This window comes from Manis javanica, chromosome 4 (assembly GCF_040802235.1).
Source record: "Manis javanica isolate MJ-LG chromosome 4, MJ_LKY, whole genome shotgun sequence".
Lineage (NCBI taxonomy): Eukaryota > Metazoa > Chordata > Mammalia > Pholidota > Manidae > Manis > Manis javanica.
The window spans coordinates 94168762-94240850 of NC_133159.1; the positions used below are offsets into that span (position 1 = coordinate 94168762).

The 72089-nt window shown below is 45.6% G+C and overlaps 1 protein-coding gene across 4 annotated transcripts; it reads left to right on the forward strand.

Annotated features, from left to right (window-relative positions):
• The first annotated feature begins 3237 nt into the window (after positions 1-3237).
• NGF (nerve growth factor) lies at positions 3238-52478 on the forward strand. 4 transcript variants are annotated; one of them, XM_017643771.3, is made up of 3 exons: positions 3238-3341; positions 45148-45271; positions 51591-52478. In XM_017643771.3, exon 3 carries the CDS (start codon positions 51603-51605, stop codon positions 52326-52328), a length of 726 nt encoding a protein of 241 aa, XP_017499260.2. In that variant the 5' UTR covers positions 3238-3341; positions 45148-45271; positions 51591-51602; the 3' UTR covers positions 52329-52478. The 4 variants fall into 4 exon arrangements, with proteins under 4 accessions (XP_017499260.2, XP_017499258.2, XP_017499261.2 ...); XM_017643772.3 differs by lacking the exon at positions 3238-3341 and adding an exon at positions 3703-3816; XM_073234389.1 differs by lacking the exon at positions 3238-3341 and adding an exon at positions 33600-33624.
• Positions 52479-72089: the final 19611 nt, after the last annotated feature.

The window sequence follows — 72089 nt, forward strand, 5'->3', positions numbered from 1 at the left end:
CAGGGGCAAGCCCCAGGGGGAGCAGCGATGGCCCCCAGGCGAGAAGAGTGAGCCCCTAGCCTGCCTGTGCTCCTTCACCAGATTCCCCACTTAGGCTAAGGCTGGGAGAGCTTCCCTCTGCCTCCCCTGGAGAGTGCAGTAGAAAGCAGACTTGCTGAGCACAGGCCAAAGTCTGGCTCTGACCCATTTGTACAGGGCTGAGCCCTTGTCTCCTCTTGTGTAAATGAGGAGGCTAGACTGATCATCTCTGTGATTCAGTAACCATGTCATCTCACTAAGCATTATAAAACACTTGTTCTAAAGTTTTTCTCCACTCTGATTAGAAGGAAGGCACACACACACACAAAACTCTTTGAGCTGAAGCTATCACTTCCTCCAGCAACTGGGACAATATTTCGGTTTGACATGTATTGCAAGCAGATCCGGTGATTCGATCGGTGCTGGCAGATTGCTGATGAGCCTCTTGGGATTTTAAATAGCGTGAGCATTTTGCCCTGGCCTTTGGAATGAAGTGAGGGAGAGCAGGAGCTTTGTGTTAGGCTAAGTGCTGCTGTTGAGTAGCCACTCAATGGCTGCAGACTTCTGAATCCTCAGAAATAACAACAATTACTGTACACACCACAATCTGTCCTCCAAGGGAGCAAATGCATCAGCTGCTAGTTATTTTGATACCCTGGATAAAAGCTCTTTTGAGAAAATCTAGTACAGAAAACATTCTTATCCTTTGCTTGTCTGCACCATTCCTTCTGCCTGCTGCCCTCTCAGCTGTTTCCCATTCCTATAAATGTAGCTGGCCCAGGCCTTAAGGTCCTTATTTCAGTGACCCAGGGAAAGGACATTTCTTCTTGGGCCCTTCATGAAACTGGAAGTGACAAGAGGAGAGCCACCTGGCTATGGTCTCTGTGCCAAGGCTAGCCTGATCTAGAACCTGCTGGGAACAAATCCAGTGTGGGTGGGGCACCTAGACCACAAATGGCTCTGACCATAGATGGCTTCAACAAGCATTTCCTGAGTACCTACTGTGCACCTGGCCTACGCAAAGCCCTGGGGAGACGGATAAACATGGCCAGGGTCTAATAATTCAGCCTCCCCAAGCACATGAGCTCTCTAATCAGGTACCATGGTCATCTCACATGCCTGGCACATAGTTGGCTGTCAATAATTAATCCTTGGAGTGTTCATTTGTTACTTACGTATTCTCATTTACTCAAAATCCCTGAAGTTCAGCAACAGAAACAGAGCTAGCCAGGGATGGAAACCAATATGTGCCAGCAGAATATAATCAACAATTTGGTGGGTGGGGCACCTAGGCTTATATTCTGCCTACACCACTGTTAAATTTCCTTCAACACACCACATGAAAAAGAACAAGTGCTCCAAAGCCTTTTGTCCTTTAGGGTCACACCACAAGGACACATGCAAAAGGTCTACATTCAACAACCAAATTCTGCATTATTCTAAAATTTTCGTCGTCATCCCTAAATTCTCCGGTAGCTATTACGTAAGGCTTAGAGCTGGTGCTTTCAAACCAGTTTACGCACGACATGATTGATGAATGAATTTGTCCTATCATCTAGAAATTCCTTTGTTTAATTGACGGTGACAAATTTCCCAATGGATCGCCCTGACTCTGATGCCACTTCTGCCCAAAGGGCCATTTATGGTGCCCCCAGTCACTTGCACTCACCTCCCAAGTATGTCCATCCACCAGTCTGCATCTGGAGAACTCAGAAGTGGACGAGCCTTTGCTGGCAACAACGAGGTCATACCAAAGCTAAAGCTGACTCCCAATTCTGGGGCTTTTGCCCTCGCTCATCCTTTTGGCAGCAGGCCTAAGGGGGGTAAACTTAGGTATGGGGACAAAGGTGAAGAGAGAAGTGGAGACCTCAGATCAGTCTGTGTCAAGGGAGTCAAGTCCCTAAGCAGCACCTCACCTGGCTCAAGGGCCCTCTACTCTGGGAACAGACTTGGACTTATAACAGAAACCCCTTGTGCCTCACTAAATCCCAGCACCTGAGGGTCACCACCTCAATTGTGCTGGCATGGCCTCACCAAAGGAGGGAGACTCTGCCTTTCCCTCTCTCCTCCCCACATCTGTTTGTCCCTTGTGGCATCAGGCACAGGGTAAGGATTCAGCATGCAATTTATTCAAGGAAGAAGTGGAGACATCTGAGGAACTCAACACCAGAGGGAGTGGGGGTGTGAATTTCCAAAAGCCTATGAGTCCCCCAGAACCTTACAATTAATGATGCACATTTAGTGAAAAGTCTGACTTTAGAGGTATGTGTGCCTTGCTAATTTGGAGCTGGGATGGGTAAGGGCGTGTCTTGGGTCAGACAAGCTCCGCTGTCGGGCTCTGAATCCACTAACCCAAGAAATTGTTGGAAGGCCAGCTAGGAGATCCCACCTCACCTGAAAGTCCACACGGTGGGGATGAAAGGAAATTTGGATAGGGTCTGGGGTAGGGCGGAAGGCACTCTGGCTATGCCAGTTTAGTCATAGAACTCTTGCAAAACTGATAAAACCTGAACTTTCTGTCTCAGAAAAATGGATGAATCTCACAGGAACGTACAAATTTGCTTACAATTTCAGGGGAGTCAGGGACCCCTTCCAGAGCCTTAAGTTAATGCCCCGAATCCAGGTCCTGGCCCAAGCCCTTCATCCCTTTTCCCCACGCAGGACTCGCCCCCGCCTGGGGGCTTTCTGGCTGCTCCTGGTTCCCAGAGCCTCCGCCTTCCCTCGTGTCGGGGGGGTGGGGGGGCCCGGCACCTGCATCTCCCGGTGTCTTCGTCTGAGGAGACAGAAGACGTCCCAGGCGAAAAGCCCGCTCAGCTGCCGGAGCTGGAGCAGCGAGGCCTCGGGCACGGAGGAAAACGGCAGGCGGACCCCCGAGGCGCCGGCTGCAGGCCAAGCTGGAGCGGAGGGCGGGGAGGAGCGGGGAGCTCCGGGCAACTCCGCCCGCCAACAGCTCGCCGGCTCAGTGGCGGCCGGGGCCAGCACCCCGCCTGGTGCCCCCAGAAAACCCCTGTTCAGGCTTTGCCTCGCGGCCCCGCCGACCCCCGCGCGTTCCCTTTGACCTCTGAAGGTTTGAACCCTGTCTGGGTCGAGCCAGGCCTCGGGAAAGCGCTAGATCTCTGGCACCCAGCACCCGGCAGAGCTAGGCGCCTCAGCCCCCCAGAGCAGGTGCGGGGCTGGGGCTGGAGAGGGCTGGAGTGGGGGGAAGGATTTGGAGTGAGTGACTCAGGACGGGAGGAGGGGCTAAGAATTCAAGAAGCCTGTGTTAGAGCAGCTCGGCGCTCCCGCACAGCAGAGAGCGCCGGGAGCCGGAGGGGAGCGCAGCGGTGAGTCAGGCTGCCCCAAGCCGAGCCCCGAGAGGGGCGCAGCGCGGGCAGGGGAGCGGGCCGCGTGGCTGGGCTTCCCGGGAGAGAGTGCATGCTTCCCGGTCTGGCGAGATGTCCGTCCCCACCTCCTCCGGAGGCCCGGGGCTGTAGTGCAGCGGTGAGAAGTGTCCCGAGTGGGTGCGGGAACTGCAGCGCTCTCTGTGGTGGTGGAGTCCCGGTCGCGCGACGGCCCGAAGTCTGGGGGGCAGCCCTGGCGCCTGTACTAGCCGCACGGCGGTGCCAGTGACGGCTAGCTCGAGGGCTAGAAGGGGACAGCGCGCAAGTGAAGTAGCGCGAAGGAGCGTGGAGAGAGGGATGCGCGGGCTGCCAGCGCGCCGGACCGGAGGAGAGGTGGTCTGCACCGCGGAGGGCGAGTGCCCAGCGCGCGCGGGCTTCGGGTGTGCGCTGAGTCCGAAAAGTGCTATGCTGCCCCGAGGTAAGGGGATGAGCGGGGCAGGCGCTCTAGACCTAGTGCAGAGAAAATGGAGCAGGGGTCTTCGGGCTCCTCTGCGCTTCGCTGGAGGGCAGGGAGTCCCGAGCGAGGGCCTGGGGCTTGATAGAGAAGCCTGCGCACCCGTGGACCTCCAGAGGACCTCCAGGACCCAGGTCGCCAAGGCTCAGCCCTGCTACTTGGGTCACACATCTCACCTCCAGCTGTCTGTTGCCAGGTGTGGAAGAGGCTCGCCTGGAGGGGAGGGGTGGGCAGCGCCTTGGGTCCAGGCACAAAGACCCGGGAGGGGGTGGGGAAGAGCCTCAGGGGTCAGCAAGCAGTGTCTTTGAGCCAACATAAACAAGCAGCTTAGCTCTGTTTGTTTACAACTCTTATTTCAAAAAAAACAAAAACAAACTGAGATTCTCATGGAAGGTGTTTTCTGCTTGAACTTTCTCTTCTCTTGTGACTTGAGAGATTAAAAATGATCCTGCTTGCTAGGCTGGTTTTTCCAAGTTGTTCCAGGTTGGAAGTTGTAACAGTTTGAAGGATAATTTATGGGTGTTTCATGCATTAAACGGTATTACAGCAAAGCCTTTGGGTGCTGTGGGTATTAAGGAAAACTTAGTGCACGTTCCCAGCTGGAAACCAAAATAGTGCTCTCCTGGGTGTCCCTGCCCCATCTGTCATCTGAGGCCAACTGAAATCCTGGAGAAAAGGCACTTGATTAATTGTCCTGGCTCCATCCCGTGGGCACACCCACTGCCAGTGCCAGACCCCTGCTCCCTACACATGCATGGCCAGCTGCATTCTGCAATGCAGAAATGGTAGTGGAGGGCCCACCAGTAATTTCTCTCTAGGGTCTTCGAACTCTAGAAGCTCTCAGTTGAGTCTGCTGGAGGGGAGTATTTCTCCCTCTCAGAGCAGTGCAGAAAGGGCAGCAGCAGTTGAGCCCTGCCAGCCCTTCTTGAACTCCTTGCACGGTGTTTACAATTTCCTGCTGAATATCTGAAACTTTCTCCCTCTGCAAAGCCACAGAAGAAAGGCTACATCACATCTGGCCTGATGTAGATAACTTCTGTGGCATAAGTAATATGTCAGCCTGGGCAACCCAAATGTCAGTCCACGATGGGCAGTGTTCCCAGAGGTTCACAGGGCACTGGGAACTGTGGTTAGCCCGGAGTGTGGAGTTGATGAGAGTGGTCTGGGGGTTGACTGGCCTTGCTGGCATTGACTCACAGAAGAAATGGATGTTCCCCATATTTGGGTCCTTGGAGGGGGATAGGGTTAACATAACCTGCTGCCAAACCCCTCCTCCATGTTTTTCCCAACATTTTTATGCAGGTGAAAAAAAGGGCAGCCTTGATGGGAAGAATGTTTAGTGGCACCACAAATGGGAAACGTAAGTCTCTGGGGCATGGGGACACATGTTTTGATAGAACAGGAGTACCTCAGAGGATTTTAGAACCAGTGGCTTGTGCCATGCCTTCTCTGGGCAGCCATCTTACCCCTGAAGCAGCCCAGGCCCACTAGAGAATTGGAAAATTGGATCCACTCAGGGCAGTCTACCTCGTATTCGTGACTGTTTCTATACCGTTAGCCTTTCCCAAGGAGTGAGGTTCTCACCTTCTATTGCCCACCCCACATCTCCCCAACCCAGAGGGTCAGAGGGAGCAGGGGATGAGACTTTACAGCCCCTTTCTCTTCCACGGAGAAATCTGTGCCTTGGCCAGGAAGGGGCCCCTGCTGCCGACATCAGCAGGGAGGGTAGGGCATGGCAGGGCAGGGCTGGAGCCCGAGGGAAGTTTCTCATCTTACTGAGATTAAACTGATGAGAAAATCGCACAACTTTACTTTTCAGTGAATGCTGAACACTACTGCTGCAATTTATGGAGTGCCCTATTGCAGTAGCTGCAAATTTATGGAGTTCTCTATTGCAGTAGCAACTGCATGTGAGCCACAGAGAAACTGCAAAGGAGACACACTACTGTTCTTCCCTAGTGTACGTGGAGCAAGAAGAAAGCCCAGACTCCCAAGCTGACATCATTGCCAGACTGGGGGCCAGAGGCCTGGCCATGTATCTTCTCCCAGGAAGAACCTGTAGGGACTTTGGGGGCCAGAGCAGGCAACCAAAGGCTTTGGAGACCTTTGCTGGCCGCCAATACTCTCTCTGCTCTCAAGAGGCAATGGAAGGCTTGCTGAGGGCTCACTTAAAATCTCTCGATATCTCTGAGCAAATAATCCATGTTCCCAGAGGGTGTCTCTTTCTTTGCCTGGCACTTCTGATACTGCAAACCATTAGCTAAATTGTCAGCTCTCAGCTTAGCCGATCCTGAGAAATCAACTCTATGATGGACCAGTTTCATAGAACAGCCTATAGTGGTATCAAGCAAATGAATGGAGAGGAAAAGACCCTTCCCCAACCTAATGAAAGAACATTCCCAAGGACCTTGATTCCTGAAAGTGGGGAAAGAGGTGTCATTCTAACTCCAAATAACAGTAAAATTGGGATGGCCCTGAGACAGAAATACAGCTGGAGACACTGAGGCTTTGGGGTCATTGACCTTGGGGTTGGGAGTGCGCAAGGATGGATCTGTTACTATTTGAGTCAAGGAGAATAGAGCTAAAACCTTCAGTCAAGACCAGAGTAATGAAAACTTCCAATGGAGTTTTTCATGAAGTTTTCATTATTCTTTTGTGGGCTACTTTACATACTTTTGAGGCATCTCTGCAGACTCTGACATAGCAGGAAATCAATTGGAGCACTGAGATGGTCCTTCAGTATTTTTCACCTGCACTGAGGATAAACTTCCTGTGGCAGCTTCCTGAGTTTTGAGACAGGATGGAGAGTAGCTTTGTGACCTTAAACCAGCCGTTAAACTTCTCAGGCTTCACTTTCCCCAACCCACTGGACAAGTGTATTGAATTAATAGTGTTTCTCAATGGTGCTGTTGGCATTTGGGGATGATTCTTGGTTAAGTGTGACCTACTTACTTAATGCAGGATGTTTAGTATTCCTACCTTGCCCACCAAATGCCAGAAGTCATGGTGACAACCCAAAATCACCCCCCCGCCGAACCCAGCCCCCATATATGGTTAAACACTTATTACAAGGATAATACTGCCCCCAGTTGAGAACTCCTTCAGAAAGTACCAATAAGGACCTTTCTTCCCAGCCCTACTGTAGGGGCACCTATTATTTAATCATTGAATTGGGCTTCAGAAGTCCTTGTCCTCCAAGAACCAACATATCAGGCTGGAGGAAGCCATTGGTAGGAACTTCAGTGCTGTGTCCCACCAGGCAGCATCCTTTGCCTTTTGTCAGTGGAGTGGGACTACAAATGACCCACATGAAAAGAAAGAATGGAGGGAAGGGACAGGTGGTAATAGAGCATGGCAGCTTCCTTCTCTGCCATATGCTATTAAAAACACAGGCAGACTGCTTTTGCCCCAGGTGTCCACAGCACTGGGAGGAAATCCTTCCCTCCTTTACTAAATGGATCACACTCTGGCATCAGGAGGTCCCTTTCCTGAATGAAAGAACTAGGAAGCAGAACCCTCCCCAACACTGACAGCACTTAATTCAACAAGGATACATGTTGATTTCAAATTAATACAACTGTGCCCAAGCTGTGAGGATAAATGGGAATCAGTAGTGTACATTTGACTGAAAAAAATAGACTGGCAATGCTCTGCTGCAGGGATGGTGCTTGTAGCACTGGGTTTGTTCTCAGTAACAGCTCATGCTATCCTTACCTCTGCCCCAAGGTCTCACTGGAGGACAACGAGTAGAACCCTTTGGTTATGCATAGTGCAAAGGGCTAAAAGGAATACTAGCTTTGGGGGATATTATAGGAACATTGACTTGCAGCTTACTCCCAAGTAGCAGAAGAGAGAAAACTACTAAAGGAGTAGGGCTGGCCAAGTTCGGAGCTGATTCCTAGTGGAGCAAAGAGAGAGAGAGAGAGAGAGAGAGAGGACAAAGGAGACTTAAAGAGAGCCCCAGTGAAGTTGAGACCAGTCTGACGATGCCATGTGTCAGGTGGGATGGCCACAGTGCTTTCCAAATTGCCCAGGAGTTTGGCCACCTGTCCCATGTGTGGAAAGTCTTTTTATTAAAAATACTGTAGTTTTAGAGTCAGACAGTCAGGGTTTCCCTGAAAATGCACCACCATGCTAAGCAGATGGAGATGTTTTGGCACTGCCTGCAGTGACTTCTGCAGGTGGGAGAGCCTGCAAGTGAAAAGATCTGGCTCTGAAGTCAGCGGGAACAACCCACCAAGGCTTCACACAGAAGCCATTCCACATCGAGGGCAGGTACAAGCCACTACTACTGGAATTGTTTCCCAATATCCACGAAGTATTTGCTATTTGGTACAGATAAGCTGATTTTCTCATTTCCTTTGGCTGTTCCTTCATTAGCCAGAGTTGATGGTATATATCATCTGTCCACATGCTACATTGTTATACTTCTTAAGTACACCCAGGGAGGACTGTCGGTGGGAGCCATGAGAGCCTAGCCCAGGGCGGGGGTGGAGGGGATTCTGTGTGAGCCCTTCATCACTGTGCATCTAAGGTGTGGTCAAAGTGACTTGCATTTCTCACTCGCTCTGTGTCGCAAAATGCCATCCTATGTCTGCACCTGAGCAGACCTGGCTCAGAGCTTAATGCACTTGGGGTACCTCCTCATCCTTTTCAGAACTCCCACAGTGTGTGGGAGATGCCAAGAGAGGCAGGCTCCTTTTCGATTGTGATTTTAAAGGGAAGAATAGACATTCTGGGCTCTAACTGCTGGAAGGATGCTAGACTAAGTAAGGAGAGAGGAAGGCGATGGGCACCAGGGAGAGCAGAGAGCCAGGAGGGCGTCCCTGGACCCGTTTCCTGTTCTGTAAAACAGAGACAACAGAGGTACCTCCTCCTCCAGGCTCCTGTGCACAGTAAGTTACAGGGTGTAGGTGGAACACAAGCACAGGCCTGGCACACAGCAGGCTCGCAGCAGGCGTGAGTTTCTTTCCCTCACATTCTCCCTCTGTGCAACTGAGCAGAGGGGTCCTCCTTTCAAGCTTTTTCACTTCAGGTCAGACAGTATCATCTTTGCATTTTTTACATCTCTGTAAATAGAAACTTTTGCTGCATTAGAAAAAGAAATCTCTAGGAATTTACTCACGTTTGGACCTTCTGTAATTAGCATTCTCATGTTGATAGAATTCTAACCATACACTTCATCTTCTAAGTTATCTGTGCCTCATACTCTTTGGATAAAAGGAGACTTGTAGATTTTCTCTTGTAACTTTCTTTCTCTCCTGAAAACTTCTCCTTGGACTTTGATTTCAGAAACGTTATGCAGTGCTCTCTAAATAAGGCATTTCTTGAGAATGGCCATTTGTACTGGCAGTTTTAAGAGTGTTTTGGTTCCTTACCCCACATAATGATTCCTCCTCCTCCAACAACTCATGTTTTTAGGATTTTATGTATCTTATCAAGTTTACAAGAGAAGGAGGGAGGAGGAAGTGAGCGTATCTGTGGCAGCAGGGCAGCTGTTCTTTCCCACACCTGGGGTCAGCAGCTGAGCAGCTGTTGCTGAATTACATACAACCTGTGGCTAAAGGAGAAATAGTCCCCACCCCACTGAGTAGGCAGGTCTACTGGATCCCAGGCCACCAGATTGATTTTCCTTCCCCCAATTAGTATCTTTATTAATATGTTCACCAGGGGGCTGCACACTGCAGCAGATTCATAATGAATATAAATGATGATCCTTCCCAAGGAGCTTGCTCAGGAGTCAAAAGTAAAGTGGCTTTAGAGGTTCATCAGGTGATGTAAATGTGGTGAGGCCATAGGCTGGTGGGGACTGCAGTCAACTACACAGGGTATGCCCCCACCGAAAGGGGATAGACCATCTGTTGCTTTGCAGGACTGTAGACCCAGTGTGGCTGGATCTTTCAACTTTTCAAAACTTCGATTTTCTGTAATTTCTTCACTTAAAAACATCCATGCAGGCTAAATAATCTGTCAACAGGCTTTATATTCTCATCTAGATTAGCACACTTGGAGCCATTGAGAGTGGTACTGGAATGGGAGCAAGCTGAAGGAGTACTAACGGTGTGGCTGTAAGAGCTCAGAGAAGGGAGAGAGGTCTGGATGATGTGCCTGCCAGGGAGGCTTCCTAGAAGAGGGGACATCCTGCAGGTGGGTAACATTTTATAGAAGCAGCCCTGGCACAAAATAAGACAGAACTAGCTTCACATCCAAGCTCCACCTCTTCTTGGTTCTATGGCCAAAGTCCTTAATTCCCCAATGCCTCAGTTTCCTCATCTGTAGAAGGGAATCGTAATGCCGATGCTAGCGGGGCAGCTGTGAGGTAAGAGGAGAGAATACCGGAAAGCCTTTACTGAGCCTAGAGCTGGAATATAGCAAGCATCCCAGAAGCCTGAGCTCTGCTTCTGATGCTGGGGTGCATGGGGGCTTGGCCAGCCCACAGGGTACTATGAATGGAGGGCCCTGCGTTGTGCTTGTGGACTGTTGCTTTCAAGGACTTGGGTCTCAACTGCTTTTTCTGCCCTAGGAAAAGGACAGATGGAGTGGACTATTTTTTTCCTCTCCTACCCTTTTCTTGCTTCTCCCCAAGGCCTGTGGCTATAGGCCACTTGCTCTCTGTTCAAATGCCACCCTTTAAAAACCCTAACCTGGACCACAGCAGAAAAATACAACTGTACTCAATAAGAAGGAAAAGTACTCCAGGAGGCTGTATCGACACGCACGGCAAATATTCAAGGAATTCTTAGGGATAAAAAAAATTCGTAAATCTGGATTTTTGCATGAGGCCATCACAGGAACATGTTTTCTCAATTACAGTGCACATTGCTTGGAGTGAAGTCACCGAGTCCAAGGCTCGTCAGGGCTGACTTTCACTGAGCCACCTGATCTGGACTTCCCTTTCCATGACCCAAATCTGATTTGACCAGCCCTGTCACTGTCCCTAACTGTCGAAACAAATCATCCCTGAAATCCTAAACCAGGGTGGAGGCATACACATTCCCCTAAAAAGCAATCCAATTTCAGATCCTGGGTGTACTCACCAAAAATTACGAAAGTCAACACTACTCTTGATGGTGGATTACTAGGTTCCCCACGGCCACCTGTGTTTTCCTTTTCCTCTGACTTTATAGTTAGATGGTGACTGTGTATTGCCCATCAGAGCAGATGAATCTTTGAGGTTCCGAAAGCAGACAAAAGAGTTTCTTTAGCAAAAGCCTGCGTCAACTGCTTAAAATATTACCAGTCAGTGTCTGAGATCAGAGATTATGTTTTCTGGATGGTTTCCTGGACTGACTCTTTTCCAAGTGACTGGCTTTGTCGGATATTTGTAATTTCTGAAATATTTGATTAATGATATCCCCTCCACCAGAGGGATGGTCCAGAGTGCATAATTAGCAGCATGCCTCAAAAGCAAAGATGCTCCCCAGCATCCACCAAGATTAAGCAGGGTGTTGAAAAACATTTCAAATCTACTGCCATGGAGTGGAGGAAAGGAAAATATTTTTCAAAGTACAGGTTTGAGATCTGTTAGGGGGATATGAAATCAGTTTAATGTTACAACCCCCTTTCTTTGCTTTTAAAATGAATAAGACTATAGTAAAAATTTTAAAAATCAATATGAGCTGCATGTAGCATGGGAGTGTTTACATGAAATTTTTGTTTTCATTGTATATATGTTTATTGCATATATTCATTGCATATATATGTGCAAACTAGATCATGACAGAAAGTATGTTTTTTTACTATGAGTCATGGTTTAAAAAGTTGAAAAGCTGCTGGTACAGGCGAGACCATGGTTTTAAAAAGGGCATAGCTCTGAGGCCAGTCTTGGGGTTAAATCCCAGCTCTGTGATTCCTAGTTGTGTGATCCTGGGTTACAAGTTCTCTAAGCATCAGTGTCCTCATCTGTCAGGCTGGCCTAAGGGCTTCCTCATAGGGCTGTTGTGTAGACTGAGTGGCAAAGATGTGCAGAGTGCCTGCCACCCAAGGGACCTCAGCAAGTGAGAGCGACTGTCATTATCTGTCTTCTCTTTCCTCCATCCTCCTCCTCTGCTTCCTTCTTCATCTGCTTGGGGATGCCTCACTCTCATCAGAACTGTGACTTCCCTGTCATTAGCCCTGAGGTTTATTGTTTCTTTGGGAAAACCAGCAAAGAAACAACAGCAGTCATTCCTGGTCTGTGTTCCTGCCTTCTGCACCATCTCTCTCCCACTTCAGGCTCGCAGAGCCATCTTTCTGCAATTCTGTTCCCTAGATATGACTGTGACAGTAGTTGTCTATGGGGCACGAGTTGTCCTTCTACAGTCTCAGGGAAGCTGCAAGGGCTCCCACTGTGCTCCTGGCCTTGTGACCCGGATAAAGGCTTTGGTCCTCGTGGGGGTGCACTGACTCTGGAAGGAACTTCTGTTCCCACAAATCACATCCTTCCCCCGCGGGATATTTTTATAAGAACAACAGGGCTAAGATACCATTAAAATGTTGACATTGTGAAAATTCTAAAGAAGTTCCTGCCCAGAGCAGAGGGCGTAACGTTTTCTCGTGAGTGAGGCTCCAGGCTGGACCCAATGAGAAGGGCTCCTTTTCTGGTATAAACAGCTTGAAGGCTCCTAGTGTAGACATGAGCTGATGCTTTCAGGTAAAACAACCCCTAATCCTAACACCAACCCTCAGCCTAGCCTGCAATCTGTCACTGACCCCAGATCTTCCCTTTCCAGCAGAGGGCACGGGAAAAAGTGACCCACACCAAGATTCTACTTGAGGGCCACAAAGGTGACATGTCCTAATTTTCTTAAGAGCCTGGCTAATGCAGCCCCCGAGGACGGATCAGCAATGACAAACTGCCTGCCTCTTTGTTCAAGTGTAAGCTTCACCTCTCCCCCCGAACCTTTTGTACTTCCTGGTGCTCCCCTGGGGCTCATTCCAACTCTATTCTCATAAAACTAACCCTCCCAAGCGGCCCTACTTTCACCACTAAGTCTCCAACAAGATTATTAGTGACATCTTCTCAAATGCTGAATTCCTGTCCAGACCAAAGATTGAAAGCTCCATTCTATCTAGATACTTAAGATATCTCTATTTGAGTTTTCAGGGCAGTGAGGCAGAAGGGGAGAAGAGGACCTGGTTCTAGTGATAATAATTTTCATCTCTGTAAGATTATCCTTCTGTCCACTACTTATTCCACCATTCCCTGTAATATTAATGTCACTAGGCCAATTGCACATTTTAAATAACAATTATAGCAGAAGGAGACATTTGTCACCCTGTACCCAGTCCCTAGAGCTGAGCACGGGGAGCTTGTGTGGACCCCAAGCAAAGCAGCAAGAGGCAGTTAAAATTCATTGGTGTTGCACCCGGTTTTGGGTTTTGTGGCTGTTTTTATTTTTAAGGCAAGCTTTTTCTGTGCCCAAATGCTGACGTTTTCTGTGCCCAAAAGGGAAAAAAAGAGCATATTTCTACCCATTCTGAAACTCTTAATAACAAATGGAATCAATTGTCCCAGAACATGACACACCACCAAGAACGTTTCTAATGTGTGAAATGAATTACCTTTCTTTTCATCTGGGTTCAAGAGTGTTGTGTCTATCCTTGCACTGGGGAAGTGTGAACACTTAGAAGTGTTTTCATTTTCTTTTTTGAGGAGGTCAAACACTGAAGCCTGACTCCAGATTTCATGCCCATGTGTCAGCATCTCTGTATCTTGGAAATGAAGGAAAATATGTTGGGGGTGTGGCTTCTAAGTGTTGTTTTAAATTTTTCTAAAACAGACCAGGACATGGAGAGATGTAGAGGAATAATAAAGCAAAAATATGTTTCTAAGGTTATGATTAAGCAAACAGAAAAGTGATTTTAAATTGTACAGTACACAGAATGTCCACCTTTCAGTCACTTCGACTTCTTAAATGATTGTGGACCACTTATAGAATTCTGACTGGCAAAGCTTGCCCTTGGGAAGATTCCGCAAACCTGTCTATAGCTTATTTCTTTTATGGACTGGGAAAGCTGTTATGTAAGAGAGAAAAATGGTTAAGTCAGGTTTAAATTATTTATTTCAGATTGATGAGACTGGGATTTCTTCCTGCCTTAGACTTCTCCCAGCTGTGTAACTTAGGCAATTCACAGAACTTCTCTGAACCTCTGTTTCTTACTCTGTAGAGTGAGAACAACCCTGCCTGTGTGTAGCAGATAGGGCTGCTGTGTTGAAAATGGTTACCAGCTGGGAAAGCACCACTTCTTGGCTGTAGACATAAGATGTAAGATGTGAAAGCTTTGGACAAGGAACATGAGAGTCCAGGTGCCAGTGCTGGCTCTGCCCTCAGCTGGGTGAGGGGCCTTGACAGCCACTTGTCCTCCATGAGCAATCCTAGCTTCCTCCTGCCCATTCCAAAGGCAGCAGCAGATGTGAAAACACTTCACATAAGCCTGGGGAGAAATGAGCTGTTCCTGCCATGGTGGACATGGAGGCCAGTGCCAGGCACTGAGTGGGCCCGGCCCTGTGAGGCTGACGCCAAGGCCACTGTGAGAAAAGCTTGAATGTACCATCACATGCCGCACCGTTCCAGGCCCAGGAGTGGGGCCAGAAAACACAGGTGATGGTGGGTGAGTTACTGTTGCTCTGACCTTCAGTTTCCTCAGCTCTAACATGAGACTGATAGCACTTACTTCTTAGTGGAAGGGTTAACAGCATGACTTATGCTAAGTCATTTGGCTGCCCAAACCCTGGGTTTGTAGTGTTGATTGATATTAAACACAAATGAATGCCTGAAGAGCTTGCCAACTACCCAGTGACCTGGCTAGGGACAGTCCAACGCAGATAGGATGCCCCAGACATGAAATGCTCTTGATGTCCCTTCTCCCTAACTGGTCCTCCTCTGTCTTCTTTGCTGGCTCTTCCTTCTCCTGGCCTCTAAGTATTGGAGTGCCCTGGAGCTTAGTTCAGGAGCCCTTCTTCTCTGTATCAATCACTCTTCCTAGATGATGTCATCCTCCCCTGGCATTAAATATATTCTACAGCTTCTAGATGCCTGTTTCCAATCTGGACCTCTCCCTGGGCTCCAGCCTCTTGTGTTCTGTATCATTTCCACTTGAATATCTAGTGGGCATCTCAAAGGCAGAATTTTTGACTCCCAAACTCCTCTTCTCTAAGTCTTATTTTAGCCTCATTTCATCTTATTGAGGTAATGACATCATTATTCCCACAATTGTTCAGACTCCAAATCTAGAAATCATCCTTGATTCTACCTAACTTACCACCTTTCACATCCAATCCCCTAGCAAGTTTGTTAGTTTCAAAATAAATTCTGAATCCAGTCACTTCTCACCACCCCACGGCTGCTTCACAGTCCAAACCACGCTCCCCTCTCTCCCCAACCACGGAACCTCCTCGTGGATCTTCCTGCCTCCACTCTTGTAACCTAATGGCTGTCAGGGTGCACTTTTCAAAATAGAAATCATGTCATGTTATTTCCCAGCTCTTAACCCTCCAGTGGCTTTCCACTAGGCATGGAATAAAAATCCATAGTCTTGCCATGGCTTATTTCAGTGGTTCTTAACTGGGAGTGATTTTTTCCATTTTTGATTGTCACAAGTGGACTGGGGCAATGGAGTGGAGATGATACTGGCATCTAGGAGGCAGAGTCCAGTGATGTAGCTAAACATACTACAGTGCACAGGACAGCGCCCACTGCAAAGAATTACCTGGTTCAAAATGTCAGTAAGGGTCAAAACTGCACTGGGAGAAATGCTGCCTTTAGATGACCTGGACCCCGACTCCTCTCTCCAACCTCCTGCCTCACTCTCCCCCTTGTTTGCTCTGTGATAGCCGCTGACCTCCTTGCTCTAACTTCAACACACTAATCTTGTTCTCATTTCAAGGCCTTTGCTCTTTGCTCTGCTTGGAGCCCTTCTACCCACAGATCTTCACATTGTTAGCTTTTGTTCATCACAGGCCTGCTCAGATGCCACCTCCTGATCAACCTAAGGTACAATGCCCATATCCACCCCCACCAAACACTGCCCTTAGTATGTTCTATTCCCTTACCCCCCCTGATTTATTTCCCAGTGCTTAATTCTTCTGTCTTCTGGTTTATTCTCTGTCTCCCCCACAGGAAGCTAGGAAGCTAGGAAGCAGGGCAGGCACTTTGTTGTGTTCATCAAGGGCTTCACCACATAATAGTAGCTCAGTAAGTTTGTTGAATGAATGAATGGTTGATAAGCATGGCACAGACGTGGATTACTACAGAAGATTAGGAAAGGAGGAGACCGGTGGGATCTGGCATTTTGGGGGGAAGGCTTGCAGGAAGAGGTGTAGCATGGGCTACACTGAAAGTCTGTGGAGCCCTCACCCTGTCTGCTAAGCTGGCTGCAGCTGGATCTGGGCTTTAGAGGCTAGCTGCCTCTGAAACACAAATGCACCTGGTGGGGCCTCATAGATTACCTTGTAGAGCTCATTTTGTAGATTGGAGCCAGCTGTGGACTCTCATGTTCACTAGCCTGGAAAGCCAAGCTGGAGGACTCGGTCGAGATGGTGATTGCCGTCAGGAGTCACGAAAGAAAGGAGAGTGGGAGTGGAAGGAGAAATCTAAGCTGAAGTTGGTTCAGATCAGGAGCTGAGCACAGCATGGGGTGGGATGTGGGGAGCCTGGGAGGGAAGAGCCGTCATGGCCAGGGAAAATCTCTGGGTCAGTCACTGTGAAGGGCTGAGGGGAGTTCCTGGAGAAGAAACTGGGAGGGTCTTCTGCCATCAGTTTTGCGGGAGCCAAAGGAGGGCTTTGTGAATTGGACCTGGGGCACTGGAAAGGCCAATGAAGGTAAAATTGAACATCAGGCAGTCAGGCTGAGACTGGGTCCTGAATAGACATACTGATCTGTACTGAGTTGGTACAGGAGGTAATTATAAATATCAAGGTTCCAGGATAGTCTTGATTCCAAATGCTCTGACCCCACATTGAACATTGGTCCCGTACTTCAGTTAAAGAAAGTAATTCCTGCAGTGCCACATGTGACAGTGGATAGTCCATGTTTAGCACATGCCAGGTGATGAGTGGGTGTCCACCTGCCCAAGCAAGCCCCTGTGCCACCTCAAAATACGGATGTTGATGTCCAGTTCTTGGTTGGAGGGCAGGATTCAGATCATGAATTGTTTTTCCAACCTAAGGATTCCAGGATATGTAGATCATGGCATCTCACATGGGAGGGGAATGCCTGGTCCCAGATACACAGCTCTGGTCGCCCCAACATCTCCTCCAAGTGACACGTTTTGGTCAGGGTCTGTGCCCTCAGGGCCACCTCAGGACACTTACTCATAACTCTGGTTCATTTTCCTGCCCACATTCTTCTGAGGGTATGACTACAGGGGATTAGTAGCCAACACCTCATTTTATTAGTCTGTTAATGTAGGTTTAAAGGAATTCACCTCAGATGCAGCAGCTTATTCCAACTTACCAGAAAAATGAACAGTTACAAGGTCTAAAGAATGATATGATGGTGATAAAATTCAGATGTGTCACGTCACCCTAATTCAGCCCTGACTCGGTCCGTAGCCATGTGGATTTCCCCTCGACTCTGGGCCCCCGGCTGCCTGGGCCCTTCTGCCTTGCAGGGCTGCGGTGATGAGGTTGTCTGTCGCACAGCCTCAGAAGTCATGCAACACCCACAAGGTGAGCATCCCTTCCCTTCTCCCTCGGAGAGCTGCTGACAGGCCGCTTTGGCCTTCTCTTTGTAAAACCTGACTGCCAGCTTGTCACTGGGGCCTCTTTCTTATTAGGTCCCCTTCTTGGTATACAGAGTTTTGGTGCTTTCCAGTTTCTACTCCATCAAAAGGTGAGCTCTGACCCTTCATTCATACTAAGAAGTACATGCTGATAAAGGCTCAAACTGATGCTTATCCCACTGGCTAATGAATGCTTCAGCAGCCATCAAATCCTCTTAGGCAGAAGGCAGTGAACCATTCACAGGCTGGCCCTGGCCCATCCTTCCTACTGATTGTGTGACTTCAAAGATATTATGTAAGATCCCTTTGCTTCTCCATTTCCTGAACTGAAAATTGGAATAATAATAATACCTCCCTTATAAAATGGTGGTTAAATGAGAATGTGTGTGACAGCACAGTACTTGGCATGTAAAAGCTGTTCAGCAAATGGCAACTATTGTCATTATATTACTGAAATCTTCGAAAGTTAAATTTCAGACATCTGTCACTGACTCATGGAACTATTTGGAGCTTAAGGTCTTTCTCAAGCAAGAGGGAAAGAGAATAGAGTTTAAAACCCTGGGAGGAAATCTCTGGACAAGGAAGGCAGACGTTCAATGTCACGGTATCACTGATTTATTGCTCAGTTGTGGGGTAAGCCATAGTTAAGCCAAATGTAAAATGAGGTCAATACCAAGGTTGCTGTGATGATTAAATATAATGATGCTTATAAAATGGTTATCATAGCATCAGGCACATAAGCCTGATAATGTTCAGTGTTCTTGTTGTCATCATTGTTATCATAACCTGTCTTCCACATGTTAGTTCCTCTATCAACTCTTTACTGAATAGAACTGGAAACAACCTGGGTTCCTAAGCACTGTTCCAAAGATTAGGCTGGGACAGCTCTCCCGAGCCCTTAAGGCTTTGTTCCTGCTGCAGGGCATTTGCCCCCAGCAAAAATGACTCCCACAGCCTTCTGGGGTCCACTCCTTGCTGTTTCCACATGGCTTGTCATGTGGGAAGGCTATGTCCTGCTATGCACAGACAGGGAACAGCTTCTTTCCTTTCCTCCCAGGGACCTGGAGGTGGTCCCACCTGGTTCTCACCTCTCACTCCTGGGCTGGTCACCAAAGGGGAGCCACAGCCCCTAAAACGAAGGCACTCAGCAACCAGAAACAGGAAAAGGGGCCCAGAACTTAGCTTTTGCCATTGGCCCTGCCAGCAAGTGCTGGGCTGGGACAAAATGAAATCCCAAAGACAAGGGTCCTCTAGCTTCCAGGACTCAAAAAGAAGTAAATTGTAGGTTGCCTCATTTATGATCAAAGCTACCAAAACTTTAAAAACTTATGTTCCTGCCCATGTGTCTCTATGCAAACATAAAAATGGGAACACTTTTTGGTCCCACCAAAATTGGTAACTGGTACGAGTTCTTCCTGCCAAGGTGAGGCCTGCCTGAAGGCCAGCTTCTCAGCGGGTGCCACTGTGTACACTGCACTGTTCCAGGCTGTGCGGGGCCGTAAGGACCGTTAGGACTTGGACCTGCCCACAGGGGACTTCCAAGCTGAGTGGAACTTCTTACTTCATTTTCATTCCAAGAAGGCTTTAGCTTTTCAGGAAAAGCCTCACTGGGATGAACCTAACACCACTGGGTTGGCTGTTGGATGGATTCTTCTATGACCCAGTGGCCTTGGACATGAAAAGGAGATGGAAAGATTTCATTAGAATATTTTCTTCTCCACTTCCTTAGGCTTCAGCCAGCCATCTGCTCCTGTCTACCCTCCACCACACACACACAGACACAGAGCACTCAAAAAAGTGGACACATTGCCGAGGCAGCTGCGATCATTCCAACATTGCTCTACCTCTCTGACTCAAAGAGCCAAAGAATCCTAGCATTGAAAAAATCATGAGAAATCCTGCAGCAGTTTTTTAAAATATATAATAATGAGGAGAAAAAAGAAGGAAAGAAAACCAGAAAGCTAGAGAATGAAGTGCCTTGTCTAAAATCTTAGAGTTAGCAGCACAGCCCGGCTCAGGGCTCAGCTCATTCCTCTTCTTCCTTGTTCAGCTATTTGATAAGCCCCAGCTTAGTGCCAGGAGCTGGACTAGGCACCAGCAGCACAGGACGGGACAAAAGCCGTACACACACAGGGCTCACAGAGCGGTCAGGGGGACAGCGACCATCATCACATCAGGGAGTGGACGTTTCCTCTCTGACAAGTGCCTTAAGTGAGACATCCCCCTGCTGTTAGGGAGGGTGTGTTAGAAGGGCAGGCAATGGGATTCATTTGCCATTTCAGGGGCGGACAGGAGGAGTGCTCCCAAGATAAAGGAAAGTCCTCCTTCATCCAGAAAAGGATTACAGATGTGCTAGAGCCAACTCCTACAGGTGCACCCCTGCTCCACTATGTGAGCTTCTCTTCCCAGCTCTGCATTCAGTTAGGTCATGCTGGTGACTTGAAATTGGCCATGGTGGGAGTATTTACACCATAGAAAGTAGCAGATGCTGCAAACCAGGGTTCCCTCCACTGCTTTGGAGAGTTGTTTTTACTATATACCATAGTTTCCATAGAGTCTACCTGTTTCCTAGCTGTGGGCATCACAGCCCTGCCCTTGAAGCCAAATTCCAGGTTCCTTTCCTGCAGAAACTCTACCAAGAGCCTATCCCCAGAAAGGCACTGTCAAAAAGTGACTTGGGCCTGATGGCTGTTTATTTCAGACCCTAGGCCTTCTGGATTCTCCTGGGATCCAGGACATCCCAGCAAATTAATAGCAAACAACTAAGAAAGAGCCCGTTCTTGTGGTCTGCGTCACCCCCTTGCCGTCTAATGATATTTATCAACCACCCACGCCTGTCCAGCACTGTATGAGACACTTGGCCAGGCAGACCTCAAGGCGGGCTTTGACCCCTCAGGAATTTGGGGCCTGGCTGAAGCTGCTAAGCTGACATTGTTCTTCCTTAACATAACTCGGGCCGCCAGGGCATAAGAACCCGCTGAGGTCATGAGATAGCAGACAGCACTGCTGCTCTATTTCCCAGTCTCTTTCCAGGCACAGGAAACACCAGGTGAGTGAAGGTCAGGGTGCACAAAATATACGATTTGGTCAAGTTTTAAAAACAGCTGATTTTCCTGCTTTTGAACCCCCATTGCCACCTGTTCTCTGAAGAAATTTGCCAAAAGAAAAAGTGAGTTTTGAGTTCTTACAAAGACCAGCAGGAAGCAAGGATGGGTGGACATCCTGGAGGTGGAGTTCCCAGAGGAAGCATGTGTGCATCTGTGTGTGAGTGTGTGTGTGTCGTACACACAGAATCTGGGGACACTAATGGTGTCAGGCTATTGGGGCAAGGTGCCTATGAGGCAGGCAGGCACGTGGGGCTGTGAGGTAGAGAATTTTGAAAGAAAAGACCAGCCCTGGGTCTGGTGGGGAAGAGCAGCTGGGCACTCTAAACTGACAGAGTTCCCCTCTGACCATCTCTGTGCTTCTACATGGGAGCTAGTGACTGTCATATTTGGTCCATGCTGGGGAAGGTACCCCCTGTGCTATGGAAGCTCAGCCATTTACTAGCTTGGCCTCTAATCAGATTTGAAAGTGAGTGACACCAGCCAGGATTCTCAGTGAGAGCTGGGCATGACATGCAGGGACTGATTTAGGGAGTCACCGGCACTGTGAAGCCACAGGCACTGTCTGCCCATAGCTCCTTTCTAGGCACCACCAGTGGGGTTGACAGTGAGTCTCCAGGAAGCTTCCCTTAAGAGCAAAACCAAAAGTGATCAAGGTGGCATTACCGACTATGAACACCTAGTCTTGAATTCACATCTCAGAATATCAAAGCTGCATACACACTCAGTGGGGCAGGGGATGAGCTGGAGGAGAAAGCTCCTCAAAGTGGTGTGTTGGGAGACCAGTAGATAGACTGCCAGGGTGGTGAGAATGTGGCGTGCTGGAGCAGTTGCTATTTGAAGGTTCTGTGCATTTAGAGTTCAGAGGAGACAACAAAGGAAAGGAGGTGGCTGGAGGTCACAGAAAGTGTGGAGAAGCAGGCTGGTGCAGGGTAAGCAGCCACACTAAGACAGACAAAAGGCAGGCGCATGTGAAGAAAGCTCCCAGCTGTCCCATGGAGAAGCTACATCTCCTCCCTGTTACTTTCCTGACACTGCCTTGGAGCCTGAAGGTGTCCACAGACCCTCCTAGCAATGTGCAGTAATTGCAGGTCTGGGCCAGTGTGAGTCAGTGAGGAAGTCCAGAGGGCACTCCTGTCCCTTCACCGGGGAAGGGGTGTGTGTGGGTTTGCAGGGAGCCCTGGTCCGACAACGCCGGGCAGGGGTGGGGGGGCTTTGCTCACCAAAACATCCCATTGCCACGGAGCTTATCAGCCTGAGGAAAGGGCACTTTCTGCTAATTGACACCAAGTCTCCATGCTGCCCACCTGCAGCCCCACCCTGGGATGCCCCCTGGGCCCTGGAAAGGAGGCCCTGAGAGGAGATGGAAAGCCCAAAGAAGGGGGCAGGTTTGTAGGGCGGCAGCAGGGGCAGGCAGCCTTAGTGGGCGGGAAAGGTTGGGACGCATGTTGCCCACTTAACAATGTATCCTAGAGCCAGCACAGCATTCTCATTTCCTGCACTGCATTCTCATTTCCTGCACTGAAATGCATCCACTGAAAATGAAAGGGTGCTTTCCTTATTAACATTAAAATAATTAAGTTGTTTGGGTTATTGTGTTCATTGTCCAAATATTGTTAAATGAACCATCTTATTGCTAATAATTATCCAAACATCACGGTGAACATGAGGCTCCTGCCAGTGGCAGGGATGTGTTTCCACTTAGCTAGCACTAAGTGTTTATTTTGGTGCCACGGAGTCACTTGCCTGGGGCCCCCTGACTAGCTCGGCTCAGCAGCCACTCCTCACCAGCCCCAGGTGAAGCACACTCCAATAAAGCGTGAATTATTCTCTGTAGTCAGACCCCAAAAGTGTGTGGGGGACAAACACAGTGGCATTGTTCCCCCGAGTGAGTCTTGTTTTCCATATGTGGGAGGAATTCCAGACTTGAGAATTCTGCATCCAGACTTCATACGGTTTTTGTTTTTTGTTTCTAATTGAGACAACACAACTAATATAAAGAACAATGCCAGCCTGGCTTCTAACCTCCAAAGGCTCTGGGTCAAAACCTGACCTCTTTAGGAATTGGACAGCATCCAACAGCAACTACAGTCTTCTGTTGTCAAGCCGGACCACAGGCTCCACGAGAGCAGCTTTCCACTGGCTTCTGGGGTGTGGAAACAGCAGATAATGCCTGCCTGCCAATGCGCTGTAGGATGGAACTTCTCTGAGGGCTTATTGACATCAGATGCCTGGCCATCAGAGCTACCCTTCAAACAGATGGTGGCTCCACATAAGCACCCTCACACTGGAAAATTCTAAGGCCATGACTCTGTCCCCTCACTGTCATGCGAAACTCCATTTTTACCAACTGGGCAAGTGAAAGGTCTTCCCTTCTCCATCATGCACTCTGAGGGCCCAAGCCCATGTCAAAGTAAAGTACTTCTAGATAGCTACGGTAGTATTAAAATTTGAATACCATAGACAATTCGAAAAGTATGTGCCCTAAATGTCTATATTAGTTCTTTTGAGTAGGTGGAATTGGAATGAAAAACAGGGTGGCATATCTGAAATTGTGCTTACTTGTTTGAGAAAATCACACTCAATCCCCAAATAATATTCCACTTGTCATAAACAAGTCCCAAGGTTACAGGGAATTATTTTTATATGCAATATCCTTAGAAAATAACTTATCTTAAAATGTTAGCTCGTTAATATACTACCTCAATTGCTCTAAGATTTAGAAATTTAATCTAAGTTATATTGACTTTCTTTGAGATTTCCTAGGTTATGTAATCTGGGAAAAACACTAAGTTAGAGTGGGTTTGCTGTTGATTTTTGAGATGTACCTAAGCAATCATATAGTGTATGTGTAACTGAGGTTTCCTCCTCTGTGCAAAAAACAAATAGCTTAAGAGCTATTATGGTAATTAAATGAGATAATCCATTTAAAGTATTTACTGCAATACCTGGCATATACAAAACACTTGGTAGATTTTAGTTGTCATTAACCATATATGTATAAATGAAAAGAATGAATTCATGTGCATATATGTATACATTTTAAGGAAGTAAATTTATATGTATTTATTTCATCTTTCTTTTAAAGATGACACCAAGATCTGCAGACATAAGCAAGCAAATAAGCAGATATTAATTTCCGTCTTTTTGCATTTACCTGAGATAGATGTGGGTATGAAACAAATATCCAGGGCCCAGCTCCAAGTCTTCCAGCCTCCATCAGGTCTTAGATCTCTTCTCAGCTACTCCTATAATTAATGCTGAATTTGGTGAGGTGTAAATTTAGGACTAGAAGGAATCTTAGAGATAACTGGTCCAGGTCACTTTACAGATGAGGAGCCTGAGCCCAGTAGTGTGATGACCTACCCAAGTCACAGAGCATCAAAGACAAGACCAGAACCTAGGGTCCTGGCCGTTCATGCATCTCTTTTCAGTCTGCTAGATGGTCTGGGTTTCTCTGCTGGTTGATGTATAGTGATACTGACACTGGTGTGTTATACTCTCATAATAGCACACAGCACAGCCCTGGGCATTTGGTATGTACTTGGTAAATGGTTTCCTCAATCTGACTTAACAATGGCTTGTGGCCTTTGGGTCAGGTACATGCTTGGCAGTGCAAGACAGAGGAAGCTATAAGACGGTCTTTGCTTTCAGGGAAGTTCCAGAGACCTACCAGGGAAGGTACAGCAGGGGATGAGGTGGGTCTTAGAGAGGGGAGACTTGTTTAATTGCATCTACAGAAGAATGAAAGCCGGAAATTGAATCATGTAGTAAACCCCAGTGAGCTAGTTCTCTAGGTTTCTTATCCCAGACAAGTTCCAAAGCTAGATATTTCCAAATTTTATATGTAAAGCCCTTGACCTCTCTCCATAATTCCAAATTGCTCTTTCAAATACATACTCAAACTCTCCACTCTTCAAATACATACTCAAGATCTCCAATGAGGATCTCAAATTTAACATGTTCAAACCTAAACTTTTGATTATGCCCTTGAGACCTACTCCCTCCCCAGTGTTCTTCATCCGGCTGGATGCTAAAACCTTGGAGTCATCCGTGATTCTCCTCCACCTCACACTTCTGCATCAGAATCCAATAGGGAATCCCTTACAGTATTCCACTTACAGTGTCCTCTCACCTCCCCTGCACTGCCATCCTAGCTCAGACCTTCACCACCACTCACCCAGATTAATACTGGGACCACTAACCCATCTCAGTGCTTCTACTCTTGCTCGCCATTAAGCTGGCTTAGCCACACTGCTCCTTTAAAAATACATCAAGTCATGTCACTTTCCTGCTCAAAACCCTTCCTCTTTAGAATAAAGTCCCAAGCCATCACTAGAGTCCATAAAGTTTGACAAGAACTAGTCCTGATTGCCTCTCAGACCTCATCTTCTGCCACTCTCCCCAGCAATACCTCTGCCCCACTACAGGGGCATGTTTGCTGTTTTCTGCCAAGCGTGCACCTGCCTCAGGACCTTTACAGTCCTCTCTGCCTAGACAGTTCTTCCCACATTTCTGCATAACTCTCTCTCATACTTCATTTGGGTCTCTTTGTAAACATCACCTCATCGGGAAGACTTCCCCTGACCACACTAGTACTTCCCCAGCTGTAATTCTCAAGCTCTTACCATGCTTTGTTTTTTCAGCATTTACCACTGACAGACATTTTGATGGTTATTTTTTCCTTGTTTTCTTTCCACCACCACTAGAATTTAAGCTCCTTGAGAGCACAAAACTTCTCTGTTCACTAATGAATCCCCATATCTAGAACAGTGCCTTGGCACATAGTAGATGCTCAATATGTATTTGCTACCAAGGTAATTGACAACATACCTTCATTCTGTATTTCAGTTTAGTTGTTTGTGTACTTCTCTCACCCGACTAGACCAGTCTTATTCCCCACTATAATCCCTGTAGTTCCTAGCTTGGTGCACCTGCATGGAACAGGTGCTCATTCCTTGTTCGTTGAATTAAATTGAGTAATTGCCAAACACTAACCACAAATTATATGACTTAAATCCAGCTCATATCATCTACGAGAGGCCTGTTGCCCAAAGGATTTGTTGCTCTTTCTGAGGGATGAGCCCAGTGTTTCATTAGAACTTTGGCAGCAACTCTAGGGAAAAGGAGCAGTACAAATGGAGCTTGTGTGATGGAGAAAACAGGGCGGTGCAGTCAGACAGAGCTGTTTGCAGTGACCTTTTGCCAGGCCTGAACATCAGAGCCGTGCTCTGGAGAAAGCAGCAGAAGCAAATGTGACCAATGGGCTTAGCCCTAAGCCACCAGGGTCATGCAGTCTATGTTGGAGAAGATCATACCATATGTCTGCCACACCACCACATAGACTAAACCTGGGTGAGTCACACACACCAAGATTTTTGTTACACTTACTCTGCTACACGTCTATAGGCCTTTGTTCCTCAACTGTGGAATCACGTCCATTTATTTGCAGTAATGGACTGGGGCCCTCTGCAATGCCATGCTCAGGACCCATGCCGCCAGGCCCTGGTATAGGTGAGGCGGCACTACAATGAGGCTCCTTCCCAATAACGGGCTCCTTTGGAAGGAGTCCAGACACAAAATTCAGGGTATAAGTTGGAATAGAACATGACATAATGTGCTAGGAGTCATTTTACAAATTATTCTTAAAATCAAAGCGACTTGAAGAAATAGATTTAGCTCTGCCTTCAACTGTATCCTCAGGCTCAAATGTTTAAACAGAAGTAATCACAAAATATGTCACTGTCTGTTTGTATTTTCTCCTGATGGTAGTAGAATGTTAGCCAAATTCCCAGTTCACCAACAATTATTTTTAAACTGCTTTGTCTTTTAATAAAAATCCTTTAGGACCTAGAAGCCTTGTTTTAAAAGTTGATCAGCAAAGGAAAAACAATTGTATATTTCAAAGATATACCAAAGTCCAAAAAAAGCCTTTTATAAGGTAAAGAAACTTAATACAGTAGGTATTTTTGCTTTTACCCTTTTAGTGGGTCGGTGTCCATAAGTGATCCTTACAACTGGACACTGTGCAAGGAAAGCCATTAAAATCAAAGCAAGGGCAGATACACAGAAAAACAAACAGCAGCTGTTCCAGATCATCAGGGTTTTGGGGCCAACAGTCTGCGGAGAATTTATCAAGCCCAATTGAGCAGTTCAGGGCAAAAGACATTTAAAAAATAAAAGTACAAGCCCATTGGGAATATTAAGAAAAGACCCATCCAAATTTGTAGAAAATGTGCATCCAAGGCTCCAGCCGTTACAACAAGCCAAACCAGAACTCTCTAAACCAGAGCTGCAAAGAGGCTATTTATGAAAGCCACTTAAGAGTGGTATAAAAAATACCCTGGTCTTAATGTCACACAGGCCTGTCTTAGAGGGACCAGACAGATTTTTTCCTCACTCTAGAAAAATCTCTAAGTCACAATTTTCAAAAGTTCCATTCTACTGGTTTTCAAAGCATTAGTCAATTAAAGAATCCATTGGCTTTGGATAGTCTAGACTGATTATTCTTAAAATGAATTTCTTGGGGTATTGTTTTAATTTTATATTACCAAATCTGTGGTAAAAAAAATCCATGATCAAATAAATTTGGCCTCAAATAAGTGAATTCTAGAGATTCCCAATACATACTGACACATTGACATCTCTGATTAAAGAAAGCTGTTTCCAACCCAACAATTCCCAAATGCATTTGACCATGGAACCCTTATTTGACCAAGTCTCTTTCCACATCCCAGGGGCAGGAAATACTGGTTTAGACACTCCTGTTACTTCAAGGCCAAGATTAAGTTTCACTTCCTATTGAGATCATTCATCCACTTACTAAATGGACATTAATTAGTTGGCTTCTACAGTCAAGGCTCTGTCTAGACACAAAGACAGAAACAACAAAGAAAGTGTCTGTCAATATAATGGGAGAGGTAAATGTGAACGATTATCAACAAGTTCATGTGATAACGGGCTACTCTGAACCCTGACATTGCTAATAGTCTGTATAACACAATTTAGAGCCCAAATTGTTCACTAGTTTCTGTGCACTTGTCTTCTCCTGTACATTGTTTATTGTTTTTGAAAGAAAAGCTCATGCTTTAACTTGTGTAATATTCTCTATGCTACTGAGCATGGAATTGGACACATAGGAGGTCATCTAATGAATACTGGTTGATTGATTCAAGACTAAACTAGATGATCCCTGAGTCCTTCTTAGTTTTTGAGAGTTTCTAAGAGTCTTCCTCAAATTCTATGCTCACAAAATTATGGGGAACCATAAAAGTATTGAATAATACATTAACTCTGGTTTTCCAGGAGCTATCTTAATGCTATAGAAGTAACAAAATTAATGTGTGCTGCCTCTCCAAATAAGCTAGCCATGGCAAACTAAAGCAATTTACACTCCACTTATAGCCACAGTGTAAGTGTTAAAACTTAGTGATCTGAGCTTGTAATCAGAGAAAGCCAAGTTTCTGATTTTACATACAGTAATCCTGGGACTTAAGTGAATGTTTGGCTATTCATTGCAGAGTTTAATATACGCTAGAGTTAGCCACAATTGGTAACACTTGGGAAGTTGTTAATTTCTTGCTGGCAATTTCACTGTAAGCTCCCTTCATAAAGTTCAGATTTAAAGTTGGCATTGTCATCCAGATTTTATGCACATTTATTGCATTTACATATGCTGAATGGTTCCTAACTGTATGATGAGTAGACAGACAGTAGTACCTCAGATGCTTTATATATGAGAATTGTTCAGAACCACAGAAATTTTAATTTCAAAGTGAATAAGGAAGTGAATTTAGTGGGATAAGTTACATGGGGTTCTATTATGATATGGCAAGTTTACTCAGCCTCAGTGCTATCAACATTTTGGCCCAGGTGAATATTTATTGTGGTAGATGGTCCTCTTCCCTATAGGGTGTTTAGCAGCATCTGTGGCCTCTACCTTTGAGATGCCAGTAGTAACCCCTCATCCTGTTACACCACCAAAAATGTCTCCAGATGTTGCCAAATGTCTCCCAAGGTGGGGTTGGGAGTTGAAATGACTCTGGTTAATTAAAATCAGTTCTAGACTAATGGTAAATGTATTTTTATTTTTTGGATTGTCTGTTAGTATGTGTTCAGAGAATGGAAATCAATACTTACTTTGCTTTGGAACTAGATAATTCCTTTTTCTGGCCTGTGGCCGGGGCATGTTACCTACCTCTCAAGAGTCTCAGTTCCCTTCTCCGTCTGATAATTGTAAGTGAGCAACACACTGGAAAACCTCTAGTAAAATACCTGGCAAGCGGCAGGCATATATTAAATGTCAGTGGCTCCCCTCCTCCTCCTTCTCTCTCCCCAAAGCCTGGGGTGAGCACAACCTCATGATATGCACTACAAATAGCTTGATGGTTTGTTTCCAATTTTTCCTCCCACAGAACAGATAATCAGGAGCTGACATTTTATCCAAACCTTATGTGAGCTTTGGAGGATGGAACCACCTAACGCAACAATAGAAAAAGGAAAATCTGAGTCCTCAACCCTTTGCTTTCATGCCCAAGAACTGCCAAATACAGGGAGTGTGTCTCCACCCATAAGGACCATTCATCAGTTTCTTATTCTCTGGTCAATGTGATAAAATGTAACTTGAGTAAAGGAAGAGGCTGCTCACAGGTTGAGCATACTCCCTCCACCCCTACACCCACCCCAAAGCCATAGAATAAAGATGGCTTAGTCGATACCGCTGACTGTGCCCTGCAGAATGAAGAAGCCCAGACTAGGCACTATGGGGGGCCCTAACATGAGGACATAATTGGTATCACCTGAAACCTGAAGGCTTTGCAGAAAGAACACATGGAAAAATTTATGGACTTTATTTTCTCATTATAAAGGTCTATAACATTATAGACCATTTGGAAAATGAAGAGGAGGAGAAGGAGACCACTGGACGTTCTAACATTCAATACAACTCTTTCCATTTCACCTGCTTCCAGACCCGGCCCCTCAGCACGTGTGGTGTCCGGGGCTGCAATGGTGTCATGCAGAGTCTCTCCACCTTGTTTTTCTCCCATTTCACACTAGATCACAGGCATTTCCCCTTGTTCTTATTGTCTTAAAAGTTTTCATATTTATGGACTGCAGAGAAATTCTTGAAAAAGATGTTCACAAAGTAACTAATTAACTATCCCATTATTGAAGAACATTTGGCTTCTTCTGCAGTTATAAATTTTTAGTTAGAAAAAAAAAAAATCATGAGTGCAGCTTTTTCCCTTTTAGGATTATTTCCTTAGGATAAAGTCCAAAAAGTTAGATTGATAGGTAAAAATCTATGGGCACTCCTACAGTTTTAAGTAGAATATTGTCAAACTGTTTTGAAATACATTATTCTGATAATAAGTGTTTATGGCTCATTGCAAAATATTTAAAAAATACAGAAAACTAGAAAGAATAAAACATCATCCACAATCCTTTAACTCAACTATTGTTGATATTTGCTACATTTCCTTCCAGTCTATTTCCCCATGTGTCTGAGTTTAATATGTGCATCTATTTAAAATTAGTTCTATTATAAAACTATCAAGACTAGCTTTCCTAAATGAGCACTTACATAAGATACTAGCCTCAGCTAAGCCTACAGCTAAGATAGTGAGCTGAGTGGTTTGAGTCGGCATACCACTGGGGTCTTGGTAGAGGGTAAAGGACAGCTCGGGGGGGCTGCTCTGATTGCTTCAGGACACCTGCAGCCTCCTCCACATCGTCCACCTGCTCTTAAAACCATCGATCTGCCTCCCTGCCAATAGGACATTTCCCTAGCATTCCTATCAGGTGGAACCTGGCTGATCCCCTGCATGAGCTGTTCTGAAGTCAATGTGTAAGAGATCTGTGAAGTATAGCCAAATTTACCTTCAAAAACCCTTTAGGAAAACCCCACATTGGGGAATTACATGATGCCTCTCAGTAAGTCCACCCAGCTAGTTTTCCCTCCAGTGTGGGAACAGATTGCCCTTGCTTGGGTTGAGCACCAGATGAAGTGGCTTGCAAAGGGGCCACACTGTTTAAAACACACAAATCTTTAACACTGAATTCACACACAGGCTTCTGGAATGAGAGGTCGCTAGGGACTGACACTGGTGGAAGAATGGGATGTTCAAGTCTCCCCTCGTTGCTCATTTGGTGGAATGACAGGAAGAATCACCCTATTTAAATTGTTACTCTCTCTCCCCTTCTTTCTTTACTTCCTTCCACACAAGTTTAACAGCCTTGAGGTGACAGACCATTACAGTTATTCAGCCTGAATGAATAAGGCTTATGACAGGGAATCCACCTCTCTGGCCGCCCATTCCTTTTGCTAGATGCCCTTAGGAACCTCAGCCTGAGGCAGGACCTGCTGCTCCTCCAGCTCTGCCCGCTCATCCCACCTGCATCTCTTGGAAGCTGTCTCTCTTCTGTCTCCCTCTAAAAGCATTCCTGAATTTAGAGCACTGCTAGTTCATCCAGTCATGTCTGTATGGGGTGGTTTCCAGATGCCTCACCTTCCTGGTTTGCCTGTAATGCTTGCCATCCTGAGAAAAGAAGGACTGTGGGTCCCGGGCAGAGCCTGGGCACCCCCACCCCCCAGCCCCTCACTGACAGCAACGGCACCAGCGCAATGGCAGAGGCACATCCCAAGACAGCCTCTCTGCCGCTCCCACCCCAGCAGTCCACGCCCCAGATCTACAGATGGCATCTGTGGAAGCATGATGCAAGCCCACCGTGAAATCCAAGTGCATCATCATGTATCTGTGTTTGGATTTGGTTTGAGGTTTTATTAATGACAGAGGATTTGATTACACAAAGTTTGCACATAACCAGCTCCAGCTGGATCTAAGCATCAGTGGAAGCCCCAATTCCCCTGATGTTGTCCTTTTGTCCTTTCAACTCACAGCTTCTTTTCCAAGGCATTTTCTCGGGATCTGATAATGGTGAGGTCATTCGATCTCATTTGTTTTAAGGGCCAATCTGGCATGCTCAGCATTGCTCTGTAGTGAAGGACTTGTGTGTTGCAGACGGTGTGTTCCCTGGGATGTGGCCTTACCCTAATCTATGGAATGAAATCACTGTGTCGTTCAGCCAAGGCAATGTTATCACTGGGTTTGGGCTTGACTTCAGAATTTTTTCAGCAAAAGTTATATTCTAATAGACTGTTAATTGAAACATCATCAGGATTATCTTGTAAGGTTACCAGAAGCCAGTTTAATGAAATCTGGGTTCTTTGGGGGAAATCGCTGATTATAAATGGCTCTGATCACTGATTGCTTGGGATCTTTCTCGAGGGAAATCCAGGGGTCCCATTTCACCAGGCCAGGTGGTGGAGTGTGAGTCTGTCTGTGATCCATGCAGGTACTTCTGCCGCCTCACTAGTGCTGAGGCCATCTTCAGTCCTGGCCCCATCTCTGGCCCTTTCTTCCGATGGCCTCTCTCTCCAGTTCTGCCTCCAGTTACTCTGCCTTTCCTTGCCATCGCTCCTTTGCCGTTTGAGAGTCCCTCTTGGTCCTCCCCTTTCTTTGCCCACTCGCCCCCATCACTCCTGGCCCCTTCTCTCTCTCATTTACAGCCCTTGTTCTTTCTGCCACCCACTGCCTCCCTCAGGTGCTCCTTACTGTAGTGCCACTATCCTCATCCCACGCCTTCAGTTTCCCCCTGCAGTGACATCATGTCTCCTAAAGGCAGGGCGAATCCCAGTCACTTAGTTTGTCCCAGTGCCTGCAGGGGTTGGGCTGGTCTGATTCCACCTGTTCAGGACTCATCCATTTATGCCACAAACACTCACCAAGCTCCAAGCTGATGGGAAACTGGATAGACATTTCTCCCTCCATCCCTGACCTGGGCTCGGCACTAGACAGGACCCCAGATTGGAAGCAGCAGTCCAGCACCCGAGCCAGGGCCATCCTAGTGCCAGCATTATTCAGATCCCTCCTGGTGCCCAGTGAAGGCAGGGCCAAGCCACATAATTCATGGCCAGTGTGTGCCCTACTGATGTGTCTGCCAAAATGTCACTGTCTGTTGGTGACAGCCATCGCTCACTGGGAAAAGGCTTCTTACAACTTGCACCTTCCTGCTCACACTATTCTTGAGAAGTTAAAAGAAGGTGGAAACCCTGCCTCTTTTAAAGAGAGTTTCTGGAGTAGACTGGTAAGCTAAGGAGACAGCCAGATTTTCATCCCAGAATGTAACATGCAAACCACCACTCAGCTGCACACAGAGAAGCATGACTCTTCATATCAAACCATTTACTCAGTTAATACAGCAAATCAGAAGGAGGGGCTTCTCTTCTGTCTAGGTGTCCTGTCTGTTTTTCATACATGAGATTCTCATTCTTTTAGGAAAGAACCATTTCACCTGCTAACAATAAAAACAACCGTCTGCCTAAAAAGCAAAACAAAACAACACGGCTGGTAACCCAAGATCCTCTTCTTTGCCTTTGATTCACTTCTGTTATATGAAGTTCTCACTGCTGAGAGCATGAACCCTGGATGATTGAACCCTGACTGAGTAACTCACACAGTTCTGGGAAATAAAGTCAACAATTCACAAACTGAATCCCCTTCTGAATGCTCTTCCACAGAGGACCCTGGACATTCGATCTCTTTGCATTTCTGTTCAGTGTTTGTTGCTTGCCATCCATCCTGCAAACCAAAGTCATAGCTTGGTAATTTCTTGTTTTAGAAAGTGACAAACAAAGCAGGCAGAGAAAACACTGTATATTTTGGACTAAAAATGAAATCATTAGGGTGAGTTTCTATTCTTGGTGACTGGAATCTTAACTCTGGTTCTGATTAAGCTCAACAAAGATATTACATTCAGTGTTTTCCTATAAATGTATGAGATGGTTTTCTATTGCATGTCCATGAATGGAAATATCAACAGACTCCACTTGGCTCCACCAGCCTCTGGCTTGGTCTTCGCACCCAAAAAGCCAAACAAGAGAGACTCACAACCCAGCCCAGAGTGAGTAGTTCCTGTCTTGCCTGTGTTTTTCTTCCCCCCCAGGACCTCACTAGAGTAAATCTTATCCAGAAAAATGGATGAGAATAACAGAGTAGCCATGTTCCAATGTTTTAAATTGTTCAGAAGGAAATAACTGCACATTCTAAGCACCATGTGTGCCTACATCTCTGTCAGAATAGCAGGTCATTCTGGAGTCTATTTCTTGATGGTTAGAGCATTTCAGTGAGGAGGGAGTATGGTCTGTGGACTCCTTCAGGTTATAAACAGGAAAGGCTCATGACAGACAGCTGGAGAAGTCAAGGTATTTTATAATTAGAAGATCAGCATAGATTTTTAAAAGGAATTAGGAAAATTCAAGAATAGAAAATATGCAGAACCCCACCTATATATTATCCATATCAGAGGAGCAGAAATTAACCCACAGTACAAAACCCTAGAGGACAAAGCTGTTGTTCTTCTGCATGGTAAGATCTGTGAGCAGTCTAGATGAGCATGAGAGGTGTGGACCACAGAGCAAGGGGCCTGGGCTCTTGTCCATCATGCACTCTCTAAGCATTGTAACCTGGCACGTCCCCGCTTCATACTGGGTTGAAATTCCCTTATCTATAAAATGGATATAATACTGACCTCAGAAGATTTTTAGTAAGTATTTTAAAAGATACAGAAAGCCCTTAGTAGAGTTTCTGGCACCTAATACATAATATATGTTATTTATTATTGGGGTAGTAGTTGTATTCACTTCTCACAATTTTTGCTAGTGAAGTACTTAGCAAATTTTCATACATCATACATATATCTCACCCCTGCTCTTTCTCCCTCCAGCCCAAACTCAAACTTGAGTGTTGGCATACTCAGCCTTGTGGCCAGAAGGAGAAGCTCCCTGCTAATCTGCATGAATGTCTGAGGAATAAGTGGGCCAGGAAGTTGGCCAACCCTCCTCCTGGACTGGCGGGCAGGCCCCTCTCCTGCTGGTGCAGGGAAGAGCCATCCTCGGAGCCTGGCCTTTCGCTCTCATGGAACTCCCCTCTTACAAGCGGGGCCAGTCAGTGCCATGGCATCAGACTAGTCAGAGGAGTACCTCCTTTCTGGAGGCTGAAGGAAGGGGTCAGGGAGAGCTTTCCCTCCCTGCAGGGGCCTAAAAACAAAGTCCATTTGTCTTCAGATGTGAAGAAATAGGAAAACTCAAAAATGGTCAGCCAAAATTGTTCACTTATCTTTAATACATTGCATCAGGAAAATGGAAAATCCTGCCTCATTTTAAAGGACCGAAGTTCATAATTCCTTATTTACCCTTTTGAGGGTGTGTGTATGTATGTGTGTTTGGCTATATATAATGTCTCTGTGACAGCCATAGATATTCCTCTTTTGAGATAATTTTATCAAGGTCAAAACTAAATAATGTTGTCATCTACATTATTGGAAATACAATGTTAACAACAACCAAAAAGCTCAGGAGACAGGGAGAAAAAAATCAGCTTCCAGAATGAATACTGAAAAATACTATAATGGAATATACAGGAAAGAAGGACTATTGACTTTTAGACCCAGCTCTTCTCACCACTCAGTTGGGAGTTGTATGAGCCTAAACAGTTTGTTTAACTACTCTAGAAGAGACTAAATGACCCCTGTGCTTGGTCTCTTCTGGCTCTGCTTATTCTGTTGACAGTCTAAAAGAAGGCCTTGGGGGACACTGGTCAGACTTTCCAAACTCCAGAAAGTTCCTTAATCCTTTGGTGGTGATGGTAGTAATATTGTTGGTTGATGGTGGGGGTTGTACTGGTGATGAAAGTGGTGATGGAGGTGGTGGTCATGGCCAATGGCAGGATGGTGATGGTCATGGTGGTGGAGGAGGTGGTCATGGTGATGGAGGTGGTGGTCATGGTGGTGGTTGCTGGAGACAATGCTACCATGTTCTGTGGCTCTGAATAAGAAAACTGACTTACATAAATCCTGTGATCAGTTTGAGAAGTGGGCAGAGGTGTGGCACTTAGGTACTAGGATTTAATGAGCTTAAGTACACAGAGAATTTGGTACTGGTCTCTGTAACTACAACACGTACCTTCCAGATGATTCCCCTCTTGGGGACAACATGAGCAAAATAAACATGCCTAGGCGGATATACACTGTTCAACTGGTTGTAAATGTTTTTAGTTTTTGTTTGCTGAAATTTTTTGGTCTTATTTTTAAATATTTACTTTTGAATATTTCCCTTAAAAAGTTTGAATCTATATTTTGGGAATATGGAAACTAGTCTGTGGAAAGAAAAGTAGGAACAGTTAAAAAGAAAGCTGGGGCTGCAAGTCCTGGGCACAGACAGGTGGACACATTGCATGCCAAGAGAGCCCTTCTTACACAAAGCCAACCAAAGTCTGGTTAGGCAGAGCTTAAAAATATCTGAGGTCCACAATACACAGTCACCAGGATGGATAAGGGCCCTGGGACAGAAGGTGAGAGCTGGAGCCAGGCCTGGTGGCTGTGGCCCAGAGGGAGCTGGGGCAGACAGTCAAGTGCCCTTATTCCTGGGGACAAAGGGTGACACTCTAGACTGGAAATGGCAAAAGGAGTCCCTGGAAGCCTTTGGAGGTGCACCTCCCTTCAGAGACAGAGGCCTGGTGCCAGGAACTGAACTGATTCACAAAGAAAGGAGTGAAATGCTAACAAATGGTTTTCATTATCGTGGTGCAGCCTCCACCCTCGCTGTATGTGTGTGCTCTGCTTTTGTCTTTCTTTTTTCATCTTTTCATGGGTTATAACTAAACAATGAGGTGATTGCCATCCCAGTGGATTGCAAAATATAACAGTGGCTGGTTGAAGCATAGCTTTTTCCAAAGAAATTCTGGACAAGAAAAATAAGCAAGCTGGAAATAAGGAGTTTGTTTTGCACAACACCTGTGTGTGCTTTTTAGTGCTTGTAGTAAAGGTGGAATGAGTGTCTGCTGAGAGCTGAAATACTTAGTTCCTCAGTAGTGCACCTGTCAGCCCACCAATGGGTATTCTCCTTAAATAACATATCAACAAAGTGAAGGGGAGAGGGGAGCTCGCCCAGTTATCCAGGAATATGAATCGGGAAACCACTTGTTTACATTTCCCAATATAATATGCAACAGTGATTTACTTTGAATAAATCGGTGCAGCTGTGGGGAAAGATTTCAGTTCTGTTCAATAAACATTCATTAAGTGCCTACTCTGGAACAGCCAATGGAGAGAAAAACGCCTAAGACCTCAAGCGGTTAACAACCCAGCCAATGCTTAAATTTGTCCCAAATCCCTGGATAACCGAGCATTAATTTGATCAGGAGGATACCTTCCTGTTCTATCCTCCTTGTGATTCGTTTTCTCTGTAAGGCAGCAATTACTCTAAGCAAAGATGCTATTAACTCTACAGGGCCCGGCAAGTTTGTGTGATAGCCAAAGAGCCCTGCGCCCAACCATGACCATAGCTGGAGCAGCCTGCTCCCTCTGACTGCAGCATGGCTGAAGAAAATGGATCATTTCAAAACCAAATGTTTCGGTTCATTTTCACTCAGCATCTTTGTGGGCAAATGATCACAGATGATCATCCTGTGGGTGCAGATGGAGAATTCTGTACTTGCTCGGAAAGGGCCACCGCGCATGTGTGTGACCAGCCGCTCTAAGACTGGAACATAAAGTCGTGACTGGGACACAGAGCAGGATTCCTTCCTGCCAGAGACGGCTAGACTGGAGCATGGGATGGACACGAGACATCGCTTTCTGTGCTGCATGCAGCCTGCCAGGCACTCACTGTCTAGTTATAGCTGAATGTCTTTAACGATACTAATAAGAATCGCTAATATTTATGTGGCACCAACTAGGTGCCAGGCACTGGGCTAAATACCTGTTCTAGTTACTCCTCTCAATAATCCAATGAAGAAGATACAATCATTCCAGTTTTTTAGAGGAGACACTGAGATGCAGAGAGGTTAAGTCACTCATGAAAGGTCACACAGCTGAGGCAGAGGAGATGAGATGGGACCGACCTCAGGCCTCAGTTGGCCCACCTATCAAGGGAAGCAACTGGACTTCAGTCACTAGTAGCCCTTTCTTTACAGCTCTAGCAATCTGTAATTGTATAAAGTAGCAACCGAGATTCTAAAATACATTAGTTTATATTTCTCTGAATCTTAAACATCTGCACATAACTCTTTAGATGCAACAAGATGAGTGGCTGGTTTCTTTGTGTGTGTGTGTTTCTTTCTGTGCATGCGCATGTGTGTGGGGATCAAAACTGTTTGCCCTCATCTTTGGAATTTCTAATCATCTGCACTGCTCCGAGTCCCTGGAGACAGATTCATGCTGTGGGTGTCTTGGCAGCTCTGGAGTGAATTTCCCTAGTTCAGAAATTTTCTTTTGTTCATGATGTCATATCAAATAAAACCTAAAAGAAGAAGCACTAGAAGATTGGGAATGTTCTGAAATGTATGAAAATCAAGTGACTTTGGAAGGACAGCCGGTTTTCATCTCTGACCTTTCCTCCTAGGATAATGAAAGAACTAGATGAAACTCAAGATAAGCTTTAAAATGCCTGTCAAATAGCCCTCCGTTATAGTTAACCACCCCGATGACATTCTGACATTCCCCATCAGGCGCACACGTTACTGTGTGGTAGGAACTCTCTTGGGACTGGGATAGTTAAAGCCATACACAGGAAGTAGCTAACACAGCACAAAGCCCCCTGACAAACACATACATGGAAATAAATTTTTCATTTCCAGCCCTTATCTTGGCCTCGGGTTACCTAGGATTTGCATGTGCTGCATGCCTGGGCAAAGCTGGGCTGAGTTATCTCTTTCATGCCTTGAGTCAGATTTTCCGGGTGTGAAATAAGCAGACAGGCCAGGAAATGTCAGCACAGAAGAGGGAGGGAGCTGGAGGTACAGTGGCAGCTGTCACTCCAGAGTGGTGCGGAGTGGGAAGGCATCTGACATGTCCTTGGGACTCAGTTTCTCCCTGTGATGAGAGGCTACTTGTGGTCCATGTTTTCTTGTATGCAGGGTGGTTGATGTGCAGCAGTTTTTGCAGTGAAGTCCAGGCTGCTCAGAAATGACTTCGTCTCATAGACACTTTAATGAAAAAGTGTGGCATTTTACTGCAGTCCTTATGTGTGAGTCCAGTAGGTCATCTCTTATCCCTCTTTCATTCACAGATAGCCTGCCTGCCTTTTTAAAAGCCTGAGAACACTGTGTGTCTGTTAAGCCAGGATTTTCCCTGGTCTTTTTTGAGGACTATGGATCTTTAGCTTGTCTTAATTTCTGAAGTTACATCTGAATTGCATTACAGACTTATGTGTTATAACATTGCTTGACCTATCGCTTGGAAAACATACCACACACTAAGAGGAAAAGGCTAGCTCAAGAAGAACTGAGGACATTTAATCCTATAAAGCAAATAGAAGAGAAGGCCTGGTTCTGCGTTAGCATTCACTGGCAACATTTTGTTTTCATTCATGTGTTCTTTCCCAGGGGGTCATCTCAGTTCTGCGATGGACTGGAGACCTTGATAGGTGCTGGTATTCTCGAATGTAATCTTTGACTCCAGCCAACCTGAGTTTCCCCTTTTTTTCCAATACTTCTGCCTGCTTTTAGTCCCAGGCATGGGAACAGCAGGCAGAGAGAGGCCAAAAACAGAGCTGAAATGGATCTTTTTTTTGTGGTTTAAGGATCAGCCAGTTGAAACCAAGGAGATGTTTTCTTAGGGTCACAGAGAAGTTTGAAAAACTATTGGATTGTTTTTGGCACTCAAATATAGATTATAGATATGTCGTTAGTATTACTAGCTGATGGTCTAAACTACAAGGACTGTTATTTAGCAGTACATTTTTGCAAAAATAAACTGCCCTCAACTCTACGGTGGAAGGCTGCTATGTGTTTAGATATCTTATCTTCTACCATGTCAGTCACATTTGTCCACACTCTGAAAACCTCTGTGGCGTTGGCATTACATAGCTCACAAATCCAGTCAGGTAAGTACCGTGGAGATTGTGGCCAGCCACACACACCAAGAGGCTGTGTGCATTCGTTATAAATACTCTTTGAGTCTGAAACACAAGGTAAGCCAGCCACAATGATTTCTTTCTTAAGCTGCCTGACTCTCCAGAGAAATGCTCAAAAGGGTTTTGTAATTTACCTCAGAATCTCCCAAAGAGCCATGGGACCATTTCTCTGTCAGGCAGATGTGGCAAGGCACTTTAGAATTCTTAGTTTTAAAACTTTCAGTGAAAAAGAAGAGTGGTTTTGCTGAACCTTAATGTGTCCCTAAGTCCTTGGTGCCAGATGCACTGTTTTCCTGTTGGATGTGCCAAACCACTAAATAGTTAAAATACATCAAACATCTCAAAATGCGTAGAATTGAATTTTTTCCCAAAAAGAGAGTTCCTAGTCAGCAAACCTCATGGTTGTATCCCACACTAGAAAACTTCTGATTAGGCTGAAAATTGGGAAAACAGGCTTGCAACACAAAGACTTCAAATTTTCTCTTTGTGTATAGGCTCAGAATAAGAAGAGAGAGAGGAGAGAATTAAGGGGAACGGTTACAGCAATGCAAATCACAGTGACAACACCAACAATTATTATGATGGCCTCAACAACATGTTCTTCATACCCAATTTTCCTTGTGAGTTTTCCCAGCTCACAGAACTCTAGCAGGTGGAAGCTAGGAGAAAGGAGGCCGCAGTTCACACCAGCTGCTGTAGATCTTTGTTGTGGTATAAGCTTCTCTTGGGACTAGCCATTGCTTCCAAGCACATGTGAGGGGTGGTCCAAGAGGTCTTTTTGGTGAAGCATCCCCAAATCTTTGGTATTAAAAATGTCAGCAAATAATCCTTGGGCTTAACAATAAGCTAGCAATACCTTCAACAGCAAAGAACATTTCAAGTGGAACACAAGGACTAAATGTCAATTATATGTAGACAACTGGGGGGTGGAACAAGCCAGCAAGACAAGGACGACATTCCCCAGAGAGTCTGCAGGCTGTGTTCTTGTTGCCTAAATGTGACCACCCCTGCACTGTACATTTTCTGAGACATATTAATTTATTGATAACTTCTCTTAATTGCTAGCTTATCACAGCCAATGTCAAGCTTCCCACTTACCCTGTGTAGCAGTGGTTCTCAGACTTGGCTTTTCCTTTGGGTTTCCGTTAGAGCTTTGCAAAACACTGGTACTCAGGTGACACTCCGTGAGAGCCTCTGCTGTAGAGGACTCAGGGTGGGGGAAGGCAGCAGAAAGTAGCAGCTAGGAGGTAGAGAGAATCTTCCACAAAGTTCACATGTGGAGGACTTTGGACGGTGATTGACAGCAGGTTGCAGCAGCTGTGGTTGATGCCTGTCACTCTCTGATAAACCACCAACAGAGGTTCTATTTCCTTCAACTGTATGTTGATTGGATTTTGAACAATATGTGACATATCTGAGTTCCTTGGCTGACATCGACCAACTACCATTGAGACTTTAAGAAAATGAAGGGGATGCTGAGGCAAGAAACAAAGAGAACCATGCAAGTAGACTTAACCTCAGCGAGTCTTTGAAGAACCCCTAACTCCAGCTGACCCCAGGCTGGTTGGTCTGGTGTTCTGGGGCCATGGTTTCTGAGGTGTGGTCTAGACAGAATATTGACTGTAAAGCAGAAAGTTACCATCTGGCAGCTGAATGACTCTGGGTTGGCACGTTCTCTCTGCCCTGCGTCCCTCACCCCACAAGGAGATGGAGGGGAGCCAGAGTGGGACCCTCTAAGGCAGTAATTGTCAAACTGAGGTGTGCCTCAGAATCACCTGCAGGGATTGTTAAAACAGAGATTACCGGGTCTCACTCAGCATTGCTAGGTCTATGGTGGAGCCTAAGAATTTGCATTTCCAACAAGTTTCAAGATATTGCTGATACCGTGGACCATGCTTTGAGAATCACAGCTTTAAAGTAGGAAACCCTAAACAGGCCAGTGTTGGCCAGGTCTTGAAGAGGTGCACCAGACTTCAGTAGTACTCCTTTGTGCTTGTCTCTCCTAAGGGGGATTGCTCCCGGACAACTTCACTCTGGATTCTAACAACAGAAAGTTAGGAGTAAAAGGATTTATACCAAGATTTATTCTCACTGTGGCAGGTAGAGTGCAGAATCACATCTGCCTCTGGGGCAGTCTGCAAGCAAAAAACCCATTCCATCTCCCAGCAGAGCCCTGAGTGGAGCTCTTTATATAGTAACACCAACAATAATGGCTCATTGCCAATGGGTGTGGACACAGTAGCCTAGCAGTAGGCCAATTACATCATCAAGTAGTTTAGAGTCAGGTGAGGATCTTGGCCATAGGATTTTTCTTTTTCCCTACATGCTGTATAAGAAGGAATAGAACATGGCCCTGAGGTGAGCAGGGATTTATGTCCATGCATTTGTAAAAGAGCAAGAGTTGTCTGATTAAGTGATTACCCCATGAGAACAGATAGGGTTTTAAAATAGATATGCATCTGAGTTGTTTGGCCCTAAAATCTTTGCATTAAAAATTGGTAATATTTAAATCACATTTAATTTTAGAGCAACTTTCACTAGCATGAGACTAAAAATAAAGACAACAATATCTAGTGTTTCAGTATTCTGGACAGAGATTTGCTCTCTCCAGTAACAAATGACCTATACCTCTACTGAACAAGAAAAGGCCCAAAACATGGGAGATGCTAGACAGAGTCCCAAATACAGCAATCAAGTATCTAGGTGTGATTGGCAGGGGACCCTGGCATACACCAAGGTGGCTTGGCCAGGGTTACCTGCATAGGGCCAGGGAACTTTTTGTGGCTGGTCCAGAGCTGCTCCCCAAAAGGCAGGTCTTCCCAGAAGTTGTGGAATGTTTTATTTAGACTGACCTTCTCTCTAATTGGAAGCCATCCTGGCTTGTAGTGGAATATCCAGAACATTGTGGGAAAAGCCACTTCTACTTGCTTAATTTTTGCATAGATTAAAAGTGGAGGCTTCTAGTGTCACATAGGAAGTTACAGCCAGTGAGCAGACCACCGCCCTGAGCTCTGCAAGCTCGTAAGTACCCACTGCTCTATAAGGCCCATCACATTCTCCTCTTACCTTCCCCCAAGCCCCCTGATAAGCCATGTTGAGCTTCTAGCCAGGTCTTGAATTCTGGGGCTCTGTGACACCTCTCTTTCCTTCCCAATGAGCTGTTCTTCATCCTTAAGGAAGCTGCTCAGATGTTACTTCCTCTGTGAACATATGTCTCTGGTTAATCTGGCCAGATAAAACTAATTCCTCCTTCCACAAAGTTTCCTTATCATGTCTCTTATCACATTGTGCTTTAAATGTTTGTTCAAGTGCTTGTCTTTCCTTACCTCTAGATTATCTTCTCTTGGAAGTTAAGTATTATGTCATATTTTTCTTTGAGTCCCTAGCACCTAACACAGTGGCTGGCACAGGCCTGTGAGTTTTAGTGTTTAATTAATGAAAAAATAAATTCCAGTGCTTGGGTGGGGAAAGCATTCCTTAAGCACCCAGCAGGGATGCAGGCTGGAAAACATTAACACTTACAGAATCACAGATGTTCAGAGCTGGAGGAGACCTCAGCTATGATCATACCAGCTCCTCTTCCTATGGAGAAGGAAGTTCAGAAATGCTTAAAGCTACTGAGCGATTTACCCAAGAATCAGAGCACATTGGACCAGGATACAGCTCTGTGGGTTCCAGCCTAGCAGTCAGTCAGGCTCAGCCAAACACCTAATTGAAGGGTTTGTGGACTGTATCAGATCATCTTTCTCATGAGTGGTGGACCTGGGCCTCATAATGCCCACCTCTTAACCTGGGAAGCCACACCATCCCTCCTGACCTAAATCCAACCCTGAGAGAGCATGAAAGTGTTCTTTGCCATAGAATCTAACCTTTTATTAGGGTGTAAGAGTAAGTTTTCATCTCTAGACCTGACCCCAATTGAGTATTGGTAAGTTTTTCTGGTCGGTCTAAGGCAAAAAGGATATTTTGAGCAGAGTGGATAAGGAAGAAGAAGAGAAACATCCCAGTCCTTAATTTCATGATTTCCAGAAGCAGGAGAATTGCTCCCTGGGCCTTTTCTACCTCTCCATCCTCAGACTTCTCTGTGCAATTAGGAACTTGAAGGCCGTGGTGGCATCACTGATATTTGCTTCTATGCTAAGTGGTGGGGTCCACACTGGAAAATGACATGATGGAGATAGGGTTTTGGGAAATTGGAAAGAGAATATAGACAAGAAGGATAAAGATGCCAGTCTAGAACTTTCTGGTACCCTATAACAAGTTCTACAATAGACATAAGAGTTCATTCATTCAGTCATAAAAAAGGTCATGTCACTTACCTGCTTAAAACCCTCTACTCCCTTCCCACTGGCCTTAGGATAAAACCATCGCTCCCACCTGTGTGCCTGTGACCTGGCTCCTCCTACCTCTCCAGTGCAATTTCTAGGTCTCTTTTCTGCATGTTCAGCAACTTTTACTTCTTTCTACCTTAGAGCCTTTGATTTATTGTCCCTTCTGCCCAAAATCCTCTCTCCCTCATTCCTTCCCATCCTTCAGATATCAACCTGAAGGCCCCTTCCTCAGAGAACACTCCACCGAGCACCCTGCCTATCGCAGCCTCTTGCTACACCCTGCAGTCAACCGTCATCTTCATACTCTATTCATTTCCTTCATGGTATACAAAGGATCTGAAGATATCTTGTTTATTTATGCAAGATTATAAGCTCCATGAGAATAAAGACCTTGTCTGTCTTATTTACCAATGGGTGTCCAACACCTAGAACAGTGCTGGGCACATAGTAGGTTCTCAGGAAATATTGTTGAATGAATTAATGAAGCACCTATATATGTGAGGTTTGTAGAAATGAGAAGAGAATAGAAACTTTCCATTGCTTCTAGAAATTCCACCCTAAAATTGAATAGAATTTGTTTCTCATTGTGTCATCTCCTACCTTCTGATTCATAGTTTGGCATTTGGCATGGTTCTCTGAGATTCATGTCCCAGTTCTGTAAGAACTCTCTGTTATCTATCAAGTGATCATGTTGTCTTATTTGCCACCGCTTCCCATTTTTATTAAATACCAACTGTTCTCGGTTGTCAGAACTTTTTCTTCTGTATAATTTACCTGTTAGGTGGACCACAATACACAATTGGGTCTTCTACATCTGCATGTGTGTAATGTACAAAATAATTTCCATTTTGATGCCAGATTAGGGGTCTGCTGGAGCAGGACTCTGGTGTGGGGCTGGAGGCACCTGCACTGAGTGTAAGATCAGTCATAGACTGTCCAGGCAGAAACCAAGAACTTCGGCGCAACAAAGTTGTGGGTGCCCCCGAAGTTGTATGCAAGGTCAGTCCCTGGTGATTCTGGAAGCTGGACCAGGCTCCTTCCAGGGCCCTGATACTGAGAGTCCCAGGACTCAGGGGATGAGGTTTTCCCCATTGGCACATCCCTCCCCTCCTGTCTGCAGCTGTCCATCTACTATGGAATGTGGTGAAGTGCCCATCCAATGCCAGCTCTCTCCTCCCACAGAGTCCTGGCCCGTGGTCTTGCAGTCCAGGGGGCTGGATGGCATGCTGGACCCAAGCTCAGCTCAGCGTCCGGGCCCAATAAGGGCTTTTCCAAGGGAGCAGCTTTCTGTCCTGGCCACACTGAGGTAAGCACCCGACGGGTATCTGCCCACCAAGCAAGGTTCCTGGCTGTAGAGCTACCAGGACAGCTGGACAGGAGACCCAGGCCAAGGAAGGGGAGTCAGATTCAGTGCTGATCGGCATGAGCTAGGCTGGCTTCTAGTGACACGGTGCATGTGGCCTTCCTAGCTCCACTGGGAGAGAAAGTGCCCCTTTCTCCCAGGCTGGCCCCAGGGCTTCTGGGGACATGTTAGGAGTCTGAGCTGTCCACCTCTAAAGTAAGAGAACACAGGGCCTCAAATAAACAGAGAGCATCACAAAGACCCTCCACACAGTTCCTGGTCTGCCTGAGTAAGCCTAACGTTGTGAGATGAAAGGTCCTTGATTACTCTCATGCCCTTTACAGAGTGGAGGGTGGGGAGAGCTCCAGATCTGAAGACAGGCCCAGCTCTGGGTTCTCCTTCCACCAGGTGTATACCCATGATTGAGTTATTTACTCTTACTGTGTCTCTGTTTTCTCCTTTGTAAAATGGGAATAAGGCCAACCTACCAAGTTTGTTGTGATGGTTAATCAGACAGTTATACCCAATAAATGGTAATGATGATAATTATGATCTCACCACGTTCATTTTTAGATGTGTCTCTAAGAATTCAAACCAGTAGATTCCATTCCCATTCTGTTTTGGAGTAGACCAGAAAGTCCACAAGTGCACGTGCCAGCTAGTGCTTTCTCACTGCATATTTCTATCATGGGCATCATAAGTGCTTTGGATCAAGTCTATAAGATTACAAAAACCTGATAAACTAGATTTAAAAATAATTAAATATCTAAATGTTCACTGGTATCTGGATTTGGGACATAAGGAGGGTAAAATTTAAAGTCTATTGAATGGAATTTTCATTTTGATGTTGGTGGCTGAGTAACTGCAGCCCAGACCAATCAATCACAGTGAGTGTTGTGGGTACACAGCCTCAACCCTCTCCTCTAGAAGGTGCTGGGGCTGAGCAACACCATGTGCCAACATGCAGAGCCTGCCACTTGCTAGCTTCAGAACCCAGGCCACTTTGTCCCTCCAAGGCCCATGTCTCTCCTCTGTAAAGCTCGAAAATTGGACTAGATTAGTGGTTCTCAAATGTGGTCCCCAGACCAGCAGCATCTGTATCATCTGGGAACTTGTGAGAAATTTAAATTCTCGGACCCCAATCCAGACCTTCTGAACCAGAAATTCTGGGAGTGAGGCCCAGCAGTCTGTGGCTTAGTGAACTCTCCAGGTGATTCTGAGGCATTGAAACTTCTGGACTGATAACCTCTGATATCCCTCGCAATCCATGCTCCTTCCCCCTGGGAGATGCTCGCAGAGGCGATGGATTTTATTCTGTCAATGCCGTTCTCTGTTGCAGCCTCGGGGATACCTCCCCAAGTAGCTAAGGAGCCACAGAACTCCTCACATACTCCACACAGGCCCCAATAGCTGAGAATGGCTAAGTCTTTACAACTGAAGACAGCAGCCAGTTTACATTCAGAACAAGTCTAAGTATAAACCAAGAAATGACCCTTGACCACTCTCATAATATGGCAAGTGAGACAGAAGAGGAGGAGGCTGGATTTCCTCAGCTCCAAGAATTTTCTCTCTTGCTAACACTAGTGGCCCTGGTTCACTGACCCAGTCTCCAGTTCGAGAATCACTAAGAGTTCTTGATACCACTGCCTCTAAGTTAGGAATTATCTTACTTCCCCCTGCAGTGTAACTGCAAAGGCATAGTTCCCGAGCCCCCCAGTGCCATCAGCCTTCCTAGTCATGATGATTTGGGCCAGTTACTTAGCTCTGTCCAACAGCTTCATCACCTGTTCAGATGTGGCCAGAATCTGGTGTGGGAAACTTCTCTTAGTGGAGTGTGTGAACCATGGGAATCCATAGAATGTATACTGACCCCGGCAAGGGAAAAAGATTTGGGCACTCCATCAGTAGCTTGAAAAAGGTACCCAACTGGTCCTCCCCTCTTAATCATTTATCTTCCATTCTGAGAAGGAGTGAGACAAATTCAGAACGTTCACACATTGAACAAAATGTGCTCCTTCAGGTGAGCCCCTAACTGCATGTTCCCAGCTAATCATTCAGCTCACAGGGCTCTGCTTCATGGTGCCCCAGCAAGGACTGTCATCTCTTCAGAAGAAAGACTTCAAAGGTAGTTTTTTAAAAATAAATAAATAAAAACGCCTTCCCTGGTTCACTTCTGCCAACGAAAGAGTGTTCTCTGGTAAACTGTGCCTTATGCATTATATCACTAGAATAGAAAACACACTCATTTTTTCTTTTGTTATATACTGATGAACTTTTTAAAGCTTTTTTAATTAAAAAAAAATTATATGGACACATTATTGAGTAAGTCAATTAAAAAAACATTTTAATTCAAAACCCAAATGAGAGACATATTTGCAATATTTTCAAATCTTACTGAAACAAACTGTCCATGATACAAACCTCCACTGTCATTGAATGCCCCCAGATACCATGTGTCAGTGAATTAAGATATAGCATTAGACTTTAAGAACTTTGTGAAGTCAATTCAGTAGAACCAGCAGTGCTAGGTAGAGTAGAAAACTTTATAATTGCTTGAACACAAAGAATGTTAGAGTTGGAAGATACATTAAACATCACCACTCAGATGGAGAAATTAAGGAGTGTGGGAGAAGGAGACTTATAACACTGATTCCTAGTGGTGGAGTCTCAGAGGTGCAGCTAGCTACCTGTGAGTGCGACATCACCTGGACACAACGAAGGTGAACAGGATGCTTTTCTGCCTCCAAGGACTTGGCCCTCTAGGTAGGAGGGTGAGAGGAGACACCGCTGCCTTCTTTAAGAGAGCATCACTTCTATAGAGATGTAGAAGGGAGAGAATTTGTCTCTTTAGAAAACGCTCCCCAGTGGAGATAACATTTCAGTTGGGTGTTTAAAGCCAACAGGAAGGACTCCAGCCTGGGGGACCGAGGTGGGTGTGGGTTATGGCTGGGCATGGGAGCCTGAACCAAGGGCAGTGGTGAAGCACAGAGCCGGCACTGCCTGTGACGAGGTCTGCTGCCTGGAATGCAAAATATGTGAGGGGAGTGGAAGGAGGGCAGAGTCTGACTGTCAGGCTGAGCAGTTACTGGTTCACTAGACAACCACTCACCACTGGATCCTTTGAGGAGGATGATAAGATAAGAGCAGTGTTTCATTAAGTTAACTGGGGTAGCCATTTAGCTTAGTCATTGGAAGAAGAGAGATGAGGGTCCAGGACATTGGTTGGGAGACTGTTCCATGACCTGAACTGGGAACACAGAGGGGAGAATAGAAGGGACAATCTCAGGAGATGCTACTGAAGCCAGGCTGGCTGGGGAACCCAGAGGAAAGCACAGAGCTCAGCAAGGAGCTGAGGTGTAGGGCTGCAGAATGAAGGAATGCTGCTTCCAGCGACAGGAAAAGGAAACTGTGGAGAAACACATTTAGGAGGATGGAGACAGATGTTCACAAGAGACAGTAGCTGTGGAACTCCTTCATACATCATCAAATGGTCCAAATGTTGCTGTTAGTAGAGGAGGAAGTAGGGGGTGATCACCCTGACGAGAGTTATGAGTATGAAGATCTTTGTTGCCTTTAAAGTGTCAATATCTGCGCAGAGTTGCCCAGTGGGAAGCATTTGGGGTACAATGCTCAATGGTACGGGCACCAACTGCACAGAAATTTCAGTTGACTCCTTGAAGAGGGAGAGTTGAACAAAGGAGAGACTGTAGAAGGAGCTGGGGACCTCTGGTAACAGGAAGTAGGGAACAGTAGGGAACATCAAAACCCTCAATTTTAGTCTTTTTTTTTCCATTTCCCCATCCAAATTCTAAGTGTTACTAATAATGACTTTCAGTTTCATTTCTTCTCCCTTCATCTACCTCATGAGAGATATGAACTGGGAAGAAAAAAGAAACAACAAAAGAAGCTAAAGTAAGGGCCTTGAGTCAGCTGCCAACTGAATAATCAGTCTGTAATGGTTACCTGGACCTTTACCTGCAAGACCATTAGCCAGCAGAACCAGTGCTGGTCAAAAGCCGTATGTGCCACTGCCTCCTCTGTATGGCCAGCTAGAGAACTGGAACAAGCACAGACATTTTTCAAAGTAACCAAAGAGAAAAATTTGATGGTTTTATTCTTGTAGCTCACCAAAGAACTGTCCATTTCTAGCTGAAGAAAAGCATAGTACTGAGAGAAGAATGCATCACTTTAGAACAGATGAGGAATGCAGCATGCAGCTATATCCACAAAATCCAAAAGAAACCGTGCACCATGGTGGAAAGAAGGCAGATGGGGGACTTCTCTAGCCATCCATCCCATTCACTCTTTCATTCATTCTCCTTGAATTTTTTGAGGACCTACTACATGCCAGGCACTGCACATAGCCTCAGAAATATACATGCAAATGGCACAGCTTCTCCAGTGTTCTCAGAGTGACAGATAGGTAAGCATTTATACATAACCCTGGGGGAGGTAACACGGTCACGCACAAATCACCAGGGAAGACGAGGGAGATGCACTCTGAGGGATGGAGCAACTGATGGTGAGAGTGGATGAGACACTGCTCTGCCCTCCAGAACCTTGCAGCCAGTGGGGAGATGGCTCAAATCATTAGGCTTGAAAAGAAGCCTGACAGAGGGAAAACAATGCACCATTAAAAGATGTGGATGGAGTGTGATCAGGGAGTGAAAAGGCAGCAATATAACTAAAGAACACAAAGAACATTGGAATGACTCAAATAAGTGTGTGAGCACCTACTTAATCTTAGCAACAATCCTGTGAAATGGTACCTATTTCCTGATTTTTCTCAATGAGGAAAGTAAAGCTCAGAAGAATTAAGTGATTTCTCTATGCTAACAAGTAGCTGAGCTAGGAATCCAAACAAGGTTTTCTAACCCCAGATTCTTTTCATTGCACTGATTAGCAGGAGATTAGTAGGAGAGTATGCACCCACACACACAGGCTTCTCAAATTGAGAATGGAAAGAGATCACTTTTAATTAGATGGTCCCCAGGAGAAGGGTGGTATCTGAGCCAAGCTGGAAAACAGGCAGAGAGCAGAATGACCTGTTGGAGTGGGGAGGAGAGATGGGGTAGGACAGAACTGGAACACTCTTGGTAGGGGATGCCTCCAACCCTTACCATAAGGATCTGAGAAAGTTATACAGAGGAAGTGACATTTAATAAACAGGTGTGAATAGGAGCTCTCGGGAAGTGAGCTGACCCCATAGTTAGTTGACCTGGGGGGTGGTCACTGGTAGGCAACTAGAGTGTAGTGGGGGAGTGAACTGCCTCCTGGGGACATGCGGGTGTATGCTACTTGGTCTGTACTCACATAAGATCAAATAATGAAAAGAAAAGACATTAAAGAATGAAAAAGCAAGTGAGGAAGAAGGATGCATGGAAAGGTAGCCTATCTTAGTAAGGGGGCAGGTTTGGATTCCATTGCTAGTCCAGTTTTTGTTTGTGACTTTAGGCCAGTCAGTTTTCTGTGGATCATTTTCTTTGTGTATGAAAGAAAGATGATAAATCCTAACCTAACTCACAGACTAATAAAAAATTATAAATGAGTACATTTGAAAAGTTCAAAAACATCACACAAAGAGGAACCACTATCAGTGTTTGTGGTTACGTGTGTGGGCTGGGGGCTGAATAAATGCACTGGCTAAGCTGGTCCCAGAGCCGTACACTTCTTTGCCAAACACAACACTAAATGGGTTCATGACAAGGGCTCACAATCACCAGATCTCAGAGTTGACCAAAGCTGCTGTCTGCAGTGGGCATATTCAGTGCTGAGCCGTCAGGACAAGTCCCCAGCAACCCTTCCCAATGCCTTCCCATGGGAGTCAAGCCACTGGGCAGGACACAGTGCTGGGGAGAGGTGTCACTCACCCTGCCAGCCATTGATTGCGGTACACACATGCTGCCTGTGCACGGCTGCCTCTAGCTGGCAGCCAGAGAATTCAAGGGACTCTGGAAGTGATGCAGCCAACTTCACACCACACCACAGGGAAGAATTTTCAGGGCTCTGCCCCTTCCTGGAGAAGCCCCCCCGATGGACAGGGTGACCATACATCCAGCCAGCCCTGTTTATGCTGTTGTCACAGAGTAATCATTGCTAGCACTCCTTTCACTCTCAGAAGTGTCTGGGTTTGAATGTAATTTCCAGGGTCTCTTTGCTAGTAGACTCCAAGGTGAAACCTCCTTGTGATGCTCCTGGGAGGTCAACTCTGAGGGACCTAGAAACTGCCCTTTTGCAGCACTTAGTACTCTGTGGAGTAATCCTAATTTCTGTTTCCTTCCAGGTGCATAGCGTAATGTCCATGTTGTTCTACACTCTGATTACAGCTCTTTTGATCGGCATTAAGGCAGAACCACACACAGAAAGCAATGTCCCAGCAGGACACAGCGTCCCCCAAGCCCGCTGGACTAAACTTCAGAATTCCCTTGACACAGCACTCCGCAGAGCCCGCAGCGCCCCGGCAGCGCTGATAGCTGCCAGGGTGGCCGGGCAGACCCGCAACATCACTGTGGACCCCAAACTGTTCAGAAAGCGGCGGCTGCGCTCCCCGCGGGTGCTATTCAGCACCCACCCGCCACCTGTCACTGCAGACACTCAGGAGCTAGACTTGGAGGCTGGCGGTGCCGCCCCCTTCAACAGGACTCACAGGAGCAAGCGGTCATCGTCACACCCCGTCTTCCACAGGGGGGAGTTCTCGGTGTGCGACAGTGTCAGCGTGTGGGTGGGGGATAAGACCACCGCCACGGACATCAAGGGCAAGGAGGTGATGGTGTTGGGAGAGGTGAACATCAACAATAGCGTATTCAAACAGTACTTTTTTGAGACCAAGTGCCGGGACCCCAATCCCGTGGACAGCGGGTGCCGGGGCATTGACTCCAAGCACTGGAACTCCTATTGTACCACGACGCACACCTTCGTCAAGGCGCTGACCATGGACGGCAAGCAGGCCGCCTGGCGCTTTATCAGGATCGACACAGCCTGTGTGTGTGTGCTCAGCAGGAAGGCTGGGAGAAGAGCCTGACCGGCAGCCTCCGCCCTCCCAGAGCTCCCCCACACTCTCCTGGCCCCTCCCTACCTCAGCCTGTAAATTATTTTAAATTATAAGGACTGCATGGTAATTTATAGTTTATACAGTTTTAAAAGGTCATTATTTATTAAATTTTTGGAAGCATCCTGTGTACTGGCAATCCAGTCATTTTTCACAGTGTGACTATCTGCACGTCTTGGAACATGGCAGGGGGATTATCCACAGCACCCCTGGCTCCCTCTCAGGCCCATCTGCACCCCATGCCCACCCCGGCTGGCCCTGCAGGGAAGGCTAGCTGGTTTCAGGTATTAGCCTGAGCCCTGATGATTAGGAAGGGAAGTCAGCGGGATTGCAGCTTTGTTCTGCATTCCAGAGCCAAAACGACCTCATCCTTGGGTTACCTGTGCCGGAGCCTGGACGCGTGAGCCCTGATTGCTCTACCCAGGAAAGTCTGGGGAGCCTCACCAGCAGGCAGATCCAGGCTGGGCACGGCTGCCCCTGTGCTAGGAGAGGCCCTGGCTGGGTCCTGGAGAGACTTTCTGCCCACAGAGGAGGAGGAGACTTGCACGAAAGCCCTGTAAGGCAGGCTCGTTTTTAGGGGGAGATCTGGTTTTTGCTGAAAAACTGTCTGGAAGAGTTGTAACCGAATCATCTCATGAGGCCTGCCAGGGTAGATCTGATTTCATGTTGAGATCCCCTTCATTCTAATGGCTGATCCTCAGTTGATCCCCCCTGGGGCTTCCTGCTAAAGACTTTGTTAGCTGAGAAAACATCAGGGCCGACAACACTCTTGCCACCCACTAAGAGCCCCACAGCACCTTCCAGTGGCCCTAATGTCAGCCTGTGTCGGGAGAGCCAAGGACCTGCCCGGAAAGAGTTCTGTGTTCCTAGTTGGATGATTCCCACAAGAGACCACGGTGGACAGGGACCTGTGGAGAAAATGGGGAGAGGAGAAGAGAGAGACAAGCGGTGAGAACCCACACAGATGGCCAGGAAAGGAGGAGAGGTGGGCCAGGCCGGAAGGGAGAATGACTTTCTGCTCCTTCCGGAGGGGGAAACCAAACAGGAGAAAGCAGAGAGCAGAGGGTGTGTGAGAAAGGGGAGCAGGGAGCAGAACGAGGAGGAAGGCATGTCTCGTCTCTCTACTGGCATCAGTATCCCCAGCCTGCAAGAAACCCAACCTGGGTAGCTTTCTCTTTCTGTTTGTTTTGTATTTGTTTTTTGGCGGTGGGAGACGTGTTTATCAACACCAGCTACGTGCAAAGGTCTTAGAGAGAGATGCTAGTGACAGAGACCCCAGGGCACAGCCTGGAGCAGGGCTCCACCCATCCTTAAGTTGCTGCCTCCCAGGCCCATGTCTTTGCATTTTTTTTTTCCCTGAAGACAGTTTTTCCCCCAGACAGAGCATTTACATTGAAAAGGTAAATTTGCTTTAATCTCAGTCCCTTTCCTCCCAGGGTGAAGTACCTACTCTAATTTTTCTGAAATCAGACCCAAATTGTCCCTCTGATAAAAAAGCAAATGGTCATATTCTTCTCACTGTCCCACCCCACCCCCAACCCAATCCAAATAGGGCAAATTAGACGTGCAGAGAGCTTTGGCAAGAGAGACATTTGATTAGGGTAAACACATGCTGAAATGGGCCCTGTTTTTCCTATCAAAGCTACTGCAGTTGGAATAAAGATTTATGTTGAAGAAACACCAACCAGAACATTCTGTGCTGAGATACTTAGTCAGATAAAGGCTGAGGGAGGAAACCTCCCACTGACCTGTGTCTGTGGCTATTTCTTGGGCACCAGTGCCAGTGGCCTCCGCCATCCTGGCCCCTCCTACATACAGTCCTGGAAGCCCTTCCTCCTAGGGCTGGAAGGGCTGAAGGGTCCTAGATGTGGTGAGTGAAGGTAATGAAGGAGGCATTCTGGAAGCTCACAGCTGTGAAGGTTTGTCCATGAGTGGCTGCACCAATGTGGAAAGCCTGGACAGCTACTCCCAGCCCTGCAGGACATGGGACATCGGAAACCTATCTTGGACTCCCCAGCCTGCCCAGAGGGAAGGTGGCCTCTAAACCTCTGAGGAAGAATGGAGGCCGAGAGCCAGGTAAGAAGAGGACCTCCTCAGCCACTGACGTCTCTTCTTCCCCAAAGACATTTGCTCTCAGCTGAGACTCCAGAGCCGCAGCACTAGAGCCAGTGTTTTCACACAGCACAAGTGGCTATCAGTTTGGCTGAACAGAGGTGGAGAAGTCCAAAAACACCCCTGAGCCCGGTGGTGGTGTCTGCAGCATGGACTCTATCCCCACACACAGTGAGGAGCTCTGGCTTGCAGACCTACCCAGGCTGCCCCCCAGAGGCTGCCTGGGGTCACCAGGACCCCAGAAGCTTGGTCATGTTGAAAAGCAGCTCAAAGCCACCCCATCATGGTCTGCTGAGGACTGCCAGCAGCAAGGCCCCCTAACTTCTTCACTTACCTCACTGAGGTTTTGCTGCCTGGGATCCCTAAAAATCCAGAGGGTCAGAGCAGATCCCTCTCCCCTCAGCAGCTTCCTTCACCAGAAGGCATCCTGCCAGCACCCCAGAGAAAACTGGTACATACCCAGGCTCATCTTCAGCCTGACACAGCCCAGCCCAGCCCAGCCCAGCTGAGCCCTCCTAGCAAAGTCACGCTGTCTCGCTCGGCTTGAGGCAAAACTCCACCTTCTGGGAGATGAGGGCAGCATGGTGCCTGACAAGTTCATATCCCAAGTCTGTCCCTCTGCCCCCGCTCCCCCAACCAGGCGCCCACTCTCCCCTAAATCTGCTTTCCCTCTTAACGAAAAGCCTATGGGGACACAGATTTTCAGCAACAAGCAAATGGCTATCCTCTTAAAAGTCCCACCACTTTCTCCTCAGCATAATCTACATTGCGGGAGGAAGGTCAGGACCAGAGGACAGAGAAGCAGGGTCCACTCCACCTGGGCCATGGTTCTCTGCTCTTGGATAAAAGGGGTAGGTAGGGAAGCGGGACTGAGTATAGTTCTACCACAGGCCTGAATGGAACAGTGAGAGTCCCTAGGCCCCTAGTGCTGAGGACAGCCCGACATGCTGGTACAAACACTGGGCTTGGGGTCAGCAGAGCTAAGTTCTAGGCCCACACCTCCCTGCCCCCCCATTCCTATCTGTTAAGACTTGGCAAGCCACAGCTCCTCTTTGACCTCAGATCCTGCAGCTGTGAAATGAAAATAATCAGCCCTATATCCCAGGGTTGTTAGTGTGGAGCAAAACCATATATTTGAAAGTAAACAGTAACATACTATGCAAGCGTAAAGCAGAGTAATTTATTCTAAACTTAACAATTCCTGCATTGATTGCAGGAGAGTAACAAGTATGCTGATACTCACTAAACATTTGTTTATTGGCAGATGTACAGACTGGATTAGGGAAACCCTCTGATCCTTGGACACCACAGAATATGGGGGTGGCATAGCCAGACTCAGAAATACAAAACAAGAACAGCAGCTCTTCAGCTTCAGATTCTGTTTGAATCTAGGCTCAGGAAGGCCACATAGATTCTAGAGGTTTTAGTGCAGGGTTAATTTAAGAGCATGGGCTTTGAGTCAGACAAGCAAGGTACTTCTACTTAGGCTGTGTGATTTTAGATAAGTTGCTTTACTTTTCTGAACTTCAATTTCTTCATCTGTGAAATGAGGCTAATAGCACTTTTTTCACAAGGCTGAGAGATAATCAAATGAGATGATAAATATATAAATATACATAGGTGCCTGGCACTTACGAAGTATGTAATAAATTTAGTTTTGAGAAGTTGAGTTGACTGAAAACACTAAAAGGATGTTAGAATGGGTGAAACATCTTTCAACAAGGCCAGGAGGTTTGTGAGCACATAGTTTATAGATGTATTGTTGGTTCATTCTGTGACAAGCAATACTAATAGTGACCATTAGCATTCACGAATAACTTGCTTTGTGCCAGCATGGTACTAAGTAATTTATGTGGATTAGCTCTGAGCAAGCCTCTGGGCTGTGCTTTCTGTTTGCATGCATCACTGCCAGAGAACTACTCCATGGTTCTCTGGCACGTGTTTGTTCCCCTAACCCTTGGCAAGTTTATAAACAATGGCTCTGAGAATTTCCACGTGTCAAGCACGTGGAATCTGTTTTGTTCCAATTCACTAGGGTCTGCAACTGAAAAGCTCCGACTTTCTCTAAGTTTACCTTGGTTTGTGGAGATGGCTCAGGGGGTCCAATACCAAGATCAAGTTGGGTAGGCTCTCCTGTAGCAGCAGCCTGAAGAGGATTGCTCCAATCCAGGGCTGCTCCTTAAAATCAAGGATGTATTCTGTCTGTTTCCTTTAGCACCTGGCCCAATCTTGCATATGGCAGGCACCCAAATAGGGTCTTAGGGCAGTTGTAGGACAGAATTTAGCCCCCATCTTTTTCTCTACCATCATCCCCACCATGCCCACCCTGTCAGCGATAAATGGGTTAATGGCCTGAGCTGAAGACAAGGCAAGGACATTCCTGAGGCCACTACATGGCAATCATTTGAGCAGCTTTCAGAGGCTGGTGTCCTGGTGAAGAGCGTAATCAGACTTCCAGGGTTAAATCCTGGTCTTACCACTAGCTTGGCTGAGTAATATCAGACAAATCACCTTCTCTCTCTGTACTTCAGTTTTCTTATATGAAAAATGCGGATGATAATTACAGAAGCTACTTCATCAAGTTATAAGGCAGTTCCTCCAGTGCCTGGCACATAGTAAATTACTACATGTAAATTCCATGGTAAATTACATATAAAACATGTAAATACACAGCTATATGTACATATATGCCCACATACAGACACAATGTACAAATACACAAAGACAGCCCCAGAGAACTAGGAAGCAGCCAGAAAGTGCACATTCCACACTTACCTGCACCCACACACTGCCTTAAAAACACAGAGTGATGTGCAAATCAGTGCAAACAAACATTCTAAATGATGGCTACAGTGATAAGAGGCAATCAAGTGAAAAGAGTAAACCAGGGAAGACTTCCTAAAGGAAACAACTTCTCAACTGTGTTTGGAAAAAGAAGTTGAGGGAAATTACTGCTTGTACTGGGACTTCTTTCAGATTTACAAACAAAGTAAAACAATCGAAAGGTTGCCCAGTAGTGGGTAGGAGAGAGAAGAGCCCCTCTCTCTACTCCCTTACCTCGTTCTGAGTTACAAACTGGCAAAGGAAGTACCTTCTCCTGCAGATATGGACCTTGGGAAAACTCAAAGAAGAACCATGTGCAATCCTGTGGTAAGCACAAGGTTCCTGTATGCTATCCACAAAATCTTTGTATTCAGACCAAGTGCCAACAGGCTGGTCAAATAGCTTCTTGAAGAGGGGGCTTCCTCCAGCCTTATTAGCCAGGTTTCTTTGACCCCCAGGAAAAGGAGAGACCCTTGGAGTGGGCACCATGTGCCCCTGGCTCCAGGGATGAACCTGGGTTGGTGACCAGCTAGATGCCGTGACTAACATTGGTGCCACAGCCAAACGCAGGCTCCAGTTTGGCGGCTGTCCCCTGTATCTCACCCTCACCATTCCTTTCACTTTGACATAATGAAAGTGCAACTTGTACACTGCCTCGAGATTGCATATGATAATTGGAAACATGTGTCCAAGCTGGCATTCCTTCAAAGGCCTTTGGAGCTCTGACTTGGGCCGTCTTCTGATTGCAATAGCAATCCCCCAAGTTGGCTCCGCAGCCTTCACATTCTTTCAGCTGCACCTTAGCATTAACTCTTGCCAGGAGAAGGGTGCTATAGGCCAAGCTCATTCCTGAGGTTCTGCAGAGGCTGGCCCAAACCATTCCCTGAGTGCACAGCAAGGCTCTGGGTTTGTCATCTAGGCACTAGCTTTTCAGCAATGATGGCAAGAATCTGCAGGCCCATTTTCCCTTTTGTAGAAATGGCACAGTGATGGGTTGACACCCAGGTGGGTGCCTGGTCTTCTGGGCATTGCCTGGGCTCTGAAGGGATATGATACTGGATCCTCTGTCATTCAGCAGATGGCTTTTGCTAAAGAAAATCCCAAAATGTCTTTTTCTCACTGGACACTCCTGAGGAAATGCAAAATCAATGGTGATTCTGTACTTCCGTCCAAGCTGTGTGACTGACAGGAGAGACCGACTATACATCTGTGATGTGCGACTACAGGCCCTGAGTAGACACAGGATAAGATAGGCCCCTGGTCATCATGGCCCCTACATCCAAGTCAGAAGCTGAATAAAGGATTTCAGCCTTTCAGCCTTTAGTCTGGCTGTATCTGTGTAGCACACACCTATAGCACATGGAGGCAGGCACCCGCTGGTGTCAGCAGCAATTACCCCATTCCTCATCTTGGCCCCCACCTGCTCTCATTCTCATCTCATCCCTACTGAGTTCCAAACTCTTGGCCCTGTTATGCCCCCTACCTTGTCCCTGCCCTGGGTTCTCCAGGGAAGTGCTTCTCAAACTTTATTGCTCACCTGAATTACCCAGCCACCTGATGCAGTAAGTGGGGAGTGGGAGGTTGAGATACTGCATTTCTAATGAGCCCCCAGGTAATGCCCTTGATGCTGCTCCTGGGACCACATTCTTTAATAGGAGGCATAGACCATGCCTGGTCTCTCCATGCTCTGGATCTTAGTTATCACTCAGGAACTTTGAACAGACTATCTCTTTCATTCTTAGAGTCCAAACTGGCATTGGTCACAACAGCCTTGGCTCCAGCTTCAGCCACTGGGAATTCCACCTCCCTTATGCTCCTGGGCTGTTGTCCTTTCTTTATGGGGAAAAGTCAGACAGGGCATCCATGTAATACTGGGAAATACGTGATAGGGCTACAACCAGGTCTCAAGGGGGTAGAAACCCATCCCAAAGGGAAGCCAGAGGCAGAGGCATGGTGCATGAGTCAGGCCTCGAACTTGTACTTGGTGGTGAGGCAAGGAGAGAGAAAGGCATCTGCCGCACATGCCAGGCTTGGTCCTATCTGTAGGAAAAGGGTCGGTGACAAGCAAAGCACCATAATGGAGGCCTGATGCTGAATCTTTCCCTCTCAAATAAATCTGAGCAAGCTTCCATTCTTCTCTGACCCTCCATTTCTCAATCTCGATAACAGAGGGATGAACAGTCATCCTCATCACTGTCAGACACTCTGGGAGGTCCTAAAATTTCCCAGAGGGGCTGTTTTTACTGTACCCAGGACAGTTTATACACACTTGATATAACTATCAGCAATGGTTTTAAAAATGAAAAGTCACATAATAAATGAAAAAATGTTACAGCAAAGTTGGTAAAACAAGTAGCTCCCATTGGTCTCAGAGTTTGTCTCCCTTCAACTTGAAATAGATGACTTCAATAGCCAAACCATGTCAGAGTCACTTGAAGACTTGGAAACCCCAAACCAGATCTCTTGAGGGCCATATGTGGAGTATCCACCTCTGGCTCTCACCGATATACAGTTTATTTACAGTTTGCCGTATTTGAAGGAGATCATTTAAAAGTAATAACCAGTTCTGTTCCTTCTCTTTAGTTCTTCCTCTCTAGATCTATAACAGTTGCTACAATAATTATAATCTCTCTTTCTTCCATGAAGTAAAAATACCACTATTTTGAGTAAAATATCATTAACACACAAAGAAAGAAGGCTTTCAATTGCCCTCAGAGAAGCTTTGCTGGGAAAAAATTGCAAAGAATTCAAGCCACTTAAAGTTTATCAGAACAGATGGCCAGTTAGTTCTCTCTGAATTACTAGTTGCTGGAAGCAATACAATCAAAGTCAATGTTGTATGTGTATACCAAAAATCGTATATTCAGAAAACTCCGTGAATCTCTTTGGTGTGTGGTGCCACACACCTGCAGCCTCAGGTAGTAAATATAAATTCATCTCTGGAAAATATTTTGTTTCAGAGACTGAAGGTTTTTGGTTGGATTCTTTTGTTTTTTGTTTTTTGTTTTCTTTTGCAACATGATTCCACACAGAAGAAAAGCCAGAAGAGGAAAATGTGGGCAAAATTCCCCCTGAATCAGTCTTGCTCACTTATTCCAGCAGCCTCTGGATTCCGCACAGGCAAGGATGCCAGCTGGGAAAGCTGTCCATTTGGTGCTGATTTTCTTCTTCTGGACTGACCTTTCATTTGGTCTTTTTCCTGACTTTTCTTCACATGTCCCAGGAAGCCATCCCCCTGTACCTCCTGTTAGACAATACTTCTCCACTGAGAAATCACACAGGCATAAGATTCACAGCTGGGGAAAGTGATGATAGAACAGAGGTCTATAGGTAAGAGGGCCCAACATACATCAAAGGATTTGGGTGATTTGTAATAGAATGTGAAACTCCACTCATTGAGAGATTTACTCTACATGGACTTTAATCATGGCTTTATTAAGTTGTAGTTTGAGTGTATTTGGTGAGTCATAGAGGTATTTAAAGAGGAAAAAGCTTTTCAACTGTCTGATTCATTTTAAAAGGCTTTGTCCTACGTAAAGCATTAAAGACTAAATTAAAATGGGTTATCCACATCCCAGTGAAACAAGGGAAGAGTGTCAGAAAAAGAAGGAAATGGTTAAATCAGAATTCTGGCTGTGCCACTGAATGAAGAAGAATCAGCCTGTGACATGTGCAGACCATCTGGACAATGGAGTGGATCTCAGCACTGTTTTCTTTTAACAAAGACACGGCATAGTGCAGGTAGCAAGTAGTGGCAGGTCCAGAACACACTGAGTACCACTACTCTCAACACACAAGCTGAGTATTTATCTCTGCCCTACACTTCCACCCCTTATTCACAGGGGTGGGGGGAAGGGGAGAAGCCTATTCCATTAGCCCACTTTGGCCCATATTTCTAATCCACCTGGTTTAGTTTTTTTTTCTTATGAATTTATATTTTGGTAGAGGAAAGGCAAGTAAGTATAGCAGGGCAGTTAGGAGAATAGGCTATGGAAGTAGAATTCCTGGGTTCAAACCCTGGCTCTCCCCTTTACTGACTGCATTAGTCAGCTTGGGCTGCCATAACATACCATAGACTAGGCAGCTTAAACAACAAACTTTTATTTTCTCACAGTTTTGGAGTTTGGGAAGTCCAAGCTCAAGGTGCTGGCCAATTTTTTTTTCTTTTTGTTTTTTTTCTTTATTTTGATATCATTAATGTACAATTACTTGAACAACATTATGGTTACTAGACTCCCCCTATTATCAAGTCCACACCACATATCCCATTACAGTCACTGTCCATCAGCATAGTAAGATGCTATAGAATCATTACTTCTCTTCTCTGTATATACTGCCTTCCCCGTGTCCCCACCCCCCTACATTATGTGTGCTAATTGTAATGCTACTTTTTCCCCTTATCCCTCCCTTTCCACCCATCCTCCCCAGTCCCTTTCCCTTTGGTAACTGTTAGTCCATTCTTGGGTTCTATGAGTCTGTTGCTGTTTTCTTCCTTCAGTTTTTTCTTTGTTGTTATACTCCACAGATGAGTGAAATCATTTGGTGCTTGTCTTTCTCTGCCTGGCTTATTTCACTGAGCATAATACCCTCTAGCTCCATCCATGTTGTTGCAAATGGTAGGATTTGTTTTCTTCTTATGGCTGAATAATACTCCATTGTGTATATGTACCATATCTTCTTTATTCATTTATCTACTGATAGACACTTAGGTTGCTTACATTTCTTGGCTATTGTAAATAGTGCTGTGATAAACACAGGAGTGCATATGTCTTTTTCAAACTGGGCTCTTGCATTCTTAGGGTAAATTCCTAGAAGTGGAATTCCTGGGTCAAATGGTATTTCCTATTTTGTTTTTGAGGAACCTCCATACTGCTTTCCACAATGGTTGAACTAATTTATATTCCCACCAGCAGTGTAGGAGGGTTCCCCTTTCTCCACATCCTCGCCAACATTTGTTGTTGTTTGTCTTTTGGACGTTGGCCATCCTAACTGGTGTCAGGTGATATCTCATTGTGGTTTTAATTTGCATTTCTCTGATAATTAGCGATGTGGAGCACCTTTTCATGTGTCTGTTGGCCATCTGAATTTCTTCTTTGGAGAAGTGCCCGTTCAGATCCTGTGCCCATTTTTTTATTGGATTATTTGCTTTTTGTTTGTTGAGGTGTATGAGCTCTTTATATATTTTGGATGTCAACCCTTTATCGGATCTGTCATTAATGAATAATTCTCCCATACTGTAGGATGTCTTTTTGTTCTACTGATAGTATCCTTTGCTGTACAGAAGCTTTTTTAGTTTGGTATAGTCCCACTTGTTCATTTTTGCTTTTGTTTTCCTTGCCTGGGGAGATATGTTCATCAAGAAGAAATTGCTCATGTTTATGTCCAAGAGATTTTTGCCTAATTTTTTCCTAAGAGTGTTATGGTTTCATAACTTACTTTCAGGTCTTTGATCCACTTTGAGTTTACTTTTGTGTATGGGGTTAGACAATAATCCAGTTTCATTCTCTTACATGTAGCTGTCCACTTTTGCCAACACCAGCTGTTGAAGAGGATGTCATTTCCCCATTGTATATCCATGGCTCCTTTATCATATATTAATTGACCAGATATGCTTGGGTTTATATCTGGACTCTCTAGTCTGTTCCACTGGTCTATGGGTGTGTTCTTGTGCCAGTACCAAATTATCTTGATTACTGTGGCTTTGAAGTAGAGCTTAAAGTTGGGAAGTGAGATTCCCCCTGCTTTATTCTTCCTTCTTCTCAGGATTGCTTTGACTATTCAGGGTCTTCTTGGTTCCGTATGAATTTTAGAACTATTTGCTCTAGTTCATTGAAGAATGCTATAAGTATTTTGATAGGGATTGCATTGAATCTGTAGACTGCTTTCGGCATGATGGCCATTTTGACAATATTAATTCTTCCTAGCCAAGAGCATGGGATAAATTTCCATTTATTAGTGTCCTCTTTAATGTCTCTTAAGAGTGTCCTGTAGTTTTCAGAGTATAGGTCTTTCACTTCCTTGGTTAGGTTTATTCCTAGGTATTTTATTCTTTTAGATGCAATTGTGAATGGAATTATGTTCCTTATTTCTCTTTCTGTTAGTTCATGGTTAGTGTATAGGAATGCAACAGATTTCTGTGTATTAATTTTGTATCCCACAACTTTGCTGAATTCAGATATTAGTTCTAGTAGTTTTGGAGTGGATTCTTTAGGGTTTTTTATGTACAATATCATGTCATCTGCAAACAGGGACAGTTTGACTTCTTCCTTGCCAATCTGGATGCCTTTTATTTCTTTGTGTTGTCTGATTGCCATGGCTAGGACCTTCAGAACTATGTTGAATAAAAGCGGGGAGAGTGGGCATCCTTGTCTTCTTCCCGATCTTAAAGGAAAAGCTTTCAGCTTCTCACTGTTAAGTATTATGTTGGCTGTGGGTTTGTCATATATGGCCTTTATTATGTTGAGGTACTTAACCTCCAAACCCATTTTGTTGAGAGTTTTTATCATGAATGGATGTTGAATTTTGCCGAATGCGTTTTCAGCATCTATGGAGATGATCATGTGCTTTTTGTCCTTCTTATTGTTGATGTAGTGTGGCCAATTTGTTTTTGGTGAGGGCTCTTTTCCTGGCTTCTCTATGGCTGCCAGCCTTCTCACTGTGTCTCCACATGGCAGGGAGAGAAAGAAAGGAGGGGAAGATGAGCTCTTATAAGGACACTAACCTCATCGGGTCAAAGCCCCACCATAATGAGCTCATTTAACTTTAATTTCTTCCTTGGAGACCTCATTTGCAAATAGAGTTACATTAAGGGTTAAGGCTTCAACATAAGAAATCTATGGGCACACCATTTAGTCCATAACACTAAGTCATGTGACTTTGAGCAAGTTATCTAAGCTTTGTTCCTTCATCTGTAAATTGGAATGAGAATTACACTTACTTCATACTTTGCATTAAGCATTCAGTATCACCTGTGCCTAGAATCATGTCAGTTGTCAGTATTACCTTTCACTCACATACAAGTAAACTCTAGAGCTTTATTCCATTAGGGTGACCAAGAAGGATCAGAGATTTGAGATTGTTAGGGATGGAAAGGGAACCTGCAAACCAGTTCTTATCCTGGGAAGAACAGGCAGAGAAGGAGACAAGAAAGTGAAGTTCTAAGAGAACACCCAGTCCACTGTTGGACAGTCCAGATACTAGAAAGTTCCTTCTCATGTTGAACTAAAACTCTTTCCCCAACACTTCCACCATTAACCCAAGTACTGTCCCTGGGAAGTGTTCTCTGTAAGAAGCATGGAGTCCATGCCCTTTTCCATAGTACAAATCTTTGAAAATACTTATTATGACTCCACCTCAGTCTTTTATTTTCCAGGTTTAACATTCCCAGGTCCTTCAATCATCCCTGTATGATGGGGTTTTCCAGCCCCCTTACCAGCCCTCTCTGGACACACTCTAATTTTTCAATGTTCTTCTTCAAATGTGGTATCCAGAAGGAAATACAATACTGCAGATGTGGACTGAACAGCACTAATTACAATGGAAATATTTTGATTAATGGAGCCTAAAATTACAAAAAGTTTTTCAGCTGCCACATCAGTCTAGATTTTTATTTTGAGTTTTAGTAAATTACAACTCCTTGGTTTTTTGTTTTGTTTTGTTTCGTTTTCTTACTATTATCAAACCAAAACTTCTCCATCTCACATTTTTGCCAGCGATTATTCAAGTTAAACATAGACATGCAGCTGCCTAAATGGTGAGACTTTAAGTCTCTGTGGACAGGGATTGTATCTAACTCACCACAGTACTCGACAGCACAGGGCCCGGCTCACTGAGGTATTAGCTCTATCTTTACCAGTTGCCTCTCATCATGATAAGAGTTTAAGGAGTAGAGGTACCAGGAAAAGGCTTGATCTTTATTCCCAATTACTGCATTGGCCCCCAAATCCCTATAATGTCTCCCACTCCAGCAACCTGGACTGGAGCACCTCTGACTTTTGCAGGACTTTTGTGAACAAATTCAGACAAGCCCATCTGATGGCAAAGACAACAGGGAAGAAAAAGAAAAGAAAAAAAGAGCAACGGGGTGCGTGAAACGGGGCTGAATAAAAAAATATTTGCTCAGTCCAGCTCCTTTTGTAATTGCATAATTCCTCCCACTAAGAGCCACCCTTCTGCTTTGGTCAATGTGCGGAGAGAAGGGGGAAGCCTTGAGCTCCCCCTAGGGGTTGGAGCATGGGACTGATAAGAGATGCTCAATAACTTGATCATTGATCTTGTGTAATTCTGAATTTTGATCTGGTAATCCAACATACTGATCAATCCCCTCTACTAGCAGAGAACTGCGACTTGAGGAAGGATCAGGCTAACCCGGAACTTCTAAAAGAGACACCAACATATGTGACCTTGGACCAAGGAATTCAGTGCAACCCCACTGCCAGAACACTCACCCTCCCACCTTGCTTCTGTGCTTGCTCCTGCCAACTTTGGACCCCAGGCAGCCCCCCACGTACTTCCAGGTGTTTCTTTTGCTTAACCTGGACTTTAGCTTTCTTATTCATTCACTTGTTCATTCACATCTAGGGCCACCTAGGAGCTGGGAATACACTGGTGAGACAAATGAGACGGAGCAAAATAAAAATCTCCTGCAGTTTAGTGAAGGAAAAAGATAACCCACAAATAAATGAAATTGCAGCCATGATGAGCACTACAAACAGGTGTGTGGGACCACAGGTGCCACAGTGGAGGGGTGTGACCGGGGAGAGAGGATAAAGTCACGTGTGAGGGGAGGGGTCAGTGGGAACAACCAGGGAGCATGGAAAAGAAGTTTCCGTCAGAGACAATAGCTTTCTACAGAGACGCGGGGTTGAGGAGAGCCCAGAAAGTACTAGAAGCTGAAAGGAGGTCCGCATGGCTAGAGCAGAGGGAGCCTAAGGGATGATGAGGCCGTGGAAGAGGGCCGCTGGGCTCGTGGCCAAGACCCACCTCCAGGTTAGTTCCGATGTAGAACAAGTGCTCTTTAAACTTGATTGTCAAATAAGCCTTTCTCCACTTTTTCTATCCTGTCTACAAGGATTTCAAGAGACAAGTTCTCAACGGCCTTGAAGAAATCAAAATACATTTTGTGACCCTGAGCGATTCCATCATGCACCTTAGAGATAGAATCTCAAGCACGAGTACAGGCTTTTTGCTTCTTTTTCTTTTAACATGGAATGTTTGAACATACTTAAAACCATAGGGAAGGAGTCAAAGAGGGAGGAACGATGGCGCCAGAAAAGCGTTCTTGTGGGTGGAAAATAAAGTCCTTCATGAGGAAATACTAGGTGCCTCCCTAGTATCCCTTTCTGAATAGTTTCATTATTCCTTAGGGATCACTTCATTCGGCGATGCTTTTCATTTGTTCAATGTTTTTCCTTGTCGGTAAGAAATATCAACTTGTGACCAAGAAAATTTAAGCCCATTTTCCTTCATTCCAGGACTATTAAACACCAGCTACAAATCTGTAACCAAGGAGTAATATCTTTTACTTTAATCGTTCTTTTATTTAATCATCTATTCTTTCAACAAGCACATATTAAGTTTCTAGTAGGTACTAGAGATTAGGGACAAAATTATGAACAAGACAGAGTGTTTGCCCTCTAAGGGCTCACAGTTAAGTGGGAAAATCAGACATGATCCAATTAGTGAGTAATGGACTAGATGTGAATGTGATAAAAAGGGATGAGATAACGCAATGAGAGAAAACTCTTAACACTGCTTGTAGAGGCAAAGAAGGTCGTTTACAGCAGGGGGCATTGAGCTGAGGCTTGGAAGATGGGCAGGAGCATGCTACAGGGGGAGAAGGAAGTCCCAGGCAGAGAGGACAGCGCTTGCAAAGGCATGCAGGCAAAGGAAAGCCTGGAATAGTAGGTGACAAAAGGGAGGCCTATGGCTTGGACAGAGTCCAGGATGTCCTTAGGAGTCAGGAGACAGATGATGCAGGAAAAGCAGGTAGGGCCTGATGAGCTTCGAGCACCGTTCTCTAGAATTTAGATTTCATCCTATAGGCAATGGCTAGCCTGTGGAAATTCAATGTGCACTTTAGAAAGATCACCTGGCAGCCATGTGGAGGATAACTGGTGATCATAGAGAATCAAGAAGAATTTTAACTCATGTGACATCAATGACTGGTTAAGCAATACACATTTGTGGTTTACATATGGTGTTATCTAGGTTTGACAGAAAATCTAAACCTTAAGGACAATCATAGAATCTCTGGAAAGACAGCTAGAGTTGACTCAGTTCTTCCCAGAGTGTATTCTACAGAACACTACTTCTATGGGGTGTTAGTAGGCGTTAAAGTGGTGGAGGGAGGAGGGAGTTCTGCCAAATTACATTCTAGGAAATAATACTTTAGGTTATAGCCCACAGGGAGTAGAATGGCCTTATAGGTTACCTAAAAGAAATGAAGCAAATAAAGTTCCACTGTGTTTCTTCAAAAATTGTCAAAGACATCTAGCAGTTAGCTGCAGACACAGAGATAGCCACTGGCTTCTCTTTCTCTGATTGGTTTCCTTGGGCTAGTGCTAAAATGGGCTGATAGTGGTGCGTTTTGAGTGCACAGCTACTAATAGCACGATGAAAGCAGTTCCAGTTTCAACCAGACAGCAGGAGAAATTAATTTATAACTCAAGAATTGGCTGGGAGGCTATCTAACCCTCTCCAGGGTTAGGCAAGTGGTACCAACCAGGCTGGCCAAAATAGGGAGGAAGTTAAAGAAGCCAGGCTAAGGCAGAAAGAGGAGTGGCCTGGGCAGAGAAGAACGGAGAGATCCAGGACGTGAGTGTAAAGCAGAGACTGAAGGAGAAGGCTTGAGCATCAAAACGAGGAAATGAAGTCTGACATGAGGGCTGGGTCTGAAAAGAAGCTCCGGCAGGATTAGGTCCCAAGTAAACACAGAGACAAAGTAGGAAGCTGGGATCAAGATGTAACTTAAACAGGAAGATATAGACCTTTTCCCATGAACAAAGATGGGTAGTAGCTCAGAGCATCTTATGAGATGTGGCTCTGTAGTGCCAGGGGGTAGGGGATCACTCCACATTGAGGCACAGCACCTGAGTAGGCAAGGTCATCCACACACAGATAAACTAAGTCCCCCCTCTGGACTATGTTACTGTGCAGGAATCATTTGGTTCATCTTAGTTACTCCAGCATCCCACACAGAACTCTACACAACAGTGGGTGCTCATTTAAGATTTTCTGAACAAATGACTGAATAATTCCTAAGTTAACCTTCCCCTGACATCACCAACCTTTCTTGACCTTTAGGCTCCAAAGGAAGTTCTACTTAGATACAGAATATCTTTATAGAGTGACCCTCTTTGTAACATCCACACAGAAAGATGTGAGGACATAATGCTCATTGAAATGTCAACTTCCATTCTCAAAAGAGAAATGATACCAGTTGGCAAAGTCACCCTAGTGGCAACACCAAAACTGACGCATCTTAACCTCTCCACTCCCTTGTTCTACTTCATTCCAAACCCAGGCTGAATTACTATGAAGCTGAGCAAGCAGGAAACACAGGCTTATAGGATGGCTTTCCAGAGAGGAAAGGAATTTTTAATAACATTAGCTCAGGCTTTTCAATCTACAATTTTATTAGAGAAAGTTAAACTATAGAAATGTTATGTTGTGTTATTTTACTTTTGTTTTCCCAGCTTCTATAACCATGAAAGAGTTTTGGCATAATTATCCTCTCACATAGAAGGAAGGGAAGGGAAGGGTCTCACATCTTGTATGGTGCATGGGTCCACATGGTGGGGCAATCCATCCCCACACGAAGTGCCAAGGAGAAGAGGCCTGTAAGCAAGGGGCAAAAATGCCAGAGGTCCCAGAGCACAGGAAATCTAAGAGCGCCCACTTCTTGCAGAGCAGGATATACCATTTCAGAGTTATTTCTATGGCACCATGATTTGCATACACAGGGAGTATGAAGATTGCTACTAAGCACAGTTTTGTATTTGCAGGAATGTGAGAAAGATAGAAACCAGGGTCCTTCATGTTAACATTAAATGCAAGTTTATTCAGTTGCACAACAATGTGAATGTATTTAATGCACTGAACTGTACACTTAAAATAGTTAAATGGTAAGTTTTATGTATATATATTTTATCATAATAAAAAAATATTTAATGAACAACTAGAGTAACACAGGGGTGGGTAGAAAGCAAGCTGATGCTTTATAACCTGCACAGAGGGAAGTGACCAATGACATAGTTGATCCAAAAACAATTTTATTTGGTTTTGCCTTGCAACTGAGGAGCCTTTGTGTGGCTGATAATATTCCTAGGTATGTTCCATTTAACAACAAGAGAAGAGAGGGTTGGAGGCACTGAGCACCCTCACAAGAGGACTGAGGGCTGCTATTGGCCACATGTGATCTGCAGAGCTGGACAGAAACTGGGCCACCACTGGGTGGAAAGGCCTGGCTATCTATGCACAGCCCACAAGGAGCCCATCCATCCACACTCCTCCCCTGACCCACAGCATGCATGCAGCTTGGGTTAAGGTTGTTCTGGAACACAGTGACAGGCAGAGACTTCTACATGCTCACGCCCATAGGCTTATCCTCAGAGACTCTATTAGTGCCAAGCCATTACTCCTCCCATGTCCCCCTAAGAGTCTCTTCCCCTAAGGGCTTCACCATGGCACCTCACGCCTGCTCATGGCCACCAACTATGGACTGCCAAGGGAGTGGAGAGAATTTCTGCAACCTTAAGATACAGCTCAGAATGACCTATCATCCTGCCAGTTATAGCATCTGATTTCCTCAGATCTGTACCCTCTCTCCCAGCAACCACTGCCCTGAGACCTTCATCCTCTCTTGCCAGGAATATTGCAATAGCTTCTTCCTGGATGTACCTGAGTCCAGTCTTCTTGCCCTCATACCTGTCCCCTCCCCCTCACAGCTGAACTATTTAAAACACAAATGCTACTTTAACACTTCCAAGTGGGTGCGAACTTACAGATACAGCTCACGTTCATTGAGGGCTTACATTGTGCCAGACTGGGGACTGAGTGCTTTGCATATTATTACAATTGTCCCCATTTTGCAGAAGAGAAAACTACAGTTGAAAGAGACTTATCAAGATCACACAGCCAATAAGTATCTCGGATAAAATTAGAAATATATAACCATCCAACTCCAGAGCCTGAGCACATAACCATTTGCCACTGAAGAAGACAGGGTTAGGATTTCCCAGCATTTCCAACTCCAGGCACGAGGGAGGATTCCACTGCCCAGCCTCTGTAAAGCTAGGAGTGGCCACCTTCCTTGCTTGGTCATGAGAATTGACAGTGATGTGGGTTAGGGTCTGGTGGAAGCATTTAAGCAGCACTGTGCACTTCTCCATGCTCTCCTGCCCGCGCCAGTGTACTCCAAGGCTTTCTGTAGACGGGGGTGAAACCATAAGATGGTGATGTCCTTGCCAACCTGAATCCTGAGTGACCAGGCTGAGCTGAGTTCCCCAACAACATACAAGGATAAAGCATGAACAAGAAATAAACTAGTTTTATGGATTTTTCAGCCACTGAGATTTGGTGATACTATAGAAACACACAGAGTTATTAGTTAGCCTATCTTGATGAATACAGACAAACTGCCTCACCTCAGCCACAATAAACAGGTTGTGTCTTCTTGCAAAATCCTATTTATTCTCCAGTTTTAGTTCATTTTATTTACCAGCTATGCAAACTAACAAGTCACTTACCTCCCTGAGTCTCAGTTTCTTCATTGTTGAGGTGGTTGAAGTACAGGTTAAATTTTGTTCTACAGACACCTACAGAGATTGCAGCCGGTGCCAGGCTAAGGGCTCATTGGTACAGAAAGCCCTTTCTGTGCCTGATAGTGTTGGTCTGTCCTAACCAGCTGCCTAGGACCACCTCTCAGAGCTCACTGCTAGAAACAAAACTGGGGTCAAGACACTCACTCAGTGTGAGACTGTGGGCAAGTCATCACTTAATCTGTGTGTTTCCATTTCATTTAGTGAAAAAATATTATTTATTCCCCTACCTACCAGGTTTGTTGGGAGGGTTAAATAAAATAAAAACTCTATGGTTAAATCCATTGGTGATAGAAACAGACAGATCTGGTGCCAGTCATGGTGTCACCTCTTACTTGCTATGTGACCCCGAGCATGTTACTTAGATACTTTATGCCTCAGTTTCTCCATCTATAGAATATAGTAGTGGTATCCCTACCTCCATTAGGTTTTGGTGAAAAATACTGAATTCTTAACACATAGTTGCACTCAACCTAAAAATGGTGCTTTATAAAACTTATATGATTTATTGAATGGGTATTTCCCCCACTTGGTAGATAGGGACTGACCCTTACCCCTCTTCACATCTCCAGAACTAGAAAGTAGGTTAAATAATTGAGGAAAGAACTGAAGATATTCATCACATTTTTCCATTCTGTTCTTTCTATTCTCTTGAACAAAACTAGGTCTCTTGGCCTTAGAACATCACAGGCCCTTCTGGGGACTGTCTGGTTGTCAAAGTTTTCAGTATGACCCTTCTTCATCCCCTCTGGACTCAACAAATGGAGAGAAGGGCAGAATGGAACACACAAGCTCCCCAAATGGCCTAACTCTGCCAGTGTCTTTCTGCAGTCTGAGACATTGTGTTTGATTTAAAGAAACAAAACAGTTTCCAAGGAAAACTCTTTGTGTTATGGTTCAAAACCATTTAATTTGTGATATTATTTCCTCTGCTGAGCTTTCAGTTTTCTAAACTGCTCTGAGGCTGGAACAGCTATGG

Excerpts from the sequence above, each read along its gene's own strand:
- NGF (XM_017643771.3), top strand. The coding sequence starts at position 51,603 with ATGTCCATGTTGTTCTACACTCTGATTACAGCTCTTTTGATCGGCATT.